General features: G+C 37.1%; 1 protein-coding gene across 2 annotated transcripts; it reads left to right on the top strand.

The window, feature by feature from the left end:
• The first annotated feature begins 32,290 nt into the window (after positions 1–32,290).
• On the top strand, positions 32,291–70,825 carry GUCY1A1 (guanylate cyclase 1 soluble subunit alpha 1). 2 transcript variants are annotated; one of them, XM_054065597.1, is made up of 9 exons: positions 32,291–32,426; positions 52,737–53,148; positions 56,000–56,061; positions 57,694–57,752; positions 58,817–59,526; positions 60,956–61,441; positions 61,938–62,081; positions 64,518–64,672; positions 66,655–70,825. In XM_054065597.1, the coding sequence occupies exons 2-9, from the start codon at positions 52,900–52,902 to the stop codon at positions 66,854–66,856; spliced, it is 2,067 nt and encodes a 688-aa protein (XP_053921572.1). In that variant the 5' UTR covers positions 32,291–32,426; positions 52,737–52,899; the 3' UTR covers positions 66,857–70,825. The 2 variants fall into 2 exon arrangements, with proteins under 2 accessions (XP_053921572.1, XP_053921571.1); XM_054065596.1 differs by lacking the exon at positions 32,291–32,426 and adding an exon at positions 43,120–43,135.
• The last annotated feature ends 1,264 nt before the right edge of the window (positions 70,826–72,089 follow it).

The following is a 72,089-nucleotide window of genomic DNA, read 5'->3' as shown; positions in this document are numbered from 1 at the left end:
TGGAGTCATACAGGATTTGAGTTTTTCAAGTGGAGCTCCAGTCAATACCATTTATTTATGCATTAAAAGGAAATTTTCTGTCTCTGACTAATACTTTTGCTAGACTGAAAACATTACATTTTAACTAGCAAATACTCATGGGATTCATATTCCCAGATATATTTGATTAAAAAATGGAAGCATAAAGTAACTCTTATACTTTATCCTTGTTCACAGGAAGCTGTTACAGGGAACAGATGACAACTATCAGTAGGGGTCCAGATTTAGTTCTATCTTTGACCTAGTGACTTGCATTGTACTTTAAACAATGCTCCAGGAATGAAGCAGTCTCAAAAACTGTGGAGGTAAACCAGTCATTTTTATCTCCTTGCCTCTGAAGAGGCATACTGTTTGCTTTTGGATCTGACTATTATCTGCTGAGTTGGGGGGCAGTTAAATCCAAAAATAACTGTAGGGAAATTAACATGCTATGTTGCTCTGCCAACTACTTCTATTATTACATCTAATTATTGTGAGAACCTTTCCTCAGTTCTCACCAGTATTTTTTTTCACTTAAATAACTTCTCATAATAGCTGCCATCAAAGCTCTTCTTTGATTCAACTATAGTTATTTTAAATTCCCTAAATGACACTTGCAACTTTCTTGAGACAAGTTTTACAGTGACATATCCACTGCACAACTCTTCCAAGCCAAAGCAAAACTTGAATCTCTGAGTCAATTTTTTTTTCTGAAACTGATTGTATGGAAATGCTTTATGCTACAGATAGGGTAAGAAATACAAGATTTAAGCTAGACTTAGATGAAATCAGCAGAGGAAATGCATTTGTATTAACTTGTAGTTATGTCATAGAATCATAGAGTGATAGAATCATAGAATGGTTTGGGTTGGAAGGGACTTTAAAGGTCATCTAGTTTCTGCCATGGGCAGGGACACCTTACACTAGGTCAGGTTGCTCAAAGCCCCATCCAGGCTGGCCTTGAACACTTCCAGGGATGGGGCATCTACAACTTCCCTGGGCAACCTGTGCCAGTGCCTCACCACTCTCACAGTAAAACCTTTCGTCCTATTATCTAATCTAAATCTACCCTCTTTCTTTTTCTTTTTCTTTCTCTTTTTAATTGCTGATAGCGTATTTTCTTTATTCTGTATTATCCTAACTTTTCAAGTTCCTTGTATGATCAGAGAAAATGTAGGTATAAATTATGGGTGCTTTGTGCTATTTTAAAAAAAGAATAGTTGCTTTCATCTATTGAATTCTATTAATAAGGTAGCATCCTTCAAACATAATTTTTTTCCTTATATGCCCTAATGAATCACAGGGTTAAACTTTGCTGATTTATATATAGCAAGAATTTCACTCCATACGAAACAAAACAGTTCTTTTTTTCCTGCTCTATTAATAATTCATTTGATATGTGCACCTCCTAATACAAAGCCATATGAATTTTCAGATATGATTAAAAGTCATCATGCAGTCCTAGCACCAAACAATAGTGAACATTAGGCCCAGAGATATGCATGGATGTTAGCTAGTTAAATCTGAGTCTTGGCAAGCTGTTTCGCTTACATTACTGTTTCAATGCAATATAGAAAGTTTAGACTTGTTCATCTGAATAGCAAATGCTAGTAGCAGGTCAACAGCACATCTGTAGTTAAGTATTTATTGAAGCTAAATAGATGTCTCATGAAAGTTTTAAGTATTCAAGTGAGATAAATAAATTGACTTTCATTCCTGAGCCAAAATTAGCTGACTTTCTATTAACAATATTATTCACCTATTCCTATTTTGTTAAAAGAAAGTTGTTTCCCAACTTACTTCATATAGCAGCAGACTTCTGGAACTACTGGTTAGTAGTTAGTTTTGATTGATCTAAGTTGATTTCTACTGAAAGAAAATAGCCCTAGGAAAAGGGTTACGATGATGATCAGAGGGCTGGAGCACCTCCCATATGAGGACAGGATGAGAGAGTTGGGGTTCTTCAGCCTGGAGAAGAGAAGGCTCCAGGGACACCTTATAGTGACCTTCCAGAACCCAAAGAGGACATGCAAGAAAGATGGGGTGGGACCTTTTAGTGACAGGACGAGGGGGAATGACTTTAAATGGGAAGGGGGAAGATTTAGGTTAGACAGTAGGAGGAAATTTTCCACGATGAGGGTGGTGACGCACTGGCACAGGTTGCCCAGGGAAGCTGTGGCTGCCCCATCCCTGGAGGTGTTGAAGGCCAGGTTGGATGGGGCCTTGGGCAGCCTGATCCAGTGGGAGGTGTCCCTGCCCATGGCAGGGGGGTTGGAACTGGATGACCTTTAAGGTCCCTTCCAAACCAAACCATTCTATGATTCTATGACTCTATGGTTCTATGATTCAATGAAACAGGAGCTTGGCTTGAAACAAATCCAAGTTCCAGCAAGAATCAGGAGAAAATTCAGACAATTTTCTTTTGGATTTACTGTAAAGATTGAGACGAGTTATATAAACATCTGATATCCTCCAGTATGATCACCAGGCTTGAGCTTCCCTGGTGATATGTTATCTCTGGATTTGAGGAATAGCTCAGCAACTCAATTATGTGGCTGGTACTTTACTTTATCCTCAGCTCTTACATTGATCATCCCTTAAAACACAGTTTCCCAGGTGTTTATAGAATTTAATAGTTGTTAATATAATTAAGTCTTGATACTTTAATTAAGATATTGACAGTCACAAAAGTAGCAAATGAGACGTGTTACAGATCAGCTCCAGAAGAAGCTTTGAGCTTTTTTATTTTGAAAATGTCCTAGTTTTTCTTCTGAATGATTACAATTAAATTTCTCTGACTATTGCTAATATTAGAAAAATATACAACCAGGTAATAATGTAATCTTTACATTGCATTGTACTATTGCTGTAGGAGAAGTGTTTCACCTTCACAGGCCTTCCAGGAGGGCAAAACACTATTGCGCTTGTCTGTGTTGGGCCACTTGTCTCTGTGTCCTGGACATAGATTCTCACTCTCTTAGCTAGTCCTCGAGTTTTGGGATATAATAATCAATTAGCTACAAAATATGCAGACCAAGATGACAGCTGTCAGTAGAAGTAATAAGATCTTGTATTCCCACAGTTTGTTTCCAGTCTGTAAGAACTGTTTAAGCCTGACACTTCAAAAAAACCTAAAAGGCAGTTCCTCTACCACATTTTTGTAGTCAGTTACATATTGTTATATTTTCTTGTCTTACATAATCAGCAAGGCCTTTTGTCACTCTCCAGCTACATATTACTAAATAAGCTTCAGTAAACTCTTTCTTTAAAACGCTGTACTAAACCATACCTTAAGAAAGCTTCTGTAAAGTCTCACTTGGCCTGTCAAAAGGACTAATAAAGTTTATTTAGCACTTTGTCAGATTATCACTATTTTTACACAGGCTAAATGCTACTCCTATTATACATAATCTTGTCATGTTTGAATAGCTGCAAGTGAAAAAGGCAGTTGTACTCACGGTACAATGTTAGCAAATCTTTAATAAACCATTTATACAATTTAATCAAAACTGGAAATCAGCTCTGGCATTTTAGTGCCTTGTGTGAGGATTTTACTTTTTAAGACAAATTATACTTTTATAACTACTCATAATCCAGAATACAAACAGCACATTAAATGAATTTTACTTTTTCTTATTATTTTCAGGATTGTTCATTGACAAAGAACCAAAATAATGACACTGGTTTTAGAAGACAGCAGGGCATGTAGTCATGGCAACACAGAACTTCACGTGTGCTCACACATCCCAGGTAACTGCTGAACTTGTTAAGTGATGTCGACGTGACCTGAGTTACTTGCTGCCATACCCACATTTTGTCCTAAGATGGCTACCTTAATATCAACTGAACTTCAATCCCCTGAGCAGCCAAGGTGTACTAAATTCAAAGCATCATCTCTTTCCATGGTTCGCAGTTAGCTGTGCTGACTCTCCCGTACACTCTGATGCTCAGACAGAAAGTAATCTGCCTTAGATTTATTGCAGACAGATGTAGTTCAGCCAGGAATGTCAGTCTAGAGGAGAAAAAATAAGGACACTGCCCTCCAAAATGCAAAATCTGTGGGCACCTTTGCAATCTGAGTTGTATCTTCTTAAAATAACCAAGAGAAGGGGTAGGGAACAGTGTTGCAAGTCAAGAGGCTTGAACTTTTATGTTAATAGTTTAAAACTTCCTGGGCTCAAGTAAATGTTTACACATAAATTCTAAAAACTTGACAAAAACATTGTTGACCTGATACTGGAAATTAATTTGGTTTTCCAGGAGCACTAAGGAAGATTCATTACAACATTAATGATCACCAAGTATGGATCTGAGGAATATCTTAAGGTCAGCCATAGCTGTTAATGTAAATAAAGATCAATTTATAGCTCAGCCAGGAGTCTCCCGACAGAAGTCGTATATTGATAGAAAAATAAGAATAAGCCCCACGTACTTCACTTGCAACACTATGTGGAAACTAGCAGGTTCTGAATTTTTCTTGCTTACATTCAGCATATAAGCAAATTACATTAATCACGGAGGTTCTGTTTCTTTATGCTGGTACATAAAGATCTTCCAAATTTTTTTTTCACTTTTCTATCCCTGAAGTCTTCTATGCAACTAATCAATGTAATTTAAGGCTGCAAATCACAGAAAAAAAATATACTGAATGTATGTAATTCAATATGTCATGCTAAAGCATTTCTCTCATAGATTATACAGCAGATTTCCTACAGAAGTATTAAGCGCTAAACTGGTTGATGCTCTGTAACTGTTCTCAAGCTCTGGCGTCAGCATCTACTAATAGCAGCTGTGGGTACAGGAATGCCCTTGGTGGTATTAAGATGTTCAAAATACATATCTATTATATAGAAATAAGTAACTACACAGATTTCTTAACCAGGTGACTTTAGATGTTGGGTTTTTTTTTAAAAAAAAGATCATTTTATGGACAAATTCCTTATTGTAATCTGTGGCAAATACCCTGAAGTGTAGAAGAACTGCTGAAGTAAAAAGAAAAAAAAAACCAAACAAAAAAAACCCTGAAGTCTTAAGTTCACTGGTATTTTTAGATATTTGTCAAACAGTATGAAGGATTTCAAAATTTGACCCTTTGGAGCCCCCTCCATCTACGCAAACTTGTAACCCAGTTTTTCAGTTCACAGAAAACAACATTTTTCTCCTCTGTTTTACTTGGCTTGAATTTCAATTGGAACTTCTCTTTCCCACAGTGTACTCTGAAATGACAGAAAGAGAGAGAGAGAAAGAGATCAAGCGTTTTCTTAATGGATGGCAGAGTTAGGAGTAAAGGTCTGTAACTTGCTCATTTTCAGTCAGCAACCTCTTCCGTAGTGAATATGGTAATTCATCATTATGCTTTTCAAATTTGAAAATGCTTTAAAATGTACCCTTAGGAATCACGCCTTGGCCAATTTGCTAGTCATGCATTAAAGGAGGAGTAAGCACAACAACTTAATTTTTACTGAAGGACACTCAGCCAGACCCTGCAGAAGAGGACAGGGAGGCATACTGCAACCCAGCCACTCACAAAATCTATTTATCATCAGCTACACAGATTTCAAAACAAACCAGTAAAATGTTCTAAATCTTCTCACTGTGAATTGGGCACACCTCGCAGAAAAGCAGGCTTTGTGTGGTTACTTGAAAGTCACTGTGTGTGAAGCTGTGGTTGGTTTATAAAATAAACTACTCTGTCGAAAAGTAATGATGTGGTTCATGTTTAAAGCCTGCAGTAAGAGTAGCAAGCAGTAAGACAGAGTGACGGACCTAATTTTACTTCAGCCTACATAGTCCATTTGGATCTGATGCAGTGTGATATATATTGAAAACAAAAAAGCCGGAACAGGGGAAAGACAACTTGAATCTCTGGACAAGCTCCAAAAAAATATGACTTGTACACGCATCCCAGGAGAGAAAGACTTGACTGAGTCTTCACTGAACAGCGGACTTCAACTGCGAGAGTGAATTTGGCGACACAGTTTCTATTTTCCAGCATTGCTCTGGATATTACGTACTTCTAGCACTGTAGCTGCATCACTATTAAAACCAAACCTATTTATCCTTCTCATTATAACTGTAAATGGGCTTGGACTATCATCTAGCTATTAACCTACAAGAAACGCCCTCTGGCTTGATCACTTCTGTATGAATCTATAATGCAGACAATTAATTGTGCCTGTACATCAGTATCAATTGTGGTTATGACCTTTTTAATTTACTTAGCAAACAGTAATACAGATTCTTGACAGGTACTATAATGCATGTTTACCAAGCTGCTGTCAGCCATTCTCGTAAGAGTAACGCTGTAGTTTACTAGATAGCAGCAAAGCTGATGGTTATGTATAAGCACATAAGATAGAAAACCAGTCCTGTGGGAAGTTATGCGTTGCACCCAGAGAAACATTTCAGTGTGTGTTTATCTTTGAATACAAGAGCAACCTTGTTATTTCTGAGAGCTGACTCAGATGTTTAATATCAAATGTATGTTGACCAAGCTGGCAGAACTGAAATCATAATGCTGTGCTCTTTGCAAGGCTGAGTCCAAAGGGCCTTTCATCCTAAAAAACCAGTGATTACTAATCATACTGCAAGGTCAACCACTCATTACTCTTGCAAGCTCATATCACTCAACTGCACAAAATATATCAAAAAGCATTTAGAATAAAACTTTGCATTGATATTATCTAATAATTAGTTGAAAAAGACTAGGCAGCAGTACTAAAATGTTTGAGCCAAATTGTACAATTACAAGCACACATACAGTTTCTAATGACTTCAGATCTGCTGACTGCAGGGAAGCCACATGCTTCTATATGAAAGCAGAATTTGGCTATATGACAACTTAAAAACAGAGAGAAGCCTTTCAAACCAGTTGGTGGATAAATACTTTGTACCAAAGGCCTTTGTATTTCAACCAAAATGAATCACCACACTTCCTCTTTAGACAATACTTTTTCAAATCAAGTCAGCCTTAGAAAAAAAAAAAAATCACATATTTGTATTAAAATACTTTTTTAAAAAAAATAGTAGAATTTTAAACATCTATGACTTGCGTAGCTATTTTCAGCTAGATAGGAGTTAATTATATTTTCAGGGCACTTTATGAATTCATCTTTACATTTTGTGGCAGAAAGTCTGTTAATGGAATTGAGACACTGCAGCAACTGTTTGAATGTTTTATATATAAAACATATCCAGATGGGATGAACTCACTTAGATGATCATATCTTATTGCAAACTACATTATTTATCCTCATTAGTATGATTATACATGAGCTATTATACAAAAGAAATAGGGCAGTGAAACCACACATTTGACCAATGTCTGATCAACTTCCATAGTTTACGGAATGTTACCGAGTCACTGGCTTGATTTGGACCTGCCCCAGCTCATCTTTTCCCAAACAGTTCATTGACAGCATGGGCCAGGGACTGTTCCCAGTGATCAGTCTGCATATGATCACCTTCTGAGGGTAAGAGAGTTTAGATGCATGCACGCGATTATGTATGTCTCAGAGCCACAGAAAACTCCACGGCCCATTAAAAATCAGAAACAGAGAATAATTTCAGTTTGAAGAGACTCCTGGTCCAGCCCCTGCTCTGTAGTAGGCTTAACGTCAGCTAGATTATTGCTCAAGCCCCTATTCACTTGAGTTTTCCATATCTTCAAGGCTGGAGACTTTGCTGCGTCTCTGGACTACTTGCTGCAATATTTGACTATTGTCACTGTGAAGATTTTTTTCCTTTCAGTAGTCAGAATTCCCCTTGATGCATTTTGTACCTATTTTCTTGCTTCCTTTTGCTGCACACACTGTGAAGGTTCTGGCTCCATCTTCTCTATAGACATCCATGAAACAGTAAAGACACCAATGAGACCCTCATGGGTCTCCTCTATTCCAGACTGAACAATTCTATGTCTTTCAGCTTCTCCTCATGGTCCCCATGAGACATTGCCTTGGCAATTTCTCTGCAACATCCTCAATCTCAGCCCGTGAAAAGCAACAGAATACTTGAGATGACTAGTGTAGGGGTAAATTGATTTATGTAACAAGTAACATGGATACAAGACAATGATATATATTAATTGAGTCTACAAAACTTGCTCTAGGATATCCCAGTTGTTTTGTAGGGTCATGCTAGCACTAGACTGGATACTAGAAGTAATATAGCACCATTTTCATTGATGCTAATCCAACTGGCATTTCAGTAAACAAATTGAATGATTTAAAGCTGTAAATATTAATCCAAGCAGAAATCTTTGCTAATTTGGTTTCATTATATCTAGTATTCAAGCTCTTCCATTTATACGTAGCTCCGGCAATTCTACATTGTACTGCAATGCGCAATATAGACATAGTCTTCATCTGAGCCACATGTATTCACTGTGACTTGAACCTGAAGAGCTTCCTTCTCCTACCACATTCTGTTGTGTTGATTGAATGCTAACCCTAGAGTAACAGATGACAAGGTGAATGTAAGCTTTTGATTAGGCTGATCCATTTTTAAGACACAAGTGATGTATAAAATCTGCATCAGATTCTCACAAAAAAAAGTCCTGTCCCATGGTTGGACTCTATTATCTTAAAGGTCCTTTCCAACTGAAACATTCCTAAGAAAATCTGCAGTATTTTATGAAGTGCATTAAATGGATAAGTACCTACTGCTATTGGTAAATTAACATTATGTGCTATATAACACTAGTGTTAGCTCTCTTAAAACTAGTACAAGACAGGTTAATAGAATTTTTTCTATTTTACCTCTATCTGGAGCATGAAATTTTGTTTCAAACTGACAGAAATTAATCTCAGGACCTTCACCACAGGTGAGACTGTAAATGCCTGAAAATTTGATGCTTTTTTTATAACATATCCCACTAAATTATTTTATAATCCTTTTCCCACAGCTTTGCTAGACTCACCATGGAGGTTTTGTAGGTGATTGAGGATTAATTTTACTCCTTTGAAGCCATGCTTATTTGTTGATTTGGTATTGTAATCAGCTAAGGTAGGTGTTTGGAATTGAGCTTTATGTATAATTACAGTGCATTTAAATTATACTGAAGTAAGGCTTATTATCATGTAGCTAGTAGGATCAGCTTTATTACAGAAATGTAGTGACTTTATTAAAGTTATGAAATTTAATACCCTATCTGAAATTTATTATGTTCTGATATAGTATTAAATAGTATCCCCCAGATTTTTCACATTTTATTGCAAAATTTGAACATGTACAAAATCTGCATCTCAACATTAAGACACTGCTGCATCTGCCTTGAAAATTGTAATTAACATTTTTCATCTCTTTACTTAACATTATGTTGCAGCATAAGCACCAAGTAAGATCATGTTTAAGCTGTAAGTACAAAAGCGGCAATGTTAAGTTCAAGCCTCTGACAATGCTAAAACAATCTGCATATTCTAATTATTACTGGCTGTCTCTTATCAGTTAAGACCTAGCAGCATACAGCATTTTAAAGCAGATCTGCTGAAACCAACTATAAGGAAACCAAATTGAGCATGTCCACTTGCACTGCAGTGTACAAATTTAGTTTTGCATATAGCTGTTTTAAGATGTTTCAAGGTATTTTCTCATATTGCAGGTTTACACCAACCAACAAACTGAATAAGCTATGTAAAGAGAGAGACTCCAGAAAAAGACATTGCTGCAATTATTTTTGTAACTTTCTGAGACGCATGTCTCATACTGGTGGCCCAAAAATACATGGCAAGAGTACACCACCCACACTGCAGCACTTGTCACACGCTAGGATGTAGAACAGAGAAAGATTATCTTTTCTTCGTTCTGCCCATTTTGAGCAACTGACATCTTGTTTGTGCAGTTGTAAAGAGCAAGAGTCTGCCTCTACTATGGGATATTGGATTCTCTAACTTGCTGAAACAAGATTCACTTATAACCTGGGATAAACAGATTGAATGATTTTCTTTATATAAACACATACATACAAAGATTTGTAAATTTACTTCTATATATAAATAAGAAAATGTTTTAAACTCTGTGTCTTCTCTGATGTTCAAGACCAAAGAATTCATTAAGCAACTGGCATTGACTACATTGATCCAGTAGCACTGTAAAAAGCAAGGGAAATTGTTCCTAGACTTGCCTGTTTATTTTGATTTACTGGTGGGAAGTAAATATGAGAAAGTTTTGGTTGGCTCCTATTCTCTCATAAACTAATGTTAGCTGCCATACACAGGTAAGGTGTGATTTTGGGAGCAAGCACCTCTGCAAAACTCTTGCCAAATGGATCTGTGTACACAGACTGAGTCACACTATAGATGATCAACATTGAAACTGCATGTTGTCACTGCAACAGATCCTTCCAGTGATATTTACTGAATAATGATTTGAGTGCATGGCAGCATAAAAAGGAATACTATATGTGTCCTCCTGCTGCATCCAAGAAAGAATATAAAACCCCAGCTTTAATATGGGGAAGATGGGAAGATACAATGGAGTTGTTTTCCATTCTCCTAACAACAATTGTCATTCATAACCTGCCACTTTCCATTCCTCTCAGAAACTCTGCCAGAAAGAAGAGATTTTCTGTTTAAAATCAAGACACTCAGAACCCCCCAACCTCTATAATATTTGTGTGAGAAGTACTCTGCATTTCAGAGAGGGTAGCCCAATGTTTCCCAAATTAGCTAAAAGACTGCAGAAGGGTGAAGCAATGTGTTTTTTCTGTTCTTCAGTTTCTCTAAGTTGGCTTATCCTGATTTCTATTACAGGCTGAATAAAGCTGTCTGACAGATACATAGTAATCTGACCATTCAAAATTAGATGCTTTAAAAAATGTATCTATAATTCCTATATATAGATATATACACCTACTACAATGATACACTCTTTCTGAACACTTGAAAAGAAAGTTTGGAAATAGACTTACATATGTATTTCTAGAAACTTTAACTATATTTAGTGGATATCATACAAAAAATTCCAAATATTATATTCACAAAGCTTTTGATCATCTTATGCATCGACAGTAACCCAACCATACTTTATCTTCCTCATGGTTTCTGAAAATTAGCACATTAAGGTATTTCTAAGTGCTCAAACATGGTAAAAGCAACTGCAGAGCACCAAAGAGAAGGAAGGAAAGTAAAAGTGAAGAAGCTATGAAGATAAACGGAGAGAACAGAAGAGAAAGACAGAACAGGCTGAAATCCAGCTAGCTGAACATGAATTCCAGCTGTGAGTGGCAGGTAATGATCAGAAATAAGCATATAAGGTGGTCAATAAATCACAGAACCACAGAATCATAGCATCCTAGAATGAATTGAGTTGGAACGGACTTTAAAGATCGTCTAGTTCTAGCCCTCCTGCCACGGACAGCTGGTGAAGGCTGAGGCAAAAAAGTCATTGACTACCTCATCCTTCCCCATATTCAGGGTAACCAGGTGTCCTGTTTCTTTCTGGAGGAGCCCCACATTCTCCCTAGTCTTCCTTTTATCACCAACGTAACTATAGAAGCTTTTCTTGTAGCCCTTAACGTCCTTGGTCAGATTTAGTTCTGTCAGGGCTTTAGCTTTCGTAACCTGTTTCCTGGCTGCTCGGGCAAATTTTCTGTATTCTTTCCAGGCTACCTGCCATTGCTTCCACCCTCTGTGAGCTTCTTTTTCCGAAAAAAAAAAAAAAAAAAGGAAGGGAAGAGGAAACAGTTGCTAAAAGATTTATTCCAATGTAAAATAATCCAGAAATTTACCCTAAACTTTCTCTTGCACTGGAAAGTCTTCCCTGTTAAATAAATTGCTAGGCATATTTTTCATAATAAATTTGTGTGCTTAGTTGTAAATGGCATGGAGAATTTTTTCTAAAGCAGATAGCTCTTGTGTGGAGATTGCAAGGTAATTCAGCAAAATTTCATGGACTGTTTCCCCCAGCTCTGTGAACCCTGGTGAAAGTCAGAAAGCCAAAAATAGGATTCTTTTTTTTCATACATTTTGTATTTCATTTTTTTATCCTAGGTTTATAGTTCTGCAATTTCTAGCCTTCTTTCCTCCCTATTATGTAGCTTTGTTCAACAAGGCTCTACTTGTACATGTATTAGATTTTGTTACAGCAATTTCTTCCTATAATTGTGGCAAATGTGAATCTGTACTAAGCTGCTGAACTTTTGTGTGCTAATCCATAGCAGGAAAGCATGAATGTTCTTGACAGGTTTTCAGACTGAAGCAAATGTTACCAAAAGAAACAAAACACAACGTGTTCACAATTAATTAGTTTAACCAGGGCACTTTTCTGTTCTCATGAACAGAAATTTGAATGAATACAAAGAAAAATAATTTAATTATAAATTTACTTGCAGTTGAACATAATGATGCCATCAATTTTTTAGCAGACTCTACATTACAGTCCATGGGGGATCTGTTAAAATATTGATAGCAGGATATGGCCCATTATGAGGACACACCATGTGTTCTATTTTAAACAGAGAATTAATAAAGATTTGCTTGAGGAGGATGCAAAAAGTATAAACCTTAAGCTTTATTTCAGTGTATAATTAGAGCATATAAGGAAATCTGAACTATCAACTTTCACTCTTTTTTTGCATTCCAACATGCATGCTATTCACAGAAAAAAAATCCAAACCAAAAAGGAACAGTGTGAATTAAAATGTTTAGTACTCCAGGAAGTGGATATTTTTCTTTATTTTCTGCTTTTATCTCCTTCAGGTTTACCAGAACAATAAAAGATTTTTTTCCCATTGTTCTGAGGGAAGGAAATAAAGCCTCCATTTTTAACTCAACTACCTTGAAGTCTTACAGAATGCATAACAGACATTGATACTAATATATTATTATTTAATATCTTTTGTCTTTTTCCTGCTTCCCTAGAATTTGAAGGTACCTTTTATAAATGTTTTCTAGCTAATACTTTCCAAATGCTCAAAAGGGGAGGAGAATATAACGCTGATGGCAACTTAGACTTTGGAATTTTTATGTGATACTCTTTTCTCATTTTACATTTTCTTCCCACACAAAACATTCATTCCTTCCCCTAATTTATTTCCTTTGCTGGGGAAAGGGAGAGAAGTGCAAGCATAACAAGGATGCAGAGGGTAGACAGCCTGTCAAGCCAGCATAGTCCATAGGACCCAACAATTCAGACTGACAGTCTCCAATTTGCCGTACACTTGGTTCATCTGCCAATTTTGGGCAGCGTCAAAAGCCTATTTTGGAAACAAGGGGAATGTATCACCTTCTAGACAAAGATCTCAAAAACTGATGATCAAATCCTTTATCTTCATGTTTCACAGTTTAAGTAAAGTGGAAGCTTATGTAACGTATTGTTACTTATTTTAGCAAGCACAACAATATAGGAAGATAAGCTATGCGAAGACAGTTAGCTGACAATGACAAGATTTTGGCTGATTCAAGCTTTTGGCAGTGATCAGGAGTTCATAGCTCCCTTCGTCCCCTAGAAGGGATAGAAATCTGGTGTGTGTGTCGCAGCTGCCAAGCCTGATTTGAAGCCAGAACAGTTTACGTTGGGTCCACTATGCAAAGGCAATTAGAATTGATAAGTCTTGGAAAAAAACATGGCACCTATGCAAATGCCAAATCAGTTCATTTAAATTGGTGAGATTATGCTAAATAATCATTAAACTAAACAGATTTGACTGAGCTATCAATAAAGGGGAAATGCATATCCCCGAATCTCCAACATTTATTTTCTCAACTTCTATTTTGCGTTCTTTTGCTCCATCTTTTACCTCCGTTGCCTAAGTTTAGCCACTATACAGTGATTGATCCCAGCCTCACTAACATCAGTTTCAGCAGGTCTAGGATTACAACCTTGAAGCCGTTCAAATATGGCAAATGAATAAGCTTCGGCTGATGGCAACTTTGTACAGAACTGCAACCAGCAATCTCAAAGAGTGTCATCCAGTGGGGTTAACAGCCATTCACACTGATGGAGTTCTGTTAGCACCTGGTGCTGGCACAATGTCCCCTCCTTTTACAAAACACAACAAGAAGTCAAGCATGAGATCCTGGGGGTTTTTCTCCAGAAGCTGCAACATAGAATGCAGTCTTCTACATCTATACTTCTGTGCCTTTTTTTTTTACTTTATTGCTTTTTTTAATGCAAGCCTTGACATAGTTACTTAGTCTTTATTTACATGGGAAGATGTTTATATGGAAGATCTAGAGGCCTCATGAAAGCTGAAATCCATAAGACCAAGTTTTTTGTAAGGGAAAGAGTTATACCTGTTCTGTTTTGGGTGGGAAAACGGGTAGGAAAAGCATCTTTATTCATCAGTCTGAGCCTTTATGCCTTCATCTAAATTCTGGGTAGAGACCACGCAACCTCCTTAGATCACCTGGTTTATTGTCCTTTGTCATGGTTCACGACTATGAAGTTGGCCTCTCATAAACAGAAAGTGCTAGCAGGTTGGCCATTCTTCATGAAGGCTCTCTTTCGCTTCAGAAAATAAGCATACATCCACATCTTGGTTTTACAGAGATGGTATAAAGACTGTATTTGCCCATAGATTTTCTATACATGATTTTATCCTAAAATAGAATATAATCTATCTTGCTGATGGGCAAGAAGATGTGCACTATGTATTTTAGCTACAATGGAAACAGTTTGATTTCTCTAAGTTATGAATGTCTGATAGAAGCATGCCCTTCCATAGTTGGACAGCATGATATGTGGATCTTACGAGTTCCAGCACTGACAGACGGAAGAACAGACGAGCAGGAAAAGAAGGGTAAATCTCAGAAATCTTAGTCAGCTCCTAATAAGATATATAGAAATTATAAGATGTTTCTATATTAATAAACTTACCTACAATCATCAAAATGCAGACTAATTAATGCAACAATAAATCATTAAAGAAAAAATATATAATGAAACATTGATTGCACAAATTTAATTGTGTGCACAAGTTTGAATAAAGGGATCATATCAAATAGTCAAAATAATTAATTTTCAAATTTGCTTTGTAAATAGAATTGCCTTAATAACTCTGAAAATACTGTTCTACTGATGTGAAATTTGAAACAAATGTAAAATGTTAAAGGATGGTATTGGAAGCAAAGAGAGAGAAAGCATCAAGCTTTTGTTCAACAAACAGTCTTTTCAAGCAAAGCACATAATAAAAGAGCTGCATTATCATAACTGGGTGTTTGTGTTCACAGACACAGAAAACACCCAAACAATTACAGGTTTGTTTTGTCTTACAACTTTAATTCCTGCCAGCAACAGAAATACGCAGAAATCTAGTAGTGGGTTTGGTCGGATGCAACTCCAGAGGCATTCCTTCCCTTTCGAGAGAAAGCAGACAGCCTACGAGCCTCATCCCAGTAGAACAGGCTGCATGCCTAAAAGGGCATTAGAAATTACCCTTGGCTACAAGAGCAGGCACACAGATCCTGGGTCTCTAACAGTCTATGCTTCTCATTTCAGTGGTTAAAACATTTAAACCAGGAAAAATTAATAAATCTTTCATATGTACCATCCACCTACCCCAGGAACAGTACTATTGAAGTAGTATTGAAGTCAATAGAAATAAAATAGTGGAAGCAGATTTTGAAACTACATGTTGCCATGAAATTACATGACACCATCTTTATGGTATCTGTACATGTCATGTCTGGCCTTGAACCTAACCTTTTGGTACAGTGAAGAGAGTTTTGCACTTCAATTTCTTAGGCTAGGCTCTTTTGCATATAATGATAACGGTATGGGAATCCATAATGGTACTAGTCCATAAGCAGTAGACTTTCCATCCACCAGAAATTTCATTTTTTTCCAAAAAGTCAGATAGAAGTAAGAAGTGCTATGTTATATACACTGTATTTCATGCACTTGCAATGCCCAGAACAGCTGTGTGAGAGATGGCAGTGCAAATTAATTGTGTCAGTCTTTCTTGCTTTAATTATGAATGTAATTATCTGAGCTGAGGCCAGAAAAATGGATGTAAAGATCATAAGTAAAGGCTTGAAACTGCAGAAAGGGAGAAACTGGTTTTGGTGTGTTGAGTCATTTCCACAAGAAAAACATTGGAAAACAGTTTAATCCAGACCAAAAGCAGTACATCCCAAGGCAAACGAGATAAGTGTCTGTCTTTCTTAAGAGTATCTGGCTCTCAAAATATGATGCAATGAGTACAGATGAGGACTTACAAGATAATTACGGCAATACAGTCTACGCTGACTGACCAACAGCACTCAGATGTCCTTCCTGTTAAGATAAGTAAATGGTGGGAAAAACAGGTGAATGTTTCTGAACTGAAGCTTTATAGTCTTCCATGATCTAAGACTGATCGGCCAAGGTTAACATTAAGTTGTGACATGAACGTCTGTGCTATAGCAGTGAATGCTCACACTCACACATGACATCAGGAATATCAACGCACTTCATGCATACATCCCATTCAGCAAAATATTGAGCAATATAAGTACTTGAAATATAAGTATTGAGCAATATAAGTACTTGAAATATGTTTCAAGTAATTACCACTTGAGATGATAAACTCAAAGGTTTATCTACATTAAGGACTGCAGGAGTAAAAATATTTCCTTTGAGATAACAAATTATTTTTTTTTGATATCCTCCAGGGACAGGAAAGTTAAACAGCTTTAGTCAGTGCCTGTGAACCCCTTTTATAAAGCAAGCTACATTAAATCCTGTGAAATATTCCTTTGCAGAGAATAAAAAAGCTCATTCATTATGAACATTACAATATGTGTATTCACTCTCATCTGTAAAAGAGATATCACCATTACTCCAAGTCTGTGTATATGAGAGTAGGACACAGTGAGTCGCCTTTACTGAACACAGAAACCTATGGAAATAATTTTATGGAAATAATTTTTTCACTTGGGACCTGAGATATGATATACTGTATGGTGGTGCAATACAAGGTAATGCTGTTGTGGTTTATCCTGCTTCTTTATAGGAAACAATGGAGAGGAGCAATAGTCTTTCACTCAAATAAAACAATGAAAAAATCATAGCAAGAAATGGCTTGCCAGGACTAGTTAGTGCCTCCTACACTTACAGTTTACATTTTGTAAGGAATCCCGTAATCATCACAGTAAGGAATATCTCCTTCCAGACCAAAGGTGGACTTCCCATTGAATGCAAAAAAAATATACTGCCAAAACTATCCTGTAAACCCCATGTAGGCAGACTACAAGATTTTTCACAGACCAGAATTTCATAAGCTATAGCCTAGAAACCACTAGGGCTCCACAGAGCAGTTGCTCATTGAAGAAATTCAGCTGACTTAAGGATATTGCCCACTCCTGTTTTCTAGCAGCTGAATTACATTACAGGATGTCTGGAAATGCACAGAATACTTTCCTAGAGCTGATCTACTATGGAAACAACTGTTGCTATTGTCACAAGAACCAGAAAGAGCTGCAGATGAGAGGAAAAATATCTGTACAGAAGGAGGTTGGAGGAGAACCCCATGCAATTTACCAAGGAAGATCTGGTTTAAACAACTCATCCATATGAAAGGCCAGTAAAGAAGTGCACTTGGTGACCTTTTTCCTCGAGTGGAAAAGTCTGAAGTATGTTAAGATACACTTAAGAAAGCTTAAGAGGTTCCAGGCAAGGGGAGGGCAAGAGGGTAAGAGACCAGACAGGAATGAGGCAGTTGCAGTCAGGTAATCGAACCAATCTGCTGTGTTGTAAAAATACAGGATTTACTCCAGATATACAATTTTTCTGACACTGTTGAGTGTATTTCTCTAATCATTAACAAGTGGGTTGCCTATGTTCTATTCCCTCTCATGGTTAGAGATGGAGCTTTTCTGATGCACAAGTAGTTCAGTGGCTATAAAATGGTATTAAGAAACCATTTTTCAAAACCATTTCAAAAGATGTCTATCTATGCGTTTAACTATACCAGGATGCAAAAAATATTATAAATCCCCTCTATGCATTGTGTCTATATTTAACCTATGTTTGCTTTCTTCTTTCTGTGAAATTTTACACATGATTTTTCTGCTGATGATATTTTACAAAGTCAATAGAGGAGACCAAAGAGCACAACTAAAAATATTCAGAATTATTTCATTTCCTCCCTCTCTTTCACACTTCCCATTTTCTGTCAGTTCTGTTTAATTTCTATTTGTTCTGCTTCTAGTAAATCTGCGTCCTTTAAAATTCAGCCAATTTTTTTTTTTTCTGGTATACCACAGATGATAAAGATTCTACGGGTTAAAAATTTCTGTTACTTACAGAAACATAAGCTATGACTCACATAATAGGTAACTGATAATTTCCATAAAACCTAGTATTTTCTTATAGGTAAGACACACAAATTTTCTTAACTTTCAGAGACCAGCAGGTGCACACCCTCTAAACAAAATTGCTTGTTAAACTTTCACAGTGTTTTGTTATTTGATTGTTTTTCTTTTAGCTTGCAATTCTGAAGTCAAAAGTTACACTTAAATTTCACTTATTTGAAAACCAGAAGGCAATATGAATAATCAAAGAAAATTCAACATTTGTAATATTTTTCTCGTTAAGCTAATGCAGTAATTATTTGAAATTCAAAGTGCTTCTATTAATGCATGAGATACGAAGAGATAACATATTTGATGATTATAAAAATTAGCTCTTTTAATTCTTTAGAAGCTTTAATTTTAGAAGCTCTAGATTCTTCTCTTTAATGAAGAGCCAAAATACGGACTTTATAGTAGTCTAGGAAGGTGAAAGAGATGTATATTGATCATCTTGGATGCCAAACTCTTCAAGTACTACATTCAACTCCATGTTAGTGAATAGACAAACGTTAGTGGCTAGATATTTAGGTCCAAAAGTCATAAAGTAGCTTGACATTCAAGAGGTATAACTTAAAACGGACACAGAAGGTTTCTCCCAAGTATGTGCTGTGTTCATCTCTATGTGTCTTTTGTTAATATTCATAAAAGAGCTTGCCTCACTCTGCTAATTTGAATATTTTGTGCAATGCTTTCCTAAGCACAGACGTGACTATGACAGGTACAAAAGAGTACTGCCATCCTAGATGCTGAAGAAAAAAAAAATTCTTTTTTCTCATGACTAAAGGCCTTTATCTCTCTTTCAATAAAGTTCTTTTGAAATTGCATAATAAGCTTTCAAATAGGCCCCATCAATGCTTCAATTCAATTAGTATATTAAATTGTCTATCTCACAAAGTAATGTATTTCCCACAGAAGAAGAAAATTACATTTTTAAATGTACTTTTCTGCTGGATTTATTTTCTTTTAACTAGAAAAAATAATCCAATTGCAAGCGTATAATCTATTTCCAACAGAAAATATATTCATTGAACCAAAACCAAAGTTAATAAACTAATTTATCATTCCAAGACTCAGATGAGAGATTTTTGGACAAGAGGCATGGAAGCTGCATGTGAACAGGGTAAGAATGCAAGATTTGTGGATGCTGACATCATCTGCCTTCTGGCCTGAAACACATTTTTCTGTAGTTTTCTATTTATCTATAGAAGCTGATACATTCCTAGTAGAACATGCTATATATCCTTGAAGATCTAATTTCAGGTTATGCCCTTTCTTCTTGGAAAACTGTTGAAAGTATATTATTTGTATAATAATATGTCACATTTCATATATTTCAATTATATATATTTGATAGGCTTGTTTGCATTTATTTTCGTTCTTCCACTTGCTACAGTGAATTGGTTCAAGTTCTGACCTTACCTTGTTCCTTTCAAGATAGTAAGAAAACAAAGCGCTACCCTTTTAAGTGCCTGTGGATTTTATTCAGGGCATGGATAAAAGAGACTAGTTGATTTAAAATGCACATTTTGCACCCAAAAAAGTAGAGCATAGATACAAATATGGTGTTTCTAGAACTACTGAATCATAGAACCATTTAGGTTGCAAAAGACTCTTAAGATCATTGAGTCCAACCACTTATGCTGATATTCAGTTTCTGACATATCCAGTAGCCATCACTGTAAAAACAGCAATAGTAATCATGTAATATTTAAAATAGCACAGGATAACGCAGAAAACTGTAGCTATGGAGTAAATCTGCATAGACAGGAATGAACAGTTTTTCACTTCTTACTTTTGAGAACTGTTTGGTTTCCTCATTTGTTATTTGTTTGTGAAGTTTCCCCTATAATAGAGTATTATTATTTAACAACATTTCTCAAATGTATAGGTACTCTCTCTTCCTTCAGGGGCCCTCCAGATATTTTCTAAAATTAGGAACAAGACCAGAGAAAACATTTAAACTATTCTTTGGACTAGGGTTTTTAGCAGTTTTGTTATTGTCCCTTAATATTAATTATTTAGTTATTTCTGAATTTATCATAACAAATAATTAAGCAAGTAACAAGGGCTTCCATAATATATACCTGTTAATTGACGTCCTTCTTCTCTAACTAATATTCCACAGACAAAGCAGGAGGAAAAATACAAAACACAGCACAGTGTTGTATCTTGCTGCATTTCTGTGCATCACTTGGAAGCTATTATCGGCAGCAGTCCTACCACGCACATATCTCACTCTGTAGCCACACAGTCCGTAGTGATGAACAAGCAACCCTCAATATGCTTTTACAGTGGTTTTATTCTGGATATGTTATATCCTACACAGAGCGATCACTTTTAGTGCTGACAAAATACCCCAGATAATAAAGTAACTTACTTGCGTGTTAATAATACAACTGACAGTTTAACAGGAAAAAACAGTTTAAGGGAAACATAGGATACTGGATATCTTTTTATTTCCCTAATCAGCCTTTTCCATAATAATGCTGTTTATAAAAAGACAGATGTTTTATATTTCGATTGGAAGACAACACGTTACTCCATCCAGTGTAGTTCATTACCAAGGGATATTGACTTTTTCTCTGGAATGTCTCAAGTGCTTACTCCTTTCAGAAGTCATAGACTAATTAAGCCCAGAAGTCACAGGATAATTAAGAATGTAGTACTGGGGTTTTTTTTTCTCCCTACAGACCTTAAGATCTAAAACTGGAATGCAGCTAATTGCATATATTTTTCCATTATTTTTTCTCCACATTAAACATCTTTTGCGCCTTTATCTCACTTTCATCCACTTGTGAATGTTTTATTTCAAATACGTTATTATGTGAATACCACCTGCTATTACTCTGCATGAATAAGTTTGTGTCCTGCTCTGACCCAAGGGAGGAAGTCCTTTCGGATGCTGAAGTCAATTAGTCATTTCAGCTGTTGTTTTACAGACCCACAACCTTGCAGAGAGGCAGATAAAAAACTGTACATCACAGTCCAGTTATCTATTTCAGAAGTTTCATACCTATGGATTTCTATGATAGGACACCATCATCTGTTATTCTAGAACTGTTAGAGACATACTAACACGAGGTTGCTTTGCATCACAAATGACGAAACCACCCAGGGGACAGCAGCAGTTTATACATTGAGGTGATACCCTCAACTGAAATAGAATTAAAGCAGATGGAGGAAACTTTACCCCTGCTTAGAATGTCTTATGCATATGAATTGTCTTATCTTGAGTTTTTTGTACTTGTGAGCTCTCAGGTAACATTAATACTAAAAGAAGCAATGCAATAACATATCAGTTTTGACAATTTTACAGCTATGGCTGTGAAATAAATATGATTACAGAGAATTTTCAATTTTAAGCTCATTCTTGAAAGCAGCAAGCAGATAATATTTTTATCCATAAACATTCATAAGCAGTTATTAATAATCTATTCATTATGGACTTAGAAATTGGATTGACTATCTGTGAAGGTGAGTAAAGGAACAAAAGATCCAGCTACTGGAAGTGTACACTGTATGAACAGAAAGAGCAGATTTTTCTCAGGCTTTTTCGTGATTGTAGGAAACATAGGGGAACATACTATTCAAGTGATAATCTGATTCTAGACACGTTTCCACCACATGCAAGAAGGCTGGCTTGTAAGGTTGCCCAGTTCAATTTTATGTTAACTAGGAAAAGTCACGCAGTAGTTACAGAGAACTTAAAAATGCAAGCAAATGGTACAAATTAAGGACAGAATGTCTGGTGAAAAAAGAAGAGAATGAAAATTCTCAGCTTATCCTAGAGCTTTTTTTGTTTTAATTACTTTAGTGTACAATCAAACCCCACCAACACAAAAATCTCTCTTCCAACAGCACCAGCTCCAAACAGCTCAGATCTGAGTGTAAGGTGTGGCCATCCTGTATACCAACACAAGCAAATTTTGTGCTTAAACTCAATTTAGATTAACTGTAAAAAAATTCCAGTATGGTAGTTCTGACACTTCATCTGATCCCTGATCCCAGTACTTTTGTAATAGGGTGGTTAATGTTGAGTTTAATTTAAAGCAGCCTTAAGGCTTTACATATTGACTTTCGGGAAGTCACAGTGCTCTGTACATTGTAAATTACTATTGCTCTGTGATGCAAAAATTTATATTCATCAAGGAATTACTTCAGTGTGGCTGAGGCGACATCAGGAGTGAAAAACAGTAGATCTGTAAAGCTGGTGGCATCCAGTTCATTGTATGTTGCCTGCCTGTATTGCTCCTTATATGTATTCAGCAGCCCACTCTTTATTAGAATTATAACTTTTCTAGAGAGTGTAGAATTATATTTTTAGGCAAATAGTATTGAAGGCATCTGTATTTGTAGATCTGAATAAAATGAAACTTCCATGGTTTAATTAAATTTGAAGTTAAATTAGATACTAAAAGCCGAAAAAAATGAAAAATTAGATCGCTGCCAAGGTCACGTTGCCAGTCCTATTTGCATCTACTCAAACAGATGAACCACCACCTCCAGAACCTCTGAAGTGATTCTTCATTCTAAAGCTTACTAAATTAAGCATTTTCCTTAGAAAGGATGACAGGTAAACAATCTTTTTTAATCTTTTCTCCGTAGTCCTGAAACATTTTTCCTTATTTGGATATGTGCTGGAAAGGTCTATTAATAAGTCTTTCAACTCAAAAATCAAACAGAAGGAGACCAGGACAGACCAGGATCATAAAACTATCTTTAACTTCATCAACACATTTTAGGGTTTTTTTTGCCTTGGCTTTTGATTTGTTTTGTGGGGTTTTTTTGTGATATGTGTTTGTGTTTTTCCTAATCAGGAATGATAACCCTTCTGAAGTTAGGAGAGCATTTATAAAAAGACAGGTTTTCACATGCCACCTACAAATGATATTAATAAAGCTACAATGATATTTACATAGTGCCTTGCTAACTCAAAAATCCATAGCTTTGTAAATAACTTAGTCTACGGTGATGCTGCCTACAACGGCTATACAGTGGGCTCATTTCCTTAGGGGGAAGATCAGTCAACTTCCCAGCCTCACTTACCTACCCAGACACCTAAACCTACTGTAAACAAAACCAAACGCTACAGAATACCCAACAGAAGGTCTTTCCATCCACCATATTTTCACTTTAAAAACAGGTTGTAAACTGAAGATTTTTTAAATTCAGATTCCGTGTAAAGGAACTGTGGTTCTGTTAAAAGAAATGTCACAGGGTGACCCTGGTGGCAGAATCTGGATGTACAGGAGGAAAGTGAACATCTGTGTGTGCGTCTGTAAGACCATGTATATGCTTTCTATTTTCCTGGTTGCTAGTGAAGATAATACATTTTGAAAACATTACAGTCATAATAAAATGTTCTTTTTACCTCTCTTAATATTTTTCACCTAAGGAGCTACCTCAAAAAAATCACATTAAGCCTAATGATGCTAAATAAGTACATGGGAAAGTGATGAAGATAACAACAGGTGCATATGATATTCACTATTTGAGGAATAACGTCTTTAAACCTTTTGGCTGAAGAAGAATTTTTACTTCAGTTTTACAGATGCACTATCTGGCCATGCTAAACACCTCTAACTGCCTGGACCCTTTTCATATCAAGCTAATGATAGGGCTGACAATACCAGAACACCACTTTGGAAACTTTTTAATTTGTCCCCATTAGCTTTGTGAGGAGCCATTTGAACCACACAAGCCTAGGCAGCGCAGGAAGATATGTTTACTGTCAACTATCTTGCAGCAAGTGCAGTGGCACTTGGTGTAATTCAGTTGTGGAAAACTTAACAAAACAGTTAATGAGTATGGAATTTGAAATTCAAAGGCAAAAGAATAAAGTCACTCAAGCAATGCTGCTCTCTTATCACTATTCACATTTTTTTTTAGTTTTCTTAACAATATTTTTTCTCTTGGCCAGAAACTATTCTTCTTACTTTTCAGAATCTGGCTTCTTTTCTCTTTTTCTTATGCTGATTCCAGTCATTGTATTAAGTCAATCTCAGTTTTCCATCTTTTGTTGTCTTATTATCATATTTAATTATTCAAAACTGAGAGCATAAGTGTTATTTTGCATTGATTTTACACAAAGAACCTACTCACAGACTTCTTTCTGTGGAAAGATCTATGGAACAAAAGGAGTATCAGGCTCATTATAGGACAATGTGCACCACAAAGAACTAATTATTTGTGATTAGTACAAGTGTGAGGTGTAGGGAAAATGACAATTGTTCATGCCTAACATAAAACAGAAGATTTCTGCTGATATGTGGGATATATTAAAAAGGACTTCAGGAAGTTCTAGAATAAGGGACAGATACATGTTTTACAGAGGTGGGTAGAAATCAACATTTTATTTTGTAGAAAATCAAAGCTTAATGTGCTTAATGTGTTGAATTCAGGTGATAATACACTTTCATCTGTAGTCACTCTTGAACCAATTAACATGCAGTTGTTCTTACACCGTCAGTGCTCAGATGCCACAATGCATTTGGCTTCACAGACATTATTGGAATAGCTTTTTCACAGTGCTATTTCACAGGAAATGCTCTGTTGCTGCAGCAGAGAGACACAGGAGGCAGTTCGTTAGGTCTCTGTAAGCCACTTTATTTCTGTCTCTCTATAATAAATGTGTTAGTCCTTACCAGAAAAGAAAAATGAAAATTAAGAAGCAATGAAAGGACCAATGAAAGAAACAATGAAAGAAGCAACGACAGAACAGGAAAGTTACCTGACAGTAGCCTGCACTATTGCTGGGAAGGAAATGAGGGGGAAAAAAGGCATGAGTGAATTCCTTGCGAGTGCAGTTCCCATTTGTCTGAGTGGTCAGAGAGAAGAAAATAGGACTGCCTGCACGTCAACAGGTTCCTTCTTTGGTATTTTTCTGAAAAAGGATAATCTGAAAAAAAATGATTATTTTTTTCCCTCCATATGAATTTTGAGTTAGGTTTCCATTATCTAGCCATGGTTTCTCTGACTAGATGGATTGAGGTTAATAAGCTCACTGTAGGTCAGTATTTATTTGCATTTACTAAAATTAAACAACGGGGGGGATATGGCTTTTTCTGCCAAATTAGAAAGCCGACTCCAACAAGTACTTTGCAGTATGATACGCCTATCTAAAATTTCCAGAATTCAGTAACAATTGCTGAAAGCTACATTCTGTTGATGACAATGCCTTTGCTCTGTAAGTAGCCCATTCATTTTAACTCCATGTGAACCAAGCTAAGAGGTTTCAACCTAAAATGATCCATGAACAAACACTGAAAACAAGAACCTCTACCTTGTTTATAGTATGGTCAGTAAATTTTGCCACGGTAAGTAATTAGAATAAGTGAGTAACCTTTATCTATACAAACCAGCATTTGCAAAACAGAAGTCAACCTAATTTTATTTGCAAGCAATGCTCTTGCTTTCTCAGTGATGATGATTCAGTACTGTGTTCAATTTTCTTCTAACACAAAAGGATTTCTGGAATAAAGTTCCTTTAACTACTCCCATAAAATTAAGAGTGGATCCAGATGTTTGCAAAACAGTATCCAAAAGAGCAGCTTCACTAATTTGCCTAAGAATGTTTTCATAAGGAATTGTTTCTAGAGAAAAACGGAGAGATTTTTGTGTATAGGAAAGTGGATCCAAGCATATATTTGTACTCTTGTAGCATCCAAGTATGCAAAAAATTACTGGAACCCATTGTACTTCATACAATGAAAACAGAGGCTCCTTAACAAAAAGCAAATGAGTAATTTTCATAATGATGTAATTATGGAATTTCATCTCATTTAGAAGATCAGAGATTGAAATACTGAATGAGAGCTAGTGCTATGCACAAGAATAATACTTGATCTTATTTTCTAAGACAGCAGATAAAATGGGTGCCACAGATATGTGCCAATTTGTGCACAGGTTTTTTTGCTTCTTAGCTCATTTTAATGCTGACTTAAGCTGATAAGTAGTCACTACGGAGAAAGGGTTGTATTACAGCAGCAGAATACCATACATAAACCAAATGTTTCTCAAAACTGAACAGTTTTGAAATAAATCTATATTCTGTATGGCAACTGACCTATAGTATTGGTGAAAGACTGTTAAATAGCAGGGAAATCAGTTTGGAACAGCTGCATTTTCTCAGCGCAATTTTTCCATCACTGTCTAACACAGTTGTACTTTTCCTAGTTGTAAAAAATGTATTGCATAGATGAATAATCCAATCTTTAAATATTGAATTTCTTATATACCAAGAAATACCAAAGCATTTGCTAGACTTGACTTCCTATACCTACAGGAATCTATCCACCAATCTCCAAAATAAAATGTGAAAAGGCTAAAACTTACTGCAGAATAAATGCACTTTACAGTGTATGCTCCCTGCAGTCCTAACTCCCTGAGCTCTGTGCTGCCTTGGGGAGCACTCTGCAGCTGATTTCCTGCCTGCTCACCTGCTTAGGCTTCCTTTGAATGGAAACCAATGCACAACGGAAAGGAATACACTTGCAGAGCTCATCCAAGACAACATCAAGGTGTCATGGGGCAAGCACCTGCAACACGGAGCTGAAAAATTAGTCTGGATCACATTGCATAGGCAGAGCCAATGTTTAGTAGAATACATGACAAAGTTTCCATAACAACCCACTTAGGACAGGAAGGATGCCATAACAATTTAAATCAGAGGAGGATGCAAAATGTTTGCAATTACCCAAGCTGGAACTTGTATTTAAAGTTGAAAGCTTCCTAAACATGACTTCAGAAATGAAATATCACTGCTTCCTTGCCTAACAAGAGGTATTAATACTTGATCAGTACAAAGAAGCATTGTACTCATCTTCCATCTGAAAATAAGAATGCAGGGCAAGAAAACAAATCCAACTGGCAGAAAGATGTTTCCACAGGAAGTCTGATACCTGTAACTTCCAATGCAGAAGGTGGCTGAGAATCCTTTTTTTATCTTTCCTGGTGTTAGAACCATTGTAACATTTCTGTTTACCAAGAAAACTTACAGCAGCAACAAAAAATCCTTGTGATCCCCAGAAATCTCGTGTTCAGTACAGCTTCCCTGCATGTGTATAAAAAAATGAAGAACCCATGCTTTTATTCATTCATTGAATCAAACCCCTTCTTCAAGGCAGGCTTGAAACTCTGCATGAAACTTTCTTTGGTGAAAATGTAGACTTTACTTCTGATAGATACTCAGATCTGACTGACCAAAGCTGAGTAACAGTAAGAATATTACAGGTACTATTTGAAAATGAGTCTTTCAGTGGAAAAGGGCAAAGGAATAACATTTTAATATTGTTACCCTTTTGAAATGTGGTATCCTTCCAACCAACAAGACACATGTTCCTGAGGAAGGTACTTATGAGCCTTAAGGACAAGTAATTGATAACCAAGATAATTTAACATTGTCGAGAAAGGACAATGTTGTATTTCAGATGGTGCAAAATTAAATTAACTCTTCAATTTGCAGTACACCTTTGGGCACTTAAATTGATCTTAGAAGGCTCCTAAATAGACAGTATATGATATAATTTTTTTAGGTTTTGTATTCTCACACATCTTCAGGAATAATTGTCATTTATTGCTCTGTAAAACCTAATTTGATTATTAGTGCCATGGATCAAGTGACTGTCACCTTTCTATGTCATGTGCACCTCCTCTGCACTGGAATGAAAAGCTAATGTGTTCCTCACATGAGACTCCAGTAAATGTCATTGAAAAGCAATACTGAAAATGTATCATTATGGAGTGCAATAGAAATTACAATTACAAACATGATGAAAAAAATAACCAAAGCTATTATACAAAGCCAAGCATTATAGTTGAGGCAAATACTGTTTGGCCATGCCTTGAAAAAAGACACACAGCATAGACACATCACTCCTGGGTTCAATAACCCACAAAGTAGATGTGAACTGAGACAGGGAGTCCATGAGGACTCTGACCAGATTGGATTATAAAGCTGAAAACCTAAATGAGTATAGTACTACAATCAAATAGACTAATAGCTGAAGTGGAGCACTGCGCATTTGCAGCAATGCTATTTCTAGCATCAGTGATTAATGTAAATAATCTCTTTTGGGCTGCAATAAACATTATACAGCCTGCATCAGGAAAAGCAAAAGCAGCAGGTAGAGGGAGGTAATGCTTCCCTTCTTCTCACCCCTGGTGAAACACAGCTAGATTGCCAGGTCTAGATCTGGGCTCTCCAGTGCAAGAGATATGGACTTACCCCAGCAAGTCCAGCAAAGGGTGCTGAGACAATTAAGGGACTGCAGCACCTGACATATGAGAAGAGGTTGAGACAGCTGTGACTGTTCAGCCTAGGGAAGAGGAGGTTCAGGGAGATCTTATCTACCTGTATAAATATCTGATGGGAAAGAAAATAATGGGGAGCTGAACTCTGCTCAGTGGCATCCTGTGTAAAGACAGGAGGCTGTAGGCACAAATCCAAATGCAGGAAGTTCCATTTAAACACAGGAAAAAACTTTTTTTTTGCTGTAAGGTTTGTCAAACAGTGCAATACATTGCCTACAGAGGAGAAAGCCTCATCCTAGGAGGTACTAAAAACCTGACTGGAAATGTCCTTGAACAACACACTCTAATTGACCCTAGCTGGAGCAGCAGGGTTAAGTGGGCTGAAGCGTGGACGTACCTTACAGCCTGAGACCCCTGCAGATCTGTGATCAGCCAGCACCTCTAGTTCCACGGTACTGGTGCCTAAAGCCATCAGGGCTGAACCATCAGTTGCTCAGCACCACGGCTGCAGCTTTCCGTATTTTCAGAAATTTCAGTTGCTATGGGTGAGATGACAAATTTGAGAGGTGCTTCTTTGAAGACATCTCATTTTGAGAACTTGATTTAAATACAGCAGATGCCAGTAAATGGCAGTTTAGGAGTGCTAATTATGCTCTGAATTATGGTGCTTTTATATTTGATTATACATACATCTCAGCATCATCACATACAATATAATCTTTCTACTTTATTGGTCAAAAAGTGACCTTTAAATTAAAAAAGAAATTGAAGAAAATGTAGCCATTTTAAATGTGACATAAGTGTTTCTTGATGGAAACATGCTATCTTTTTGGTATTTCTCAATGGCTAACGTAAAATGAATACGGCCTTGTATTAATATTTCAATTAATCTAATTTTAAATATTATTTTCTTCTTCCAAATACTCACTGCAAAGCTGTTACTCCTAAGCATTTTTTTAGGTTTTATTTGGTGCAAATTTGAAAGTCATTACTAGTACAGACACAGCGATTGATGTGATAAGGACGAACAGTGGCTTTTCAAGAACTCTGGAAGACCTTCGGGTCCTGACGATCCCATTACTCACCAAATGTCCAAATACACCTTTGTTGCCTGGAATTAATTTGTCTCACTGGGCACAAGAGGTTTATACTGCAGTGATCATCATATCCACATTTCCACAGCATATCCCAGAATAGACTTTATCCGAGCAACAGAAGCTCTTACTCCATTTTGGTACAGAAACTTGCTAATGGAATTCATTTATACCAGTTGCTCAAAAGCCATTTCTACTTTGGTTTTTGGTTTTTTTTTTTGTTTTTTTTTTTTTTTTTTTTTACAGAAAAAGCTGGTTTCCTGAGGCAAAAAAAAAGTGAGACTGAGCAGCAAGAGTTAGGGAAGTTTGCAGGCAAGGGCAAACATTAGTAAGATGATGCCTTGCCTTGAGACTAATCTTTTTTCTAGAGGCAAGAGACTGCATCAATACATTATGTATTAATACAGTAATTTCAGAGGCACACAATGTCCTAGACTATTTAGCACTCAATTAAGCTTCTCATTGCTTGTCAATAACTTCAGAAATGGCAACAAACTGGGCTTTAGCAGATTATTTTCAGTTAACTAACCGGTGGTTGAAGGAATTAATCTTCACTCTAGCTTCTCTTAACACTGCGGGGTAGGAAGCATGGTGTGAAGCAGATGTATTTATTAAACTGTTTTTCAGTTCTGACAGTCCAGGAGGCAACAAAACATTCACACCTTAAGCTTTGATACTCTCTCTTGTGTAAATCTGGTCAGTTCAAACCCACTTGGAGATGTGCTGCTTTTGTTTTGGCTCATTTCAACTCTCTTTTCTGCACTAGCTTGTTGAGCTGTGACAACGAGCAACAAGAAATGTTACCCTTTCTTCTTTTGCTGACTAGGTATAGTGCTCCCCCAAACTCATCCTTCCTTTTACAACAGGGGTTTTTCTTGGCGAAATCTGTTTGTTTCCACGTGACTTGATCAAGCAACTAATCCTACTGTGAGGTCAGCCACTGTTAATTGTCCAAGTTCAATAAAACAACCGTTTCTGACCTGAGCTTCCCAAAGCCATCAAATGTTCTCACAGTGAAAATACTATGAATACCGCATGGCATTTGTGAAGATTTTAAAATTGTGGAGTTATTGTCCTGTTTCAATGGAGACATGCATGAATTATGATTTCAGATCTGGGCTACTCTATAAAAGGTGTTTTATGATTTTGTGTTCTAAATGGAATTTAACTCATCTCTATGATATTCCAAAGTTGTTTGAATGATTCTTCTTTTCTGTGCTTATTTGGGAAGGCATTGTTTCACTTCTGTCATTGCTCAGCTATTACATACAGTAGGTACAGCAAAAATGTATTTTATATACTACAGATTGCACAAAACCTCACTAGGAACAAGAAAATCAAACCCATGGTAGAAAAAGCCCAATTAAAACAAATATGGTAACACACGATTTTTAAATTGAAGAGTATTTGGGGGGATACTTGTGTGGAACAGCCTTCAGTAACCACAGTGTCTCACAGTCCTGATAACATTGGTTTCTACTGGTGCAGGAGCTGCAAACAGAAGCTCCTGACTGCGCCGGTCACAAGTGGTGTCCTCAGGGCTCAGTGCTGGGTCCCGTCCTGTTCAATATCTTTATCAATGACCTGAATGAAAGCATTGAATGTACCCTTGGCAAGTTCATGAATGACACTGAGCTGGGAGGAAGCGTCGATCTGCTGGAGGGTAGGGAGGCTCTCCAAAGGGATCTGAACAGGCTTGACTGATGGATGAGAGCAATGGAATGGGGTTTAACAAATGTTGTATCCTGCACTCGGGACACAACAACCCTGTGCAGCGCTACAGGCTTGGGGAAGAGCGGCTAGAAAGCTGCCTGGAGCAGAAGAACCTGGGAGTGTTGGTTGACAGCTGACTGAACATGAGCCAGCAGTGTGTCCAGGTGACCAATAAGGCCAATGGCATCTTGGCTTGTATCAGAAACAGTGTGGCCAGCAGGACCAGGGGAAAGATTCTCCCCCTGTACTTGGCATTGGTGAGGCTGCACCTTGAATACTGTGTTCAGTTTTGAGCCCCTCACTACATGACAGAAATTGAGGTCCTGGAGTGTGTCCAGAGAAGTGCAATGAAGCTGGTGAAGAGGCTGGAGAACAAGTCTTACGAGGAGCGGCTGAGAGAGCTGGGGTTGTTTAGCCTGGAGAAGAGGACACTGAGGGGAGACCTTATTGCTCTCTACAACTACCTGAAAGGAGGTCGTGGAGAGGAGGGAGCTGGGCTCTTCTCCCATGTGACAGGTGATAGGACAAAAGGGAACAGCCTCAAGATCCGCCAGGGGAGATTCAGATTGGATATTAGGAGAAAAAATTCTTTACCAAAAGGGTCATCAGGCACTGGAACAGGGAGGTGGTGGAGTTACCATCCCTGAGGGTATTTAAACGACGGGTAGACGAGGTGCTTAAGGATACGGCAGACAGGTATGGTTGGACTCGATGACCTCAGAGGTGTTTTCCAACCTGGTGATTCTCTGATCCAACGATTCTCGCAGCCTCAGCTGTGCGGGGCTGCACGAAGCAGTGGAACCCGCACCCGGGGCACAGCCAACCCGCCGCCCCTTTCGAAGCCGCCGCGGACGGCGCCGGGCGAGGCGCGGGGCGCTCGGGGTCACCGCACCGCCCCCCGCCCCGCCGCCCGCCCCCGGCCCCGCCTGATTGGACTCGCGGGGAGGCCCCTCCCGCGCGGGCGGCCCCGCTGCCGCCGCCGCTCCCGCTCCCCAAATAACACCTTGGCGGCGGCGGCGATCGCAGCGCGCCCTGCCCGGAGCGCCCCTCTCCCGCCCCACCTCGGCGGGGCCGCGCTATGGTGAGTGAGCGGCGCCCGGGGCGCGGCGCGGTGCGGACCCTGGACAGCGCAGGGCCGGGGAGCGCGCGCGGCCGAGCCCCCCACCCCCTCGCCGCCCCTTCCCCTCGACACCCCCGCTTGCAGCCTGCCCCGAACCAGGCGTGGTGCTGAGCGAAATATGGGAGCGGTGCGGGATGGGAGCGGTGTGGGGGAGTTCGGTGAGGTCTGCGGGCACGGGAGGAACCGGGCGGCCTTTGTGCATTGTGAGGCTTTCTAAGAATGTGCTGAGGGCTGGTGCCGTCAGGCTCGCTGCACCCGCTCCGAGTCGGTGGAGCGCATCGTAGCATCACAGCATCAGAGAATCTCAGCATCATAGCATCGTACCATCATAGCATCATAGCATAGTTTGGGTCGGAAGGGACCTTAAAGATCATCCAGTTCCAGCCCCCCTGGCACGGGCACGGTTTCCCTTCTGGTTTCCAGAGCAGGTCAAACCATCACACTCTGTGAATCGAACATGGTATTTATTCGCAGGCTTGATGCTCTAATGATAACTTCATTTTTGTGTTTCTTATTCCTGCTTTATTGGTCTTAGAAAGAATAAATGGAACCCCAGACTGCGTTGTGTTAATTATGATTGGGAGTTTGCTATTGCAGTCTTAGCTTCACTCTTCTTTCGGTTTTTTCAAGACTTGAGGCTTGCAGTTCCCTTTCTGGGTGGACACTTGTTCTGTGGCTGAGTTTCAGTGACCATTATTAGCCTAAGCCTTATTTTCCCTCTCTAAACTCGTATCTATGTGTAAATGTGAGACACTTAAAAAGTTTTTTATCTCGGATGAAGAGGAGTACTTTTATACCTCTTATGAACTCTCTTAAGATTGATCTAATGCTGCTCCTAAAATGGCTCTGTTTTCAGAGCCGGTCGCTTGTTCTGTGCGTGTGGTGAGATGGCTTTCTAAATTTGAAGGGTGAATTAACAGGAAAGAAGTCCTGAGTAAGGATGCAGTATTACTAAAAATGAGCATTATGGTGAAATGATCTGTTTTAATGCTGTATTTGAGCTATGCACTTTCACTGCCACTACAGGTTACCCTGTGCTGCATACAGGTTGCTCTAAAGCGAAGTGGTAAGGCTTTTAATAGTTGAAATACTAGTAGGAAGACAGTTTTATTCACTCAGATTTTCCGTTGTAAAGTCTCAGACTACAGAGTTACAGAAAAATGTAAGAGAGCAACTTTTCATTACAAATGCAAGAGTTTAATTATCTTTCTATGAATAGAACAAAGTGTTATACTTATTTGGAAATGGTCTAATCTAATAGTTTTTCCTAAGTCAAAACTGCCTATGGAGACACTTTCTTTTCTTGTAGTTATGACGATTTTTTTCCAAGCTACAGAAGGTAGGCGCAAGGAAGTGTACACTTAATCACACATACGGTGATTTACTAGGGCTAAGAGCAAAAGGTGGTGACAGCCCATCCTAGAAAGAGATTCCAGTAACAGACTACTTTACATAATTAATCGGAGAATTTAAGCAACCAGAGAATGAGTGTAAGTATGTTAGAAATGCAAGCATGGGAAGTTCTCTTTACTGTGGATAAGTTTCTTGCTTGGATTGTGTTGCTCTGGGGCGCTGCATACGGTCATACAGTCTGCAGCTCTGATCACCATTCTCTTTGCTTTGCCAATAGCAAGAACCTTAAATGAACTAGATGATTATAAGGAAACATGATAAATACTGTGATGGTGATATGAAGGACTTTATGCTCCACATTCTCAGAAGACAAAAGCGGCTGCTGAAATCATGCTGATCTAAAGCAAGCAGCAAAAGCAAGGAAGGAGAAGGAAGAAAATCACATCCTGAGATCTCTTGGTTGCATTTTTTTTCCATGGAATTACGTAGTTTGAAGATATTACAAGTCATGACAGTGCAAGATCATGAGGCAGGCATTGAAGGAGAAAATAAGGAATTTAGTTCTATGGTGGATTTGTTAGCCTTTTTGACATTATTATTTTTGACATTTATTTGACATAAAACGGCTCGCTGTCCCCTGTCCCTCTGGTTCATGTGCTGAGTATTCACTTAAATTATTCAATTAAGCTTTAGATGAACCATTAAAGATGAGAAGTCAAGGTTGGTCTTTAATGTCATGTCCATAAAAGTAAGTACTAAGTCTTGTATATTTGTCTTCTTCTGACTAATGCTTTCTTTCAAAAAACTGCCTTTAAACATTCTATGACAGTCTGTTTCAAGACAGATCTCATAGTGAAATCAAAACACAAGTAAAAGTTTATAATAAAATACTCAAAACGTTGTTAGCAGTCAAAAGCTGGTAATGTCATATAATAAAAGGTAAAACATCACAGCCATTATAAAGATAAATGCCATCTGTTTGAAATTCTAAAAAATTGCCAAGACTCAAAATAAGCAATCCAAGAAGTCAAGGTAGAGTTTGTAGCAAATACAGCTATTGCCTTTATAACTGAAATGAGTTGTTAAACAAAAAGGTGTAGTACACTATATCTTGGTTATATAAAAAGGTAACAATAAAGCATCTCAGTAATCTCAGGAAACAGACAAAATATTCTACATTATCAACAAGGAAATCTGCATGATGAGGTACTGGCCATATTTTTTTATCTAGTCTGCAAACAAGCAGCAAGTTTCCTTTTTTTCTATACAAACCTATTTATTTTAGAAAAATTCTGTATAGTTAAAAATAAGTGGTTTTTAAAATAGTTATTGAACACTACAGGACACATTTTAAGGAATTTTGTTGTAATGTTATTTAGAAGTGATTATGGTTCAGCTTGTACATTTTGTTAGCAAATGAAAACTGAGCCGTGGAGAGCTGCTGTTAGAGTGTCTTTGCTGGAATTCCTTGCACATTTTTTACTATTTCCTTTTTAAAGATCTTTATTGTTTGTGTTTTTATTAAAATTCACTGCATATGATATGATGCTTAGCATTTCAATTAAATTTTTTAGCATTTAAAATTTAAAATAAGTCAAATCTCATCATTGACATTACTGTGAATATGCTTTTCAGAATGTTTTGAGCATTTGAGATATAGCCATAGTATATAAGTTCAGCTAGTCTTGCATGACTGGTTATACCTGGAGTAGAGATTTGAGTTTACCATTGAACACATATTAATGTTTTTAAGTCAGTGATCAGGGCATAAGTCATTGCTAAAGAAAGCAGCACTGTTCAGGACAGAATATTAGTACCTATTTGATTTAAAAATTCCAATGGGATTTAAGCATGTGCATAAATGGACTAGAGCTTCTGGCTAGGGCATAAAGCACATTTTTTATTATTTTTAACAAAGGCAGAAAATTTTACTAGAGAAAGCAGGGTTTGGTAAGGTTTTTGCTTATAGATCCATCTTCTACGAAACAATTGAAAGGGCCATGTTGATATCTAATGAATCCATGTAGTTGTAACACTGGTATTAATTGCCACTCACTTAGTAACGTGCTGTTCTTCCAGTCCATTGGCTGTCCTGCTCAGGTGATGCTACTCTTAGGTCAGTGCTAGTGTTTCCTTGTCATTTTCACTCCTTGTTTATGGCCTGTAGCTCACACAGGATGCTTAATTATTTTTGTAGATGCAGGGCCTGGGGCAAGCTGCCATCTACTCCCTTTCCATAGGAGTGCGGGTTTCACTGTTGTCAGTTGTTCTGGGGCTCCATGACCAACGTCAGAACAAATACATCCTCTAGGGATTGATTTTACTTCACCGTTGAGAGACTTCACCAAGTCCCATCTGTTGCTTCAGACCTCAAATAAATTTGAGCTTTAGGGTTTCCATAGGCCTTCAGCCTTTGGGAGGATCTCACCCTATCAGACCACAGCCTTTTGTGATACTCAGTTCCACCTATTTTTCATTTGTATTTCCTATTATATGATAGTTTTGTTAAGTGGAATCAATGCCTTTGCTAAGAATATTATTGCTTTCACATTTAACTGCGGAGTATTTAAGGTTCTCACTTGACTGAAATGACCCTTTCTATGTGTAGTTCAGACCCTCACTGCTCCTGTTAGGCACCCTCCTTGCTCCTTGAACTTGGCACTACTGTGGTAGCCATTATTCTTGATTTTACTGCTCTGACTCCTTAAATTAGTTCCTTTGTGTTACTTAAAGCCAACTTGTGAATTGATTTTCCTCTTGCATGTTCATATTGGAAGTTCTAGGAGAAGGGTGCCCTGCTAACAGAAGTATTCAAACAAGCCACCTCCTCATGCAAGCTAGCACCAGCAGGCTGATTCCTTACAGGCAGCGCACTAAACCTAGATGATAGCCAAATTGTGACCTTAACTATTATTTCAGAGAGGAGGGCAAGGAGAAAAATGCCCAAAGACTTGCATTCCAGCATGGGGCTATGGGACGCAGAGCTGTCTGAAACCCACTCTTGGGACTGTTTAGCTATGCCTTGCACTTTACGCATGGCTATGCCCATTGATTGTTTCATCGAAGCCCATATAGAAAATAGGTCAGCCATGCAGTGGCTTAGGAAGAGAGCTTTAATTGTGTGGGTGGTAATCTAGAAAGCAGGGTGTGTGCATCATCATGGAGGAGGCTGGAATCAGGTCCAAAGATTTTATCAAGCGTTGCAGAATCTAGCCCTTAGACAGCTATTTTTTCAGAGAGTTACAGGGAATATCCCCTGCAAGTCATCCAGTTGTTTCAGTGTGAGTAAAAATGTGTTACTATAATGCAATGTGCTAAAATTCTTTGATTACTTTCTCCTCCACATATGGAAATTGAAAGAAACATACGTTTATGAAATGGATTTCTTCCTCAGCCCCATTCTAAGGTATTCAGAACAAAAATATATCACTCTTTGGGAAAAAAATACATTTTGTGAGAATCTTCTTGTGTAATTCTTGAATGTCATCGATTCCAGATGCTGTGGTATAACTTATGGTTTCTGTGATGTCAAATACAGTAATTGCTGCTAAATGTTGCACTTTTAATGAATAATAGCATTTATTTTTGAGATCTCAGAAAAAGGTTTCTTTATGGTGTATTAGACAGAAATATGACGATGGCCTTTCTAATGCTAACCAAGGTAAACCTGTCTTTAATTTCATTTGAACCTTGCATCTCACTTGGCACTTGATACAGACAGAAAGTGACAAAAGTCGTTCAGGGAAAGCTGATTTCCCTCCTCAGCAAATACAGAAACTCTTCACACATGAAAGAGCATTAGTAAAAAGCTGACTACAGCGGAGGAACATTTCAGCAAGATTTCCAGTTTTACTTGGAAAAATTTGGATTTTGCATTTGCTCATAATTATTTTTGAGTTTTGAAAACACAAGACAATATACCCGGTTGCAGTCTTCTGGTTAATAGGGAGGGGTGTCTGCTGATATTAATAGCTATGTGGCTCCTTAGTCCTGACTGCAGGCACCCTGGAGCCTAAAATACTCATTGCAGTTCTTGTTTTAAATAGCACTGCTAAAAATGGCAAAATTTCCATGTCTTTGAAGAAAGCATGCATCAATCTAACTTTAAATTTCCCCCTTTTTTTTTTCTTTTTGCTGAAATTGTCTTCGTGTTTGTTTGTTTGCGCTGGCAAGCTGAAAGTGCAAAACTACTTGCCTCATGTTGAAAAAAAATATTTTGAGGATTGATAAACTGTTCAGATTTTAGTGAAAATATGGCGATTAGTTCATAGAACTCAAAAAGCATATTTAGAGGTAGGATTTTAGAGTTTCCGTATGGGAAGAATGGTATAAAGGGAAGAATAGTCTTGTGGCTTAAGAAACTTAGCAGGGATCTTGGTCAGTATGGAACTGGTTTTCTTCCTCAAAAACTTTGGAAATCAGGAGAAATGACAATTAATTTTAGATTGAATTAAATGCGTATTTTGATGCAGTTAAAGCTTCCCAAACATATTGCATTATAATAGTAAAACAAGCCAGGAGGAAATGCCATTTCTATAAGCAATTACAGATATAAGAGAATGAAGTTACACATGGTGTGTGTTAGACATGAAGTTACGGAGTGAGGACACCTTCCTTGCTCTGCTTTTTTATGTAGCACCTGCACCTCTTAATGAATCCTACCTGTAAAATCGCTTAGAATTTCACTTGTAGAAATGTGCAAATGTTTCTATCCCATTTTTATTTTTAAAATGTAGCTTCAGATTTTTGTAAGGTTTGACCTGATCTTTATAAATCACTCAGATCTACTCAAGTCGTAGCCAAAAAAATTTGTGCAGCTCTGTTCGAGAGATCTTCATTAACTTCTTAGCACTGCTACAGTCTTTTGTGATCTTCACCATGCCTTATTTCCCCCCTTCTAAAAGAGGCATCGTAACTCTTCCTTTCATTACCTATTTATCTGTCTTAGTTATTCACAGGACAAAGCCTTCTGGTCAAACAGTGTCATTTACTGTATATTTGTGTACAGCCCTGATCTTAATTTGGGCCTTCTGGCATGGTAAAATAAACAGATAATACACCTAGCAAGCGATAGAGAAAAAGCACAATGTGAGATAACATTGACACAATTTCTCTGCTGAGCAATCTGCCCAAGTATGAACTTGCCAGACAGAAGGTTAAATACCAGTAATTCAATTTAAGCAAAGGCTCCATAAGAATTTTCACGTGTTGACCAAGTATCAGTATCACTGACTGAATGGTGGCCTGTGTGAATGCTAAGAGGTAATGAAATCATTCTCTTCCCAGGAAAAAAACATTTTATTGTGTGGTAGTGGAGAATAGCCTTCTGATCACGAGTCAGGCATGGCTTGCAAAATGTTTTGATAGGCTTATGAGGCAGAGACTACATTTGCAGTGTGACACTGAAAATCTACAGCTGATCTGAAAATTATTGGCAATTTAGGTAAGTTCTGCACTTACTGTGCATGTCACATGCTTCAGATCTGTGGGAGATGCAACGTGATAGTCAACTATATGTAGAAAAGGTCATTGACCATACAATGGTAAATCTTAGAATCAACAGAGTCATGCTTAGTCAAAGTTTGAAGTGTACAACCATAGCACGTATGAGATTATAGTGTTGGACATCATGACGGAATAATTATTCTTTTAGGTTAGAGACTGGCACTAGCAAATACCAGCAAAAAATACTGTAAAATGTTGATTAATACAATATACGAAGTGTGGTTTCATGATATCTTCCTTCCAGTTACTCTTTGAAAATAATTTGCAACTCTAAGCAATACTGAGTTCTAAGCAAAAATATGTCAAAACAATAGATGTAGGGAAATTAAAGGGTAAAAGTATCTTTTCAAAAGGCTTTGAAGCGGCAAAGAGCAAGGAGTACTGATGGAATGCAGGATTATGACTTACATGTAGCAAAAGCTAAAAAAAGAACATTCATCCCTGCCCATGTTGTGGTCTGATTTTTATTTGCAATAAATTGGACTGGGGAAAAAAATAAGATCAGAAACTGAAATTAGAATAGTAGTGGCAGAAACGCATCTAGTGGGGTTGATGTATTTAAGAAATACTGTTAGATTTTATTGCAGTTACTGTAATGCACTATATTGTAAAAGGCTGATCTAATGCTGGAATAAACATACAAAAAGAGGCGCTTTATGCAAATATTTATATAACATACCCTCACTGTTTTCTTTCCCAACTGTTACTCTATAACCATGGAAAACACTCATAATCTTTACTACAGTATTATTAAATGCGTCAGATCTTTAATGTTGCACTTAGATTGGTACTCTGTCTTCCAGCAAAGAAGCTGCTTTACTTAGGAATGCAATCTCGTTGTCAGTTTAATATATTATGGGCAGTGTGGATTTAGATGTCTGTTATAAACAGAGTTGAAAACCCAAAGCAAAGGTTTACAACATGAATATTCTGCAAAGATACTTGTGATACTGTGAGAACTTAGTTTCTCCATTGTCACAGAATACTTGTAAAGTTAGTGCTTTTGTCTCATTGGAATTTGCCAGCTACAAATATTTAAAGCATGTTTTGAATTTCCAGCATCACTCAAACTGTAAGCTGGAATGTCAAAGGTTTCTGATCCCATGTAGAAGAAGACTATACATAGTGCAGCAAACTTCCTTTCCTTGCTTTTTCTTACCCACGAAGAGTGCATACTCCACAAGATTAATGGTGCTTCTGGATGCTCCAGAATACCAGAAGGCTTAAAAAAATATCATCTTCATCTTGGCAGGATATTCTGCATGAAAGAGAGGCTACCATTCTTTATCCTTCAACTTAGGTCTCTGGTTTCTATGATTCTGTGTCCTCCAGGAACTTGTGCCTCTCATTCTTTCCCCATATCCCAACTATACACAGGCTCTCTTGGCCATTTCGTTGTGAAATTTCATACATCTGTAGAAAAAGGAAAAACTTCCTATGTAGCATCCTCTTTCTGTGCACATATACGCACATAGACATGGAACCTATTACTTGTCGGGATTTCTTTTATCAAGGACCCAGTTAACAATATATTTAATTTCCCAGTCACAGGAGCATTTCTTTTCAAGATAATATTCAAATGATATTCAATATGTATTTGAAGTACTCCTCTGAGTACATATGGACTTGCTTTGGCCAGAATTTTATTTTGGTTCAGTTTTAGGTTTTCTCCCATAGTTCACTGTCCAGTCTTTCTCTGCTTTCACCTCTGAAACAGCTGAACTGTTTTCTGTGCTGGTGTGGGGATACTATTCACAGCATCAGTATGCAAGATAGGAAGTTAGAGGCATCCTTTTATCTGGCCTCATTTTTGAAATGAACATAGTTTCTTAATATAATGAAAAAAATGGTATTCGGTGGTAGATGCCCATTTTACAGATTTAGAAAACAGTACATACAGAGTCGTTGTTCTTTAACATTTTGGTGGGAAACAGCACTTGAAGGGCCTTTGGTGTGGGAGAATTCCTACACTTAAAGTGAGTGTTACAATACGTGGGTAGTTTATCTGTCATTGCACAAGCTGAAGGGTTGAGACAAAGGTGTTTATCAGTTACATATGACACTAGTTTTGGTTCTGAACAAAGTAAATCTGAGATGACTGCATTATATCAGTAAAGGCAAAGCAGCCTTCTCTCCAGTCATTGCCTGCTGCTTCAAGGTTCAGATTGCAGCCTTCACGTATGACTGGCGCTGAATGTCCGTTGGTTGGCTCTCATCTCCACATGCCTCTCTGCTGCTGTTTCTCTTTAGCTGTCTCTTTCCATTGGAGCCCCAGCCTCTAGAACAAGACTCTTGGGTTGTGTTTCAAGCTCATTTTGAAACCCAACGACTCTTAGCACTGAAGCATAAATTGCCCCACCTTGAACTAAGAACAGAGCCTTTAGAGTTTCTTGCCTTTTGTGGTGGCACAGTGGGAGGAGGGTCTGGCTCGCAGTCCCTGGTGGCTGCTGACACAAGGGCACATGTTGCCCCACTCTCATGTGGGTCAGGGTCTTCAAAGAAGCCAGGTAAGTAGTGCTTCCATCCTGGGATCTCAGATGGATTTGTACTAGAGAAAAAGCAATATATCAGAAGAGATCTGTCTATGCCTTTGCAAATTGTTTTGTTCTATTGCCCATGTTTTCCTTCCTTCTTAGAGATTTTTCAATGCTTTTGTCCTTCTACAGGCTTCGTTCTGTACTTTCTTCTGGGTTTTCCTACTTGCTCCTTTATTCTGTATGTATCTCCCTTCCCTTCTTTCTCTCTCTCACATAATAAAGAAGAGCAGATACTGCAAAATAATGCTGCAATAAACAAGAAAAATGATGCTATCTGAGAAGTGGAGCAAAGCTTTGATATCTCAGATTTTGGCAAGAATACTGTGATGACATCGTTGCAGTCAATGCATTTTTACAAGTTGTTAGATGAAAAACAGTGGACAGTTCTAGATATCCTACCTAGAATAACTCCAGAAAGTTTACTCTGTGGTTCATAAAATGCACCAAGTTCAGGTTCTATATCACAGAAGCACATTAGTTTGAAGGACAAACATGTTTTTTGGTAAAAGTTTTTCATACGGTCTTTTGGAAAATCCAAATCTCTGGTGAAATAATCTGCCTTGTTTTATGGAAAAAAATATCTGCATTTTCCCAGTGAAAAAGACCTGAGGGCCTTGCCCAGAAAGTCACGAAAGTTTGTTGGAAAAGTAGCAGGAGAGTCCTTATGGTTGAAATACATTTAATTTACCTCCATATTTAAACCCAAATTTGTACCTCAATTTAGAGGCCAGTGGCTGGTACATATGACCAGAGATTCTGCACTATGTTCTTTCTTAACCCTTTCTTGTATTTCTATTCCGTCAAATCTTGTAATCTGTTTAATCTCTGTTAATCTGAAAAGCCTGCCACAGAAATCAGTGCATTTCTATGGAATTTACAAGCATTTTGAGCCAAGTGTATGTTTCTGTGCAAGTCTGTGCCTAGCATTCTGGCACTGAAATATTACTGAAGGTTTGGAAAAGTAGCATATTTGTGGCATCTTCTCCTTATGATCAGTGCCTTAACGGTCCTCTGTTTTTCACTGAAAATATTAAAACAAGAAGCTACGTTTTAATAATGAAATTTATTTGTAAAGGATCTCACATTTTTAGGTCTGAATAGCCTAGAATTCTGCCACAGTCTGTCCAACACATTCCTTTTGGTTTTAGATCGAGGTGTCAAAGCTGAATGACCACACATAAATATTTTATTTTTCCACAGGGCTACATTTTCACCTCAAACTTTACATTAAGCTGCCACCAAGCCCAAGGGAAAGTTCCACACGCAGAATATGAGGTGAATATGGCAGTTCTCTCTGGGTTAGTTTTGCATGCCTGCATTTCCCTGGTGCTGTTGCGTGCGTGTGCTTACTTTCCTGTGCAAAAGTCATCTGAGAAACACTCCATGCAATTTGATTTTTTTTTTCACATGCTTAAAAGAAAAATGGAATAGATGGAAAGGCAAGATTTTAAAGATAAGCAGCTGTGATAAGCAATTGCACTGGAGACAATAACAAGCATCACCAACTGACTATTCTACAGGAAGCCACAATCTGCCTCTTGATTTAAATTTCTAGTTTTGTTACAGAGGTGATACACAATAACAGCAGGCTAGTGTTAGTTGTTAAGTGCGTATTTACTGTGATAAATTAACAACATTAATTTCTCTTAATACCATATGTGCAAGCAGGTATTTCACAAAATATCTCACCTTTATTTTGCTTCATTTTAGTGACAAAAGCCTATGTTTTTAAAGATCATTTAAAGATCATTTTAAAGATCATATTCGTTCACATATTTCCCATATTTACCTAGCTTTCTCTGCTTTAAATGCATATCTGCTTATTTTCCAGAGAAGTATTAGAAAGCAACTAAGTGATATACTTATCAGGGAAACTGGTATTGTAATGTATTCTTACAGCATTCAGTCTCACAAGGTGTGCTGTTAGCCTTTGGAACTATGCTTTACAAAGCTAAGATCCACTGCTATTGTGTACTCAGATCTTTTTTAAAACAGCAAATTTTGAAAGGGATGGGCTATCAATAGGCCAATCAGTTAAATAAAAAACCAAAGGTACCAATTTACAGTGCACAAGCAGTGCAATTTCATTTATTTTAAACATGTTTTTTAGCAGAAACCATCTGTAAGCATTTAATCAAAAAGAAAGGTACCTGCTGGTCCTACCCTGCCGATACCATGGAAGATTGTTCAATTGGGAAAGTAGCTGATTTCTCTTTTTCTTCAGAGATGCTTTCTTTTCTATGGCCTCCAGATAAAGCAGAATCAGTACTTGCATAATGGCTGTTGAAAACACCTCTTAAACCATCTATTCTGGTTGAATATACCTCTTTAATCAATATATTTTTTTCACTATTAGAAATATTACGAAGACATGACCTTGCTGTTGTAAGATAAACTATTTTCACTAATTACAAGTTCCTCTTACTAGCTTTCCATGCATAGTAAGTAACTTTTCCAGAATCTCAAATGACTTCAGTTCTGTGTTTACCCTCACATCTACACACTTATGTGCAAAAGCCCAAAATGAAAAAAGCCAAGGCCATATTTTACTTGAGAAATAAGAGAACACGCAAATTAGTCACAGAACTACTGGGTTTAACCCTATTCCTGCTATATCCAGAAACCTGCTATTTACTTCAATGGGAGTTGACATGAATGCTTAACTATGAATAAATATGAAAGATAGATGTCAGTGATTTTCAGTGTGAAAATGACTTCGTAGACATTGTTAACAAGAAGTAGCAGCTGGCAAATAGTCAGAAAACTTTGCAATTGAAATCTGCTAATGGTGCATTGCTTCCTACAGACTTAGTTTTCAAACAGTTCCCTAAGATCTATGAAGTTGAGGGAAACTTTTAGTACTCCATTATTTATATAACTTGCTGTTCATTATAATTTAAAGCTGGGAAAAAGTAAGGGAATATTTGACTACTGTCATAAGATGCTACAATCAGTGTTTTATATTGCTCTACAATTCTCCAGTATCTTTGGGAAAACAGTAACAATAATGGTATTTATGCAAACCTGTGTTTCAGTTGCATAAACATTTATTCACATTCAACTTCAGTTAGAAGAATACATGCATGTACAAGTCTCAGCAAGACAAGAGTCTTTGAAGAAGCAGAAGAATTATTTTATCATCTCTGAAGATGCTTCATAGTTAATCCAGACCATGGTTCTTAAATGAGAAGTTACTTCATGCATTAGAAAGCTGGAATTTTAAAACACTTTAATGTTTCATTTATTTCAGAAGATGCAGCTATCCTGGCTAAGTCATGAATACTAGCTAAATATTTCAGTGCAAAGCACTATGAGATAAAAAGTTACTAGATTTCACTTTTCTTGCAGAATAAATACAATAATTTTTTACTTTCTTTGCTACTAAAAAAAATCTGATCTATGAGCTAAATAAAAATCAGATTTTGCAGATATTCAGAGTGAGAGGTCTCCTTAAATGAGTAAAGTTATATGCATTGATAAATTTGAGAGATTCAGCTGTAAGCAGGCATTTGGAAAGAATCTGTAAGCACAACAATTGAGAATTACTTCATATTCTAGAAACACAGTGTTTCATTTTTTGTGGCTTCTAATTTACATTCCATTTGGTTCTAGCAAGACTTCGATCTTCGCATAAACTCCTGCTAACTGTCATGAATACTGCATGTCCTCAGGACAAGTTTTAATTCATGAAAAGACAGAAAGAGTTCTGAAGACATAAATCTATTTCTTAGTTTTTCTCTTACAATTTTCAAGGAAGTATTGTACTTCCATGGTGTCCAGACACTTCAGATTGCTTTTGGTTTTGCTTGTCCTCACTGCAGCACCTCCTCTGTTTCAGTTGGTTCCTCATCGGGGTGGCTGGATCACTTGAGGTATCATCGATATCAGGATTTCTCAAAAAAGAAATAATGTGTTGTGGTTACATACAGCAGGTTGCTTCTACTGTTCATGAGGCATCTCTACCTCTGCCTCAGGAAAAACGCCCATGAGCAGTCACCTGGAGTTTACAGGGGAACTATCTCCTTGTTGTTCGCCTTGCTGATGGTACAAGCCATGCTTTGGACCAGGGGTGAGGGTGCGAGGGTCTGCCACATCTGTGGGCTGCTGCTTTTGCCTCGGCTTGTAAGGAGGGAGCAGAAAATCAGGTGCTCAGAGGCTGCCTGCTGAGCTTGCTGTGGAGTGTTTTCACAGATAGGGTTTGACTCACAGGAAGAGAATATTTTTCCCACGCTATCTTCTCAGCATGTCTCCCTGTTATTCGGTCCTAGCACAGGAAAAATATTTACCCTCTGAAAGCACATGTGATACTTAAAATGACAAATATGAATTTTATAAGCAACATTTGAGAATCGGTCCTTTCTTTAGCTACATGCCAAAACGTGGGTACAGTAATTAGGGTTCCCCCTGTGTCTTTAATTGAAACCGGAGATATGGCTGCAATGTAACTTTCACATCTGGAGCCTGGGCTTCTACCAGGGCTATATTTGGATCCAGGGATTTGCTTCAGACCATTAGTGGGAAATGAATCAGTCACAAAAACAGTATGAGAAATTCAGTGATGCTTTAAAACTAGGGGTCTTCCTCGTCTTCAAGAACACTGGTTTCTCTGTCAAGGTATAGAGCTCGGTGTTATTACACGAATGCTAGTATTTTAAAGCAGCAATGTCTCGTGATGTCCTTAACGTGAGATATATTTGCAGTTTCGAAGCTTGCTTATGTATTCCATTAAATGTATTTTCTGCTGATTACAATTGGGACAAGATGATAAAGAAGGTAATCTATGTTCTGAGAAAACAAAGGCAATTTCTTCATGTTCTGACTTGGTAGCTGTCTAATATCGCAGCAATACAGTTCACAATCCATTTCACTTGGAGCACAGAGGAAATACTTGATTGTGGCTCTCTGTTTCTTAAAACTTCTTAAAGAAAAAAGGTAGAAAGGTGAGGAAATTCTACAATATTTTAAGCAAGGTCTAGATTTTTAGCTTGCCGTAAGCAGTCATATAGGACATTCACTGGGATGAGTTACAGCACTGATTTGGGTTTACTAAAGTGTATGGACTCTTAAAATAATAATTGATTGGTATGACTTGTTTTATTTTATCATAGCTACTTTGTTACCTTGTACTTAGCTTAGTTATCACTGTGATTCCACTAGGTGGTTTATTAAGTGCTGTGGTGTTCTGTGGTACTTCCTTACTATCAAAAGTACAGTGTGGCTTACAGAAAGTGCTTTGAGTATACTTAGAAATATCTCCAAACAGAGCTATGTCTGGCAGTAAGCTCACTGGAACCGGGCTTACACAGCACAGAATAGCAATTACAGTCATATTAGTCTGAAGGACTCTCGGGTACAGACCAACCACAACTAGGGATCATTTGTCAGAAAGAAGAGTGGAAGCTGGGGGAACAAGCAGGAAAGTTAATGCCTGACGAATCATATTCCTTTTGAGAGCTAGAGCGGAATTTGAGATTGCTGAATCGTGTAATTTCTTGCATACCAGTAAATTATTGTGAAGTCCGCTGTCCAATATGATGTCTCATCCTGGTCTATAGAGAGCATAACAACCTTTTCATCAGTTATTGCCTTTGCTTAAATAACGAAAATCTGTGAAAGAGGCTAGAATGTTGCTGGAAAAAAAGGTACTACTTCCTACTGTAAGTAAATCTCGTATCTCACGAGGGTGGTAATGCTTCAGGATTAGGTAGTCACCTCTATTTGAGATTTCCTTGAGCTTGACTCCTTGGCTTTGCAATTTTCTTTTTATAGAGTTATATCCTCTGTGCAGTTTGGTCTGATTTATGTTTTAATCATGTTTGTATGGCTGTTGCAGATTTAGAAGTACTATACCTACTGTGCACTGTACCTGATATGCAAGATACACATGATTTGTTTTTTACATTATTCTTGTATAACGGAACAGTATTCCCCAGGTAGGTTAGCAAATGTATTTACTGTGTTAACGACAGGACTGGATTACTGGGAAGGGGTAAATGAGGCATCCTCAAATTTCAGATGATGGGTTAGTCTCTGACTGGGGAGATGCGGGAAAACATCTCACTCCTCATCACAAGAACACTTCTTTTCCAAGATGTCCTCTACCTAGTTTTCTATTAGATATGACTCACTACCACCAAGAAATTTGTAAACAGATCAGCCCATCTCCTCCAGTTACTTACATCTTGTGCTCTCCAAAGCAACAATGGCCAAACAAATTAATGCTTTGAAGGTGTGCGACTGAACATGTTTAACAATGAAGCTTACATTTTTATACAGGATTTAATAAGACTAATAAACACTTATTTTGACTTCTCAGAATATTATCTTGTATATTGATGCAGACTTGAATGATTTTCTCTTGAGTATTTTAGAAGCCGCCTTGAAATCCTTGGAAATGGACAAATCACCAGGGGTTTGATTCTGTTGCTACACAGAGCACTGGAAACAGAAAAAAATGAAGTGTGGATATTGCTCTTCAGATTAATAAGATAAAATTGTAGGCTTCAGCTATTTTCCCTGTGTTTGTTCTGCTGACAGGCACAACAGCTAAATCCACAGTGACTGATGGGGTGATGGGTACTAACCTGTCTTGCTAGAAGCCGATTGCATTTTGCCAATGTGTAAAAGTCAGTTCCTGCCTGGCTCCCTGCTGAGGCATACTGACCAGCAAGGGGCAAAAGGCAGCGACTTTTGAATCCTGCAGAGATTAGAGCTGAATGGGAATTGCGAGCCTCCATCTTATATAAAGGCAAGATAGAAGTCAACAGCTGCTTCTGTTGAACCACATGGAGCTCCTGCAAGTGCTACAATCCCTCTTGTGCTGGAGAAAGTTAGATTCAGTCTGCGCTATTTTCTGACTGCTGTAAAGCAAACTAAGGAGTTTGTTGTTTTGGTGTTGGTTGTTTTTTTTTTTTTTTAATTCTTGCTCAACAGGCATCAGTTCATCTAACAAAGTGATATGTAAAAATAAAAAGTCATTATAGCGTAATACTGTATTCTGTCCTACTCTAAGTGAAGGACTGCTTGTAATGTGAAAAAGGTATTTAATATTGCTTCTAACTTTTGTGCCACGTCCGTAAGTTTAGCTACTGTTAAGAAATGGTATTGCTGAATTCTTATAAATGGCTGTGTTAGTATTAGTAGGTTTTACTGCCTGATTGATTCATTGCACTGTATTTTATGGCACTGTGAAGAAATGTTTTAGCGGAGGGAAATATTCAGAAGCAACTAGTACAAATAAGCATACAGGAAGACATTTTGGCTGTAAGACAAGTATAGATGTAAATATACAATGAAATGTTTGCACAAAGCATTTTGAGCACTGTTAAGTTATTCTGCTGCTATGACTATACTATGTAAAGTCATCTTCATTTTTCTGAGTGGCACAGTGCCATGTTACATTCAGCCAGACATTGAATAAATTGATTGCTTGTAGTTTGATTTCACGGCAGATTATTTAATTTTAATTTTAAATTTGCTTCCCAAGACAAATATGACAGCAATTAATATGACAGAGATGGAGAAATTGAATTAAACACGTCTCCCGTGGGGTGAGCTCTCTCAAAGTATGTTTGTAGAGGAATTAAGCCCAGAAATTTTTCCCATATTTCCTCATGTTTCTTATTTTTTTGTTATGGTCAGAAAGTGTCTTTAAACATTGTGAACAACGGGAGGGCTGGCTTTCGTCATTCTTGAAACACATTTGCAGATGTTTCACTTGACCTGTGATGTGTGCCATCATCTTTCTCATACCTTTTTAAAGTCCATTATACTGCTGAAATTCCATCTGTTCACTCTACACTGGTGATTCATTATCTTTCTCCTGTCAGACCTTTAAAACAACTCTCTTATTACCATTTGAATGAGACAGATTTTCCTACAACACAGTAGACTCTTTTTCTGAATTTAATATTAAGTACAAGATGCACTTAGGATACCAGATGTAAACTTGATGTTTTAATAAAGGAAGAATTAGTATATTGAGGGTTTTTTTCATTATTTGAATCCTCTGAAGTGTAATGGAATTGTTTTTTTTATTTTGTTTCTTTAAAGATGTGATTTAGAGGGACTTGTAATTGCAGGGATCAGGAAGAGTCTTGAATTGGTCACTGCTTGAAAATTTTTATGCCTATTATTGATAATGGTTTTGAACTGGGATATATGTTATCAAAGGACCATCCAGTTGTTTCTGGGAAAACAAGAACTTCAGAATACTTGGAAAATAGTTCTGCAGAAAGCTTTCTTTAGGAACTGTGTCATCGTTATTTGAAATTTAAAGATCTGTATATTAATTATACTGGTTTTGTACAGCAGTATTATTACTAGAAACATTCTGGATCTCCACTTCCTTGCAAACCAATGATGATTTTGTCATAAATAGCAATTGGAAGGAGCCCAGGGCTCCTTCAGAGCACGGGCATGAATTCCAGTTCCCACCAGGGCAGAAAGAGGCTGAATGTGGGTGTCCTGCTGCACAAAGGATGCACAAAGGATGCTGGGCTGCATTGCAAAAAGAAGCTGCTAACATAGTAGCTCATGTCCAGCAGCTTTGTTGGCTCAGGGACCTTCACATCAGTGTCCATTTTGTGTCTGAATAAGTCCTGGCCCATGACCATCTTCTGGGACTTCTCCTTCCCACTTGGCAGCTTCTAGAAACTTGAAGGTTTTCCAGATGTAAAATACTGCCATCTCTTCTTTCACATAGCCCATTCTACTTGCCTGGATGTTTTTCCTACCACATCAAATGTCATTTAATTAAAATACAGTGTGGTACCATGGAAGTGAACCCTCAGATAATTCCGGAGTATTATCTTTTAGAAAGAGAGAAATAGTTTCACCAGCAGGAAAAAAAACAGACCATTGAAACTGTTGGTAATTGCTGAAGGTCATTCACTTCCTTTGTTCTTAGTGAAGTGCAATGCAGTAAATATTTGTTGGTATCTACTTTAACCATTAATTCAGTCTTGCATTCCTCACAGAAAAAGAAACTCTTTTTTTTTAAATAGCAGCACATATAAATGCAGTATTACATTCACTGGGAGATGTTTTTAAAGTTTTATTAAACATTTTTTCACTAAAATATATTTAAGACATTTTTTTTTTTCCAAAATGCTGGTGTATTTTATATAAAATTTATCAAGATTTATCTTGAAATTTAAGACCCAAATTCAGAAAAACACATCAGTATATATGTAAAATACATCAAAGCCGTATTATTTTTATCCTTTGACAATGGTGCCCATGTGTATTTATGTTACTATTTTTCATAAGTTTATTTCAGTACACAGAACAATCTAACTATGGAAAATGGGGGGGGAATGGAGGCTGCTTTTCTTTTTTAGTAAAGTAATACAAGGTTATATAATGGCTTCTGAACAAAAATACTTTTACATATATGCAACAATGCTTACATAATAAAGAAAAGCATCATGTATATTCTGTATTAAGAGTGAAAGCTTGAAATTTTTCACTGCCTCATTTGCTACACGACAGCATCCAGCAATAAAAAATAAAGCATTACTGCTATCCATGCAGTAGAAACAAATGAGTTTCTATGTAAAAACTGAAATCAGAAATATATAATGTTATGTAAACATTCTCGAGCCTCTTGTTCTTAGCATTGTGTTTATTCTTATAATAATAGTACTTCAATAATTTTGATAGATGTGCCTTAGAAGCTGGTTTGACACCATCAGTATTACAGCATACTTTAAAAGGGCCTTTTCTGCCAAATATTTTATTTCAGCAGCAGGTCCAGCCAAAGTAGCTTCTGCCTATATATCTTCTTATCTGTGTCGCTGGCACTGGGCTGGAGCACTCCTCTGCTGTGCCATTCATTCCAGCTGTTTCAAAACAAGCAGCTCATAACCTGTATCAAGGAATTAGTTATTTTTAATCCTGGTACAATTCCTGTGTGACCCCAAAAGCCCTTTGGGTGTCTCGGGCAGAAATAAGCAGTGTGGTGCATAGGCTGATTAAAGCCACAGTGCCTGTGAGAGAAATAGTTATTGTGCTGGATCTCCAGGGAGACAAATGTAATACTTTCAGCTGCTTCCAGAGTTGCTCTCAAGGATTACCTTGTTAGAGCATCTATATGAGGATGAGAGGATCTGATTCAATGAGATACAGTCAGTAGAAAATGAAGACCTTAAGGGAAGAGCATTTTTCAGATTAAGTCTTACTAAAATAAATGTAACTAACAGTGAAGAATTACTAAGATAAGAAGTTCAGCTCACTTTTTTTAATGTGTTTTTGAAAGATATTACCTTCGAAAGCATACAAATTCCACAGTGTTTCCAAACAACTACATCAGTTACGTGGTCACATTCCCATGGTGTTAGTTGTCACCAGTCAGACATGCTAACCTTTGCTCTTGGACAGTTTGCTGTTCCAGAAGTGCACGTGCTAGCTGTAATCATACATTTCTCTATAACAAAATGGGTATCTTGGGCATCAAGTTAATTTAGATTTAAGTATCTGTAACAAATCCATTTCTTTGTGTTGTATCAGGTACTTTTTAATAGCTACTTATGAAGAATTAAAAAGGTTTTCTCATTAGAATTCTACTCTCTACTCTTCCAGAAACCTCATCTGTCAATGTGACCAAAGATATATCAGGTAAAACAGCTCCTTTGCCTTAATCACTAGAGCCCCAATTTGGCCAAGAACTTAAACATGCACGCAACTTTAATTACCTAAACCACTGAAGTCAGTAGGGATTACATGCTTAAAATGGTACATGGGTTTAAGTGCTTTCCTGAGCAATGTCCTAGAAAAGCCATTGTTTTAATGCACAAATGATAAAAGTCACGTCACGGGAATTTAAAAGAGAAAATAAATGGGTTTAATTTTTTTTTCCTTTCTTTTTGTTTTGTAGGGGCACACATTTGTTCCTGTAGTGGTTTATAGCTACCAATAATCTTCCATAGTGGGTGCTGTGTCAACTCCTTTGGCATCTTCTGCTCTTGTTAGTAAACAGAAGAGAACTACTGAACACAAAGCCAAGTACTCTTAATCTCAAGAGAGAGACTTCGTACAGTATGTTCTGTACAAAACTGAAAGACTTGAAGATCACAGGGGAATGTCCTTTCTCCTTACTGACTCAAAGTCACATTACTGAGGAACAGGACAAGGACTGCACAGAAACCGGTTCTAGAGCAGTTTTGCCCATCTGCAAAGAAGTCCATGAAAAAGATGCTCAAGGAAACCTTCCACAAAGGAAAACAAGCAGAAGTAGAGTGTACCTGCACACATTAACTGAAAGCATCTGCAAACTAATCTTTCCAGAGGTAAATATATGCCACATAAGAATAATTTAATGGCATTTAATTATAGATATTAACCACTTTATGCAAGCCTTTAGATTTAAGCTTTTAGGAAATCATTTTGACTTCAGAGTCTGTGTTCTTATGTAGTACTACATAGTTTCAATCCTTATTTCACCCGCTTCTATTCCTTCTGGATAAAATTTTGCCACAGTCAGATCTCTACACTTTCACACCATCCCTTCCCCATATTTCCTACATTTTTGCCTTGTAATTGCAACATTTCACTGATCATTGTAATTGTTCCTTTTAAATACATGTATTTCTGTAGCGACTTTTTACCTACAGATACAACTAGAAAAACTCTGTCTTTTTACCTAATTATGTAAATTATGTGATCAGCTCATCAATTCACGTAACTGAATGCATACCGCTACGTGCATTAAGTCATTATCACAAAAGTTAAAATAGCTGTTTTGATGCTAACCTTACGTTGTACCGTTTTGTTAAAAAAATACTGTCTGTGTTTACCAAAGAGGTATTCTTATGTCTGTGCTCCAACTGAACTGAAAACAGGTACAGTACATGCACAGTGGATTGCTTGACTGGACATGAATACCATGGTTCGTCTCTGTAAAAAGAACATGAAAAAGGCAGCTCCATAACAATCAACCAGGGCTTGCCTGAGATTCTGTGGAAGGTGTGAATGAACTGACTGGTTGGAACTACAAATGATAACTCTGTGTACTCACTTAAGTACAATTCTATTACTTGACATTCAGTGCACCTTACTAAATGTGCTGTAGTTTTGTTAAATCTATTTGCAGATCTGTTTTCACAGCTCTTCATCTATTGCCCTTTCTTTAAAACTCTACATTATCAACTTTTGATAGACTCCTTTTTACTGCTGCTGCACTTCCACAGAGGAAATCCATACCTTTAAACTAATCTTTAAATGTATGAAGGAAAGGACTTTTAACTCAAGAATGGGCTAACAAAGCACTGTTTCTATGGTGTTCCCACTGCTGTACTGCTTTTCTAGTATATGTATTGGTGGGATTTTTAATGAAATAATTAGTTTTGGGTTTTTTTAAGAGTGGTATAAATGTATGCAGTTGCCTATGTTATCATCACGATAGGCTAGTTCATCAGTTGGGACAAAAGCTTGGTAAGGTCAAGTGTATTATGACCATGTGCCCCAGCAGATGCTGAAGCTCAAGGTAATTGTCACAGCTAATTGCAGTTCTTCGTCATATTCCTTGGACATTTATCCAAGTATAGCAGTCTCATGCTGATTTGGGGTCAAAATCTAAGTGTCTTCCCAATCCCAGTTCTCCACAGAACGATTTTGCTTGTTTTAAAAAATCTGTTTCATTGCTTAGATACTTAATAGTGCCTTACCTAACCATCAGCACCTAACATCATCTTCTTTCCAACTGGAAACTCCAAAACAGGGGGTGCGTTATGACCCTGGTTGATTCGTGAACTCCTTATTAAAACAGTGAGTTGTGCATTGAAGCCCAGGATGTAGTGGATCCAGAATAAGTGTTGATTAAATTTGAGGTATAATGTAGTGTATGCGATTGCTTTATTTGCCTCTTTGGGTGTTTACAGAAATGTAGAGAACATTACTTGGAGATAAGGAATGAATTGGAAGGCATACCAATTGCTGTACCAGTTTATACAGAGATGTAATTTACATTGCAATCATATACATGGTAAAGCAGTTGTTCAATTTAGATGTTTGCTTGGAAAAAAGTCTCCAGAATATGTTGCCTTTCTTTGACATAATTTCTTCACATGTGCAAACTTGCATTTCGAAAATAAAAGATGCAGTAGAGAATCAGAGAATCAGAGAAAAGACAGACCACAGCAAGCCTCACAGCCAAATTATATCACGGCAGTATTCTATGACCCTGTCTTTATGGGAGGTTTGTGTTTCAAGTGATCAGAGAGCACATACCTGAGACCATTTATCTGGCCCAACAATTTGAAATACACACGTTTGGAAAATGTTCCAATTAGGAACTACAGAAAGGATGTGGAACCATGGGATCGAGGTAAATTAAGGTAATATTCATGACACTCCAAAGTGTCTTTTACTATGGAATCCTTTTACAAAGGTTATCTATAGTGACTAGGTTTTCATTGGAGCATATTTGGGTTTGTAGTATATGAGGCCAAAATTATACATAAAATAAATAGGATTATCTTGAAAAGCTATAATCTTCAAAACGGAAAAGGAGGCTATCTGAAGCACAGAATCTATCTTGATCTTTTATAGCTGCATTTTAAATTCTTGTTACCTTTTGCAATTTCAGTCTTGACACTTCTGAAAATTGCCTAGAAAAAAAATTGAACTCTTTATATTCCAAGAAACGTTACTGAATAAAAAAGCCACTTTTTAATGCTTTCCTGTGGGCATAATGCAGGATATAACTGCCTTTTTCTGTTAGGAGGATATATTTTAAATTGAGAAAAATTCTTTCTACATTTTGCATCCATGGAAGAGTGTTTGGGAGGATGCACATAATTATAGAAAATCAGGTTAGTTTTTACTTCTTAGCAGCACTGTCTTTGCCATCTACAACTTGGAGGTAAAGCATGTTGATATATTTACAATGCACAACCACCGGAGTACATCAGCTATACAGCTTAATTAGAGTATTACTGGAACTGAAGACATCAACATTAACTAAGCCTCAAACACAGAAATAACACAGTGTTTCTAACAAATAAAGCATCTTGACAAAAGATGCTAATCCTAAGCAAGTAATTTTTACAGCAAAGTAATTCTTCTATGCAAAAAATATTAATCTTATGATTAGATTTTCACCAATGACGTTTTAATCAACATACCTTTTTTCTTCCCTAGTTTGAAAGACTAAATCTTGCACTTCAGAGAACACTTGCAAAACACAGAATTAAAGAAACCAGGTATGTATATGTAATGGGTTTGCAACTAACTTCACGGCAAAAATGTTTTGCAGACAGTTCATATGGACTGGGATGGTGACTGGAATTTGGATCATCTGAAATGTGTTTTCAATTAGCTTTTCAAATTGATGTGTAACATTTCATGTAATGTAAGTCAATAATAGTTTAGTTTATTTAAAATATTCACAAATATTTATGTCACTCACAAAGTTGACTACATGAGCAAATTTAGCCATTTGTGTCGGGAAACAGGCAAGGACTTAGTTGAAAATGAGCAAGTGTTTTGGAGGAACTCAAGAGCCTACTAGGCATAGGTGCAAAGGTATATATGGTTATGTATGGATCTAATCCAGTGTTTCTGGGAACCTGGGAGAAGTATTTTAAATGCAAACAATTAGTATTACACAAATAAATTTGGGTTCTAATACAATCATATGCTACAGACACTGACACACGTTTCACTGGGCTCATTTGGCTTCTGATTTCTATTTCTGAGGAACTCAGCTTGATTTTCAGCACTCCTTAATACTAATCCAATATTAACCATTTGAGCCTTGTAGGGATTGAGAATTTCTTAGCTCCTCATCATACATAGAGGATTATATTTATGGAATGCATCTGAAAAAATAAGCCCCTCAGTATAAATCTCCTTTCAAAAGTAGACAAAAATAATGAAGATGGAAACTATACTGCTTCTCATGTTGTTAAGAATAAATACTGGCACTTAATCTTTTTAAATTATACTTGATATTTTTAAAGCATTTTACATGCATTGACTGAACAAAAGACATCTGGTCAGGTGTGCATTGCAATTGTTGAGTGGTTTATTGTTGTGCATATTTTCCCTATCTTTAATTTTGTGTTGGTTCCTGGAGTATTAGTTTGAAACAAAAAATTATTTTACTCTTCTGAATGATATAATCACACAAATGTACAACAGATGTAAATGCAATTATTGCTTTTGTGTATAAATATATCTAAGATAGTTCAAGTGAAGAAAGTCAGAAAGCATGTATTTAAAGCTTATTGTTATATGGAGGTTAATTTAAGCTACATGTTCTTCTCAGCATTTTGGGTCTGACATTTGGATTGACATTTATTGACCTCAGAGAACTCAGAGGGATGCAATTTTGTATCACAGAACCTGAGTTGCTATGAATGAACAAGTAGTTTGGAAGTTAATTCTTATTATTGGTGTTTCCTCTCTCAAACCAGAATTACCTTCTTGTCTCTTTTGAATTTAATGCACTATAATTCTGATAAATGCTTGAATATAAATTCTAATTAAATTTTATAATACGCTACACAATATAGTTCTGGCTTCAAAAGAAAACTGGACTGTTTTAGCCTCAGGGTTTTTAATCAATGACAGTCTATAGCATTTGGCCTCAATCTATAATCTGAGCTCAGACAACTAAGACTTTAATTTATCGCAAATGTACAGGATAATCTAAGATCCTACCAAGACTTTATTTTGCATTAATGAAAAACTGCCTATTTGATCAGCAAAACTTGGTCTGCACATGTTAAAGACAGAATAGCTAACTTCTGTTACTTACTGGTTTTACTATGGTTTTACTATGGTTATCTTGATCTTTCATAGGGTTTACTTATATTTTATGATCTTTACAGAAAAACTGAGGATAGAGAAGATTTTGAAAAACTAATCAGCGATCATGCTAATGCAGCAGGTAATGTAAGCTTATTTAATAATAGATATATGTACAATACATAGATTATATGTAAATTACATATGTAAAGTAACATGTACTAAGAAATAATGTCCTTGCTGTAAGGGCTGCAGTGATGCTGACAACACAGAGGCTAAACTGTGATCTCTGTAGTGAATAGTTCAGAAAGTCAAAATATGAGCTAAAGAAACGAGTTTCTCAAGTCAGAGCTGGCATAGAATCATCAGTCCCCAAAACTGACGTCTAGAGGGAGTTGTAATGTATATTCAGTAATAAGTTGCAAGTTTATATTCATGAAAAACTGTTTGATCCTTTTCATCTTCGGAAGGACTATAGCCTGTTGGAAGAGAAGAGCTGTAATTTGCAATATGGAACTCTCTGGCTACATCAGTAATAGTAAATTAACATGATTTACAGGAATTGAATCATGATCTTCTGTACACTTAAACTGTTAGGCTGGTCCTGGCTTACAGTTGACCTGTGGCAGATACCACTTTTCCAAATGATTCCCAGTAACATTTGGGGAGTTGGAACATTCGCAGCAGTGAGTCTGCATGCATCTGTCCTGTCAAAACAAATTTACTAGCAAAGATGTGAGCTGTTCTGTGCCAGTTAGTTTCAGTGCCCTGGAATATTCCTGGGGTCATGTAATTTTTTTGATCAGGCATAGTACTTACAGTTGCATGTGTCTTACTTTCTATTTTTATTTTAAATGTTTTAATTCTGATTTTATTTATATTTCGTATGTGTGTATATATATATACTAAGCTAAAAGAATTGGGTTATATCATGTGCCAAAATGTGCATTTAATCTGTCTACATCTCTACAAAGAAGACTGTGTTTTGGATCTTTCCAAACTATAACCTATTGTCTCCGTTTTCCAGACACCATGAGTATGTTTTTGGTTACAGCAGGACTCCTAAATGAGAGGGCCCTCAGGTGTCAGTGCTGGATCAGGAAAGGATATTGCTAATTTGATTTGGTCTAGCATGAAGAAAAGTGGAGGTTAGCCTGACATTCAACATGATGAGTGCAGTTCTGACTAAAATGTGGTTTCATGCAGGTGTTTCTGTGGAGTCTCTACGGGAATCTCTTGGAGAAGAGCTGTTCAAAATATGCTATGAAGAGGATGAACACATATTAGGGGTTATTGGAGGAACCCTTAAAGACTTCTTGAACAGTTTCACTACACTGCTGAAACAGAGTGGCCACAGCCAAGAAGCGGGAAAAAAAGACAGACTTGAAGATGCCTCCATATTATGCTTGGAGAAAGATCAGGACTTCTTAAATGTATATTATTTCTTTCCTAAGAAAATCACGAGTCTTATTCTATCTGGTATTATTAAAGCAGCAGCTCATATTTTGTATGAAACTGAGGTGGAAGTGATGCTCATGCCTCCTTGTTTCCATAATGACTGCACTGAGTTTGCTAATCAGCCTTATTTGCTGTACTCTATACAAGTAAAAAGTGCAAAACCTTCCTTATCTCCATGTAAACCACAGTCTTCACTTGTGATTCCTGCCTCTATGTTCTGTAAGACTTTCCCATTTCATTTTATGTTTGACAAGGATATGTCAGTTCTTCAAATTGGAAATGGGATAAGAAGACTTTTGACCAGGAGAGAATTTCAAGCTAAGCCAAATTTTGAAGAGTATTTTGAAATTCTTACCCCCAAAGTAAGCTGCACTTTTAGTGGAATAATGACGATGCTAAATATGCAATTTACTGTACGAGTCAGAAGATGGGATAATACTGATATGAAATCATCCATGGTAAGAGATTTTTCCTAACCATTGTGTCTATGATCAGTTTGTTTTCTTAAAGTGCATCTAATACAACTGAATAATGAGGGCACTCTAGCGTTATTCAGATTCTGAAGCAAATATTCAGTCAACATTGTGCTCTAGGACTTTTACACAAGTAAAATCTGACTGTTAACTTTATTCTGTTTAAAAAAAAATATTACTGCTGTAAACTCAGTAAGTTGAGACAAAGCCAGTGACGTTCCATGGTGCTGAGAATAAGGGCATCTCCAATACAAGGACAGGGGCGGGGAAAGCTTTAACAATGTGCCCCTCAGTCATCTAGAAAACAACAACTCTAGGACTTGGGGAAAGAAGTAAACATTTCCTGTGCACTTTTCAGACTTTGGTATCTTTGATATTTTGTTGTCTTTGATATTCTGATGTTTTCATCACATGCAGTTGCCAAAGGTCCCGGTTCATTTCAGCTTATGGTATTACTTACTGACTTTGCTGAGTCCGTAGCACATGATCTGTCCCAGTAAAAAACATTGAATATTCAATGACTGCTTTTATTCATCATGAGCCACAGCTGAATTCCAGCTTATCTACACCTGAGGCACTCCACAATGAATTACCGGTTTAAATACAACAATCCAAGAAGTTAAATGAAGAACAGTAAAAAAAAAGCTTTCACCCAGTTATTAATGAAGTGTGAAAAAATGCAGCACTGATTATCTACTTCATCTCAGGTGAAGGCAACAGTTTAATGATTACAGGGGGTAGCAGACTCTCCTTTGCTTCTTTTTATACTTACATAGGCAAATATCTATTAGCAAGTAACAGGTTTTCTTCAAAAAATAGTCTTTCAAAGCAATTTCAGACAGAAATCTGGAACACCTTGCATGTTACACAATTGAATACAGAAGGGACATAAAAACACTTCACACAAAATAGTTTGCTTTTTTAGATCATTAAAATGTTTTTTGCCATTTATGCAGTTAATTTTAAATTGCAGTGAGTACCGAACATCCTATGATAAAATTGAGGCAGGTTTTCTCACTTTATTTTACAATGAACTAGTGTTACTAGCAGAAATTCATAGGCCACTGTAGTCAGTAGCGTTTTATCAATAGACAAAAATGCACGAAAATTCTTCTTTTTGTTTTCTTTTTCTTCCTAAGCTAAAACTGATACTGATACTCAAACATAATTAGGTGTTTATCCTTAAGTTGTGATTTAACTCTTGCACTGGAAGGCTAAGCAAAATAAACGTATTTGATGACTCTGTGATTTAGTACCCTGTGTTTTCTCTTAAGGAGCTACATGAAAATGTAAGGACTATGGACCAGTCTGATTTCCTGCATTTCAGCAAAATCTGTTTTCCTCTGAAACGTCTTGCTTCTAAACCGTTGCCATGCATGTTTTGCATGAATTCTTGTTTCTTTAACTGTTTTAGGTGATGGATCTCAAAGGCCAAATGATCTATATTTTTGAATCCAGTGCCATCCTGTTCTTGGGATCTCCTTGTGTGGATAGACTAGAAGATTTTACGGGACGTGGATTGTACCTCTCAGATATCCCCATTCATAATGCATTGAGAGATGTTGTTCTGATAGGAGAGCAGGCCAGAGCTCAAGATGGACTGAAGAAGAGGTTAGGAAAGTTAAAAGCAACTCTTGAACAGGCCCACCAAGCGCTTGAAGAAGAAAAGAAGAAGACCGTAGATCTTCTGTTTTCAATTTTTCCTGGAGAGGTTGCTCAGCAGCTGTGGCAGGGACAAGTTGTGCAAGCCAAGAAATTTAATAACGTCACAATGCTTTTCTCTGACATTGTTGGATTCACTGCCATCTGTTCCCAATGCTCACCTATGCAGGTTATCACCATGCTTAACGAGCTTTATACTCGCTTTGATTACCAGTGTGGAGAGCTAGATGTATACAAGGTACACAATTTATTGCATTTTTATTAAGTTCTGGGGCAAGAAAGGAAATTACAACTAAATGAAATAGAGGATAATAGAAGTCCAAAAGTTAATTTGACCTAAACCTTCATTATAAGAAAGATATATTAAGATAAATTGCAAAACGAAAATATCAAGAGGGAAGTCTGTCAAAACTTAAGAGCCAATTTTAAAAATCTATTTCAGTGACAGTGCTGTGCATCTGGAGTAGATATGTGTTTGATGTAGCAATGGGTGCCTGACAGCAGGTGAGCAAGGAAGAGTATTTTCGCATCATGCCCAGCAATAAATACAAGTTGTGCATTTTTTCCTTTTGAATGATGCTGCAGGATTTGCCCAGGACTTAAGTAATTTAGCAGGGCAAATAAGATTCAGTCAATATGTAAGTACAATTTGTACTTACATAAGTAAGCCACAGACTACTATTCTTTTATATGTCAAGCAATCTAACAGTAAAGAACAAATCTGCCTATTTTAGGTTGAGACTATTGGAGATGCCTACTGTGTCGCTGGAGGTTTACACAAAGAAAGTGAAACACATGCTGTTCAAATAGCATTGATGGCCCTGAAGATGATGGAGCTGTCAGATGAGGTGGTGTCTCCACATGGAGAGCCTATCAAGGTCATATATTTTATTGTATTTTATGTGGTTAAAGTGGGCATTTTTGTTTGTTTAAATCTGTTAATTTGTTAATTTTACATCATTGCATTAACTCAGACAAGCTGAGGAATCAAGAATGTACGGCTGGAGAAGTTTCTTGTTCTTTCTATTTCTATGAATGAGAGTTTTGTGGAGAGGTAAAGATGAAACGGAGATCTGAAAATCAACCTAAAAGACTTAAATGCAGTGGAATCAATAGGTGCATGCTGCGATGCTGCAGTTTTTGTCTCAGTAGAAATCAATTTGTCAGTAGTGTGGAATATTCTGTTATTGATTTTTAATGAGACTAATCCTCTCTCAAAATTAGACCCAATGAGAATATCTCATTGAATTCACGTTCATGGCTGCCAATGATCTTAGCCCTGGCTGATGAAAGAAAATGTGAACTGAAAACTGAACCTCTAGTAGCTAAATCCTTCTGTAGGCATATTTAAATCTGCTTGGGTTTGTCTACGTTTCCGCTCTTGTCTTGCTATATTTTCCATGCAAAAAGCCACATGTTGTTCTGATTAGATGGAGCCTTGGGCAGCCTGATCTGGTGGGATGTGTCCCTGCCCATCATAGTGGGGTTGGAAATGCATCATCTTTGAGGTCCCTTCCGACCCAAACGATTCTATGATCTGAAGTTTTTTGAGATAACGGGTATAGATATGAATAATCAAAGATGGTCTGGTTGCATTAATCCACACATTTTTAAAGGATGCTGTTACTCTTCTTGCTTTACAGTCACTGAACCACTACCATAAGATAACGGTGTTAATGCTGTCAAAGCAACTGTTAGATTCACTGTTAAGTTATATTTATGGCTTCCTTTCAATGAGGACATACACATCTACTGAATTTTTCATGTAGGTTTGCCTCTGACTGAGAAAAAAAAAGAAAGGCCCAAGTGTATGACAAATGATGTGGACTTTCTGCCAAGTTCAACCATCCTGGAATGGGGTCCTATTATTTTTAATATGGGCGTCTCAGTTCATTATGTCTTTCATTTGAACATTTTTAACATTTATCTATTTATTTGCTCCTTTAGAAAACTTTAGGCTTCTTTGATTTTAGATTAAGGAATTATTTATATTCTAAGACAAAAATAACCCAGTTATTAAGAGGATTACATGCTCCACATTTATCATAGAGATCAGTATTAGTTTATAAATAAACATCATTCTCTTTGTATTTCACAGTATCAAATTAAATTATGCTTAAAAAATCAGGAAACATCTTGACAATATTATTACATGCTTATAATTTCCACACAAGTGCAAACTCTATAATTTTGAATGAGGAATGCTATTACATTTTAAAAAGCAATTTTAAGATGGGGAGGAAAAAAATGCATTGTATAGGCACCTACTGGAAGCCTCTCAGAAAAAAAAAAAGAATATTTTTAAAGAAAGTATGCATCTATTGTAATGAAATGCTTCATGAAAGCATTGTCTCTTTTGCCAAGCAACAAAAACATCACACAGTCTACTGTTATTTTATATATAAATTGTTAGACAGAAAGGCGTGACTGCAAACCAGTTATCTTTAAATCAGCCTTCTATATCAATGTACGTATTTCAGCCATCTTTGCTGTGTAAGCAGATTTTCTTTTGTTGCAAGCTTTTCTGCTTTTCCACTCAAAATCAGAAATTGTGACTTCTTCATGATCTCTAGATATTTAGAGTAGCACACACAGTAGATGTACAAGCTTCCCAACATCACGCCATTAATGTGTAAGAGTGCTACTCTGAAACAAGCCTGTCTACATATGTATAATGCACATAAAAGAAAGAACACATCTCAAAGTAAACCTAAAAAAATCAAGAGAGAATACAGCACCAGCTCAGCAACCTCAAAAATCTGAGTGTGAGGTACAATGAAGACATATCAAAACATGTCAACTTCTGAAAGATTGGATCAATTATGGAAATTCTGTACTCTGTGCTTGGGATTTGTTCTGTGTGTGACCCTGTCAATAGAGATCAATTGGAACTACAGCATATATGTGTTGTCTTTTCTGTTCCTAAGACTTGTCTTCTGACCTTGACAGCAAGTGCTATCATTAGTGGTCACCAGACTAACAACTTTGGGTCATGTAGTTCCTGCCAGGAAAGTAGTCAAATGTCATAGTAACTTGTGATGTCTCTAGATGAGTTTACTGCCACAAGAGATCAGCGTTATCACAGTCATATCAGAGGAAGTATTACTTAAGATAACTGCAAAGCAAGCTAAGCGTCAGCTAGTTTCTTCTCTATGAGCAGTGACGACCAGTATATGGACATTTTAGGGAGACTGTACTAACTCAATTTATATTAGTAGCTCATTATTACTTTCTGTTTAATAGAGGAAGAATTCATAAAACTGACTTTAACAATTTAGTTTAACATTATAATATTTTGTGTCTTCTATTTAAAGATGCGCATCGGTCTTCATTCTGGATCTGTCTTTGCTGGAGTTGTTGGGGTTAAAATGCCTCGTTATTGCCTCTTTGGAAACAACGTAACCCTTGCCAATAAGTTTGAATCTTGCAGTATACCTAGGAAAATAAATGTCAGCCCAACAACTCACAGGTACAGTGCTTCATATCTGTAAATTGTCCACTTGAAGTAGATACTGTAATAGTTCATTATCTTGTTCTTTTCTTTTCCCCTGTGAAATACTGCTGTTTTGTTTCCTTTTTTTTATCTAACTGCTCATGAATACACCATGATTATTTTTAGTCGGAACGCAACCAGTAGCAACTAGGAAAAGGGTGAAAGGGAACAGCCAATATTTATTTTTCAGATGTTACATTTTAAATAAATGGACTGTCTGGGCATATTTTGCTTCCTACCCTGCAGCTGTATACCTCTTGCTTTCTTTTTTTTTTCCTTCTTTCTTGTAGTTGGCTCCTCTTTGAGCTATGTGGCTTTCAGTGTGAACTGCACACCGGTCTGGCTGCAGGTGCCCTTGAAATTAACAACCTAACTGAGGAATTGTTAAGCATCATCCTACACATCTTCATTCACTTTTGGTTAGGGAAGATGAATGAATAGCTTCCAATGAATCAACCATGCCTGTGTTAGCTTATACAGGCCTTGATCCCAACTCAGTTTGAACCTTTTGGTATGGAACTTAGGCTGTATTATTTATTCACTCAGAACAGACATTTCTAGTAATGTGTGCTATGTGATTATGCAGACAGGTAGCAGGCTTTACAGTGGTAAATACAGCATCTTTCCTTTGTCCTCCCAACCTAATACTCCCTTTGTAGTATATGTTTAACTTACCTTAAAAATTACATTGCATCACGTTCATGGCCAAGTAGTAGTGTCTTACAGGTGCCCAGTGAAATAATAGGAAATTGTTTTGAATTCAATGGTAACAGCAGTTTACATCTGAACTCCAGGTCCAGGTCTTAATTTTATGCCACTGAGCTGATAGAGTCAATTGTCTCTTCTTCAGTTAAAATAAGCAGAAATAGGGATTTAAATTATTTTTTTCCTTTTAAAGGAAGCTCTGCTGCCCTCAATGTAGCCTGGAGAGCCAGTTGTTCCTACTCAGCTTGAACCTAGTGCTGCATAACCAATAATGCCTGTGGCAATAATGCCAAAGTGGCAAGATCTTGTGACCAATATCAGACAGAGAATTTGGTACAGGATCCTGACATGCCCTGCGGCATGTGCTGTGTGACTTACAGGGTACCAAGGTTTAGATTATCTCATATAAGTGATTTAGATAAAAGTAGCACAGTAACACAGCAAGTCACCTTTTCGATCCTGCACTCTGAACAAATACAGAGATAGCATTATCATCGCCAGACTTTGTGTATGCCAGAAGAACAGTGCTGGCCAACAGTGATTTTACTTCCATATCCACATGGAAAATAATTTTGAATTACACTGGCTGCAATCATTTCTTAAGACCATTAGACACTTCATCCACACAATACTTGCGTATTCCTTGTGGCATAAGTAGGTTTCTGCATGGCTGTGTATTCATCTCAAGAGAATATTTGAAATGAATATATTGTTGAAAAAAAAAAAAGATAATTAGTTCCCTGAGTGCCTAGAAAGTAGGCATTTTGGTTAAAGATGTTTGGTTAAAACTGTTGTTATTATTGTTGTGGTGTGTTTGTTTTTTTCCCCAAGTCAATGATGTGTTAACCTCCTTTTTAGTGTTTTTTTTTTCTTTTTGATTCCTACACCAGTTCTAAATATACTGATAAAATTATGACACCTTTCACAATTCCTCTATATTGCAATAATTGTTTGAAAGCTGAGATACCTGTCATCACTATTTATCCCTATAGACCAGCAATGTGTGTTTCAGACATAGACCACTGGGTTTAGCGGATCCAGGTGTGAAAAAGCAAAATTATAAGAATTGGTAAGAGGATCTGAATAGTTTAGTAACAAGCTTTTCAGTATTTCCTTAGCTGAAACATTTTTAATTAGATTCTGCCCTGCCACATTCTGCCCTGCCATACATGAAAAATTATTGAATGACTGCACTTTTAGTAACAATTAGTGACTGAATAATTTTTAATCAAGACATTTCATTTTTGTTCTAGGTTGTTAAAGGAAGATCCAGGTTTTGTGTTCACACCTCGCTCAAGAGAAGAACTTCCACCAAATTTTCCCAGTGATATTCCTGGAATTTGCTATTTTCTGGACGCTTATACTGAAGGAACAAACTCACAGACTTGGTTTCAAAAGAGAGATTTGGAAGATAGTAATGCAAATTTTTTGGGTGAGGAAACAGGAATAGACTAAATTGCACATTCACAATGTAATAAATTTATAAATATTTGGATTTTTTTGTATAAATTGAATTTTTTTTAGAATGTATTAAACATGGAAGCACTTTAGATTGTTAACACCTGAAAGCCAGTATTAAAATTTCAGGAAGTATGTCACTGACTACTTTTTACTCTTCCTTTGCATAAGGAACATAGTCACTAAAATAATAGTGCAAGTTCACTGTTGAAAATGCTACTAAAAACTACATTTTCTCTGTGGTAATTTGTAAGTGCTACGTAACAACTTTCTCAGTTCTCTCTGTGCTGACAATTCTAGATGTATCGTACATGCAGTGTGTCAGGAAATGTAGTGTGCAAGTGATGCAGCCACATGCAGTGTTATGAGCTGGTGCTTATCAATGACTATTAAAACATATTTTCTTAGTGATGTCATAAGAAAATCTCCATTAAAATATTGTCATTGCTATCACATACTTCTTTCAGTGCATTGTTGGGGCCCTGTCCTAAGAGCTGCTGACCATCTTCTACCACTGACTGGAGTCAATGTGTAGAGGGTGCTCAGCATCTTCTGGATCAGGCTGCTAATTGTAGCTAATACATATATATTTAGAGGAGTTTGCTGCTTACTGTTTCATGAACTGTATTTTCTGTATAAAATGAATATAGATTAAAGCACTGTGTAATCACATACTAAAGTGTCTGTAATCATGAAATAATAGTTTAGTTCTTGGGGTTTTTAAAATACTTTACAAAAAATAATATCTACTTGCTATTATGTATTAGAGCAATAAATGTGGAGGTTTTGTTGTCATTTAAATTCAAATTTTTTAAAAGAAGTGTAATAAAACATGCTTTGGAGTCTTTGCTTAGAAAGGAAGTTCGGGTCAGACTGTATAAAATGGAACAGAAGTATACCAGTTTAAAGCTATGATCCTTATTCAAGGACAGCATGTTATGATTTGTTATTGAACTACCTATGGTGTGCTCACTTTAGAGTTGCCAGCAGAATCTACAGGTGAACAAAAATGCTTTAAAACATATGAACTCATATATGAAGTATTAATATTACTAGAGTACAAGCTTTTCTGTTGTGGATTGTGGAACATGAGTGGAGAACTCTCAGGGATCTGCCTCTAGAACTGGCAGAACAAGAGCTAGTTACGAATCCTGAGTTTAGGACTCTGCCTCTCTAACTAGTAGATCCATCTGCACAGAAATTGCTCTGTGCTGCACAGTTTGATCCCAACAACAGGATGGACAACGTCATTGCTTACACACATACAAATATTTCCAGTAGTATCAGATATTATTGTTATTATTATTATTACCTCTTAAGCTCTTGAGTTTTAGCATAACAAGCCATAAAAGTCTTCCTTCAAGCTACTTGCCACTGAATCAGATTTTGCTCTCTGAATATTTTCTGGGAGCAATTACATTAGACTAAGGTGCCATTCTGTTCATACTCTGAACTTCACTGATGCATTCTGAAGCTCAGTGCAGTGTTTTATCTTACTGTCTTGCAGCAGAAACTCATACAGAATTTGTACCATTAGAGCCTTGAGAAAAGTCCTTAGAAGTTACTAGCACCAAGAGTATATTAAAAGCATATTTTAATTCAGATTTGCTGTAAGCATTTGGACAAAACTTGAAACATTGAATCCTGCTAGTGCTTGAGGTCTCCCCTATCCATCCAAGATGCACAGAAACTATAATTCTGTGACACACAAAATGGAACCTGAGAGTCTATGTATTATAGATATGCACACATCTCTTTCTCATATGCGCCATATATATACAAACACATGCACAAGAACACATTTGTTACATTTTAATAGCAGTGTTTCAAGGAAACAAGAATTATGCGGTACTTGGCAACTGATCTTTGAAGTATTATTTTGGTCAGAAAATTTTATTCTATTGACATAAATACCCAGAGCTTAGTAGCAGTCACATGTGGGTGCTCCTGGTTTTCAAAATGTGAGAGTATTTGACTACTGACTTTTCAGTAGGGTCATAATATTAAGCCAGTAATGACTGAAGTCAGAAGGAATCTATCGATCCATGTCATCTGTTGAATGTTAGCAAAAATTTGGGCTTTTAAATAATAAGGACTTCTTTCTTTGTGTCTCCCAAATGGAATGGGCTCTTAGGAGTGAATCTCCTTTTGTCCCTTAGAAGGATCTGTTTGTTGCTGGACTGGGTGATGGCCATTCTCAAAGCCAGATTTCATATAAATCTGTCATTTGGGAGAATGTTCATCTTGGCAGTTCCTGACACCTTCCTAAGTGTCTCTCTTTAAAGTAAAATTTGCCCTTGGCCAAAGTTCTTATTACAGCTGAAATTAATCTCCCAACATTATTTTTTATAACTCTTCTCTTTTTTAATACACCCTAGGCTACATTACCAGCCGGAGTAGAATTGCTTTTTATTTCACTAACTTTTTTTCTGAAAAGTTCAAACATTCCCATGTCAACTTCAGCCTTAGTTCAGAGATGAATCCTGACAAGGTCCTCAAGTGTGCACATAGAGCAATATACTGGTATCTCAGTGAAGTACATAGGATTTAGGCAGGTATTAAGACAATGATTCAAGAAAGTGTTTTAAAATGTATTTTTGTTCAGCCCTGTTCTGCAAAAGGCCACACAAGTCTATGCTTAGCTTTAAGTATAACAAGAATTCAGGTCTTGTTGAAGTTGTTCCTCTGTTTAAGATTTTTGATGAATTAATATGTATTTAATGAAAGGGCAGCTATTTTTAACTAATCTTTTCACTTAGATCTTAAACGTTCCTTTCACGTTTTAACTAATCTTTTAAATTAAAGGCAGTGGGAAAAAAGGAAACAGATAAAGCCAATAAGCAAATGGTTGAGATAAACAAAAGGAAGGCAATTTAACTGATACAATATCGCGAGATTTTGCAAAGAAATAAAAGAATTGTTTTTAAGCTGATGCTTTGTATATATGTTATATGATATCGTTAAAGTCTGCAGAGACTACGCAATGCTATTCGTATAAATATCTTATTATTACGTCCAGAAACAGCTTCATTATTATGTGAATTTTTATTTTATTAGCTCATGAAGATTCTATGAGGCTGATTCCTGTTTACATTTACACTGTGTGATGGAAGATACATTTTTATCACATCGCAGTTTCTTTGCCAAAGAAGTGTAAATGGCCCTTGAAATAAATAAAGTGGGTCTTTTGGATCTTAACAGTGAGATAGCTGAAGTAAAAGCTATAGCAAAAGAATTCAGCTAATTTTATTTCATTCAGGCAAGACCTGATAAGATTGCAAGGAGATGTTGGAAAAAATCACTGCTGGTTTTAGAGGAAGTGCAATCAATGTGGAGTTGATGTTTTCTTTCTCCCTGAATTACTGTGCAAAACCAAAGCAAAAACACTACCGTGCAAAAACAAAGATAGAATTCAGACCTTCCCCCAAATCAGTTTATTTCTCCCATCGCTTTCTTTTGCATTCTCTGCAGAAGCAGCTACAACAGATAGTACAGGAGGCACAATCAGTATTTCCAGCTGAAAGCCATCAGAATTAAGGGGAAATTCTCTTGAATCTTGGCAAGGGGCCCTGTTTTCAAACCCCACCCATCCTATAGCCTCGCAGGCCACTCTAGCTGCTACCATTTTTTATGTGTGCTCATTGTTCTGCAAAAGCAGTGGAAGGGGAGTTTTTGTTTCCTGAAACAGCAGTAATTTTTGTGGCTATTTGCCATACAGTGTTCAAGGCACTGTGTTACTTTCAAAGCCCTGCTCCAGTTTATCAGAAGCCAGCTTGGCAGGAACCAGATTTAACTCGAGGCTGTTTCTGAAATGAAAGCCAGGGCTTTCTTTTCTACCTCTAAAGTCTAGACAGAACAGTGTTTAGACCTCTAAAGCGATCTTTGATGGTATGGCTGCTCACAACTGCATATGGAGAAAATAATCAGATATAAGCTTTGTGGGTTTCCCCCCCCCCCCTTTTATTTCTTAATCCCATTTGCATGAGTTCACTGACAGTCCTTTTCTGCAGAGCAAAAAACTCACTGTCTTGGGTTACTCAGCATTGCTCTTGTACTGAAGCACAAATAAAAGATGGAAAATCATCAATGGTTCTGGTACCTCTGCTACATCCAGATGCAACAATTAAAGATAAGTACTCTCCTGTGCACAAACAGTAGGATCTGAATGTTAAATATGCAGCAGGGCTGGAACATGAAATTGGAGAGCCAGTCAAAGAAATAATAAACTGTAAAAGAATCTAAACCAAAGTAAACAACCTTGTAAAGTTGTGCTTCAGTGGATTTTTTATGCTGACAGTAAATTTGAGCCAGTGGTTTTCTAATATAAATGGAAATGAGCACTTCGATTTACAGACCCTTTATAAGGCTTTCTTTGAAGATCTGTGCTGAAATTGTTTCCTATTTTCTGAGCAGTACAAAGTTACAAATTCTTGTGCCACTACACCAACAAATGCCATGTTTCTATGAGTGTGCTCTACACACACAGCATGTAATGGGAAATAACCTAGAGGAATACATGCAGTAACATCCCAAGGGTGTGAAAAGGGGCTGATTATGTCACAGACGCACTTCCACTTCTCTGATTTTTTCAGCCCAAACAAAATCTGCCAAAGAAGTATCAAGGCAAAGAACGTTCCCAGGGGCTTTAGACTACAAGCCTACGAAAATCAACAGGAGTCTTTCCACTGACTGCAACAGGTATTAGGGAAGATTTGGACATATATTTTGCTTACAAAGGCTTGTAGTGATAGGACTAGGGGCAATGGGTATAAACTGGAGAGGGGCAGATTTAAGCTAGACATAAGGAAGAATTTATTCACCATGAGAGTGGTGAGGCACCGGCACAGATTGCCCAGGGAAGCTGTGGATGCCCCATTCCTGGAAGTGTTCAAGGCCAGACTGTACGGGGCCTTGGGCAGCCTGATCTAGTGGGACGTGTCCCTGCTCACGGCAGGGGAGTTGGAATTAGATGATCTTTAAGGTCCCTTCCAACCCAAACTATTCTGTCCTATGATTCTATGATATTTAACTTGCTCTGTATTGCCAAGATTACATTCCTCTTACAGGAAGATGCAACAGAGCCCACAGACTTTCTAAGATCTACACAGGTTAATGTGTTACAGAACAGCATTGGCATATTGAGGTCTGTGTCAGTCATAGCTTCTCAACACCAGTATTGGAAAATGAATGTAGTGGTACAGTGAAATAGCATATAGTGGTACAGTAGACA

Source organism: Cuculus canorus, chromosome 4 (assembly GCF_017976375.1).
Source record: "Cuculus canorus isolate bCucCan1 chromosome 4, bCucCan1.pri, whole genome shotgun sequence".
NCBI lineage: Eukaryota > Metazoa > Chordata > Aves > Cuculiformes > Cuculidae > Cuculus > Cuculus canorus.
The sequence above is the reverse complement of the archived record's forward strand: the minus strand, read 5'-3'. Positions and strand labels throughout refer to the sequence as shown.

Bases quoted from the DNA above. Each gene is read 5' to 3' on its own strand.
- GUCY1A1 (XM_054065597.1), top strand. From the start codon at position 52,900: ATGTTCTGTACAAAACTGAAAGACTTGAAGATCACAGGGGAATGTCCT. The intron at 59,527-60,955 runs GTAAGAGATTTT...TAACTGTTTTAG, and splicing joins CTGATATGAAATCATCCATG to GTGATGGATCTCAAAGGCCA. The intron at 64,673-66,654 runs GTACAGTGCTTC...TTTTTGTTCTAG, and splicing joins GTCAGCCCAACAACTCACAG to GTTGTTAAAGGAAGATCCAG.